Genomic DNA, 72,089 nt, shown 5'->3' with positions numbered 1-72,089 from the left:
GTGAGAGGGGATATAGAGCCTAACATATTGTTCATACTGTATTAGCTGTCATACATGGCAAACCTCATATTAACATTGTTTTAGGTGTTGTTAGTAAGGTGTTTCTTAATGACAAGTTACTAGCTGTTTATGATCCAAATTGAATGTGAACCATTTGTAAAAACATAAAATGATGTAATTGAACAAAATGTATGTGTGTAAGTACAGAAAATAGAACAGAATGATCAAACTTGTTTGTGTTTTGCGTACGTGACAAAAAGCATATATACTTTCTGGAAGTTTTCTTTCAATGATGTGTGTGACAAGAAAATATACCTTTAGTATAAGGACTTTACCAATTGGAATAATACAAAATGAGTCAGGACGCTATTTTTATTGCTTACGTGGTCAACGATCAGGAGACTAGAAAGGTATAAAAGAGCAAGGATATCTGCGCTCGAGGCAGATGAAGTGCGGTGTCCTAGGACTGTGTTTCTCTGTCATTTTTACCCTTGTCTGGTATGTATTAATAAAAGGTTTTGACTAATTTTAATTTTCTTCTCTGTCTTCAGTCACAAAAAGTGTCCACAGTTTTTGGCGCCCGGACGTGGGGCAAGAGACGGCCGGTCGACTCCTCCAGCGAGACCATTTCAGTGATCCGTCTTACCAGCGGACTGCCGTCAACTTGAGTACTCCGGCAGCAGAGCATGCAGCTCCGGCAAAAGTTAGGACTGCCCTGTCCTGAAACAGTTCTTGCGTGAGGAGCCCCTGGTCTCCTCTTTGCTACATCCACGGTGACTGAACGGATTTCCAGACAGAGCTTGCACACTTCCAGGCTGGGGTAAGCACCGGGGAATTTCCGAACATTTTTTATTTTCTAAATTACGGGAGGGCGAGTTTCCTGTTGACCGTCTAGTCATACTCATATCTCAACGGGTTGCTTAAGGTGATGGAGACTTGACCCAAGCAGTTTGACGCATACGAAAGGTCTGACGAAAGGATACTGGCCTCACCCATATCCTAGACTCGGCTGGACGTATTGATGTAGTATTCTGCTGAACCGAATCGGACACGAAGTCACCTGAGCTGGAATCCGGGGATGTGAGCGGACAGGCTAACGGGACGAGTAACAGGGTGGTATATATATGTATGGAAATATAAACCGAAAAAGAGCACAGATTGCAGGATTGCTGTTAGGACGGAATAAATAAATCTACATACAGAATAAGCAACAATACCGTGTTCTCCTGGGAACTGGGACAGGACCGATAGTTAGGTGTCTCCCCTTGGGAAAAAAGAAGGGAACAGTAAGGGAACAGTGAGTGGCACACTTAATACCTCGCTGATTCATACGGACAAGGGATTAGGCGAATCAGTATATAGTTGGAAAATTAAATACAGAACCCGGGAGAGCAAGGGGACATAATGGGAACTCATAACAGTAAGCCTGTTAATCGCCGCACAGGGGGATCAAAATCATTAATGCTGGAAGAATTATTTTCGGAGGATCAACAGACGCCCCGTAAAAATGGGTCTCCTAGGAAATTTATAGAAAAGAAGACAGGTTTAGATTTCAAGAAGGCATGTAGGAAATGGAATAGACAGAGTGGTGGGCGTTGGCCGATAGAGGGGACAGGAGATGTAAGTGAAATACAGGAAACTAGGAAGATCCTGTGTAGGAATAAGCAGGGTTGTTATAATAGTGGACCGTATCGAATGGATATGTTCGATAGATGGGAATTAGTAATAAAAGACAGAAATTTAGAAGCAGTACAGAAACAGAATGAATTGTTGCGGGCAAATGAGGGAAAGGCTAAAAAGGAGAAAGAGGAATTACTAATTACATTACAGAAAGTTCAGATAGGCACTGAACCACAGGCAGATGGGAGGAAAAGGAAGAATAATCCAAATAAAGACCCCCTTTATCCTATTATTTTTTCCCCTCCTCAGTACCAACCTCAGGCACCTCCATTATCCCCTCCTCTATCCCCCATTCCGACTGCCCCCCCTGCACTACAACTAGCAGAAGTTTCCCCTGATGATTCCCCAGGCACAGATCACTATGACCCCTCTACCCATCGTGATGACCCACCCTGTACTAGACAAACCCCCGTCTCCAAATGCACTCGAAGTCAAACCTCCACTCACAAACCAGCTCCAACTTTTTTCTCTTCTGATCCTTCACCTTCACTTACTTGCCCTTTAATAGAAGTTCCCAATCCTCATTATAACCCTGCCCATCCAGCCGGACCCCAAAATCCCACAACAGTTATGATAAATCGGAACTGGGACATCCAAGAATTAAAAGATGTCGTGAATGCACTTCCAGATCCAAAGGAAGTAGGAGGACTAAAATTTGTTGAACAACTTGATCAGTTAGATAGCATGTATAAGCCTAACGCTGCTGAATGGACCCAGGTACTTCGTCGAAAGCTTGGGACCACATGGGCCACTGTTAGCAGGGGTGTCCGCAATGACGTTCCATGGGTATGGAACCCAGCTTTAACTCGAGGACAGGGGATAGGTGGAGAAGGCGAATTTAACCCACAATGGGAGGCGTTGAGACAAAATATTGCAGAAAAATATAAAAAAGGAACGGACTGGTCCCTTATTTCTGCTGCAAAACAAAAGAGAGACGAGACGGTTGATGAATGGGCACATAGGATTCAAGACCTTATGGCTAATCACTCGGGCTTGGAAAATGTTGATGACCGCACTCGAGCTGCAGTTCCACCTTTTGTTTCCGGTTTGCGCCTTGATATACAAAACAAGGTCCGCACTTCCTGTATTGAGTGGGAAAGTGCCACGTTTGATGAAGTCAAACGACATGCTGAACATGCCGAAAAACAAACTAAGCAGAAGGAATCGGACTCTCATGCCAAATTATTGGCAGCACAGATGAACTATTATACCAGGAATACTCCTGACCGAGGCCGAGGATATGGCCTTAGAGGAAGGGGACGAGGACGAGGAAGAGGACGAGGTGGTTTTAGAGCTCCTCCTGTTGACCACAATAAGAATCCTTTTATTCCCTCTCCCTTTAATTCCAATGCTAATTCCTTCTCTTGCTACGCCTGTGGTGAAACTGGACATTTTCGTCGGGAGTGCCCTCACAGACAGCAACAGCCCCCACCTCCCCTATTCCACCTGTTTTTTCTGACACCCCTGACCAACAATACTGGCCATAGGAAAACGCAGGGACCTCCAGCCACTCTTTTCAACTACCTTTGCTCACCCATAATTCAGAGACTGATCCTTTACTGACATTGTTCGTTGATGGCACTGAGACTATTTTCTTAATCGACACTGGTGCCACTCGATCTACCCTCTCGCTGGCAAAGGTCCCTGCCTCGAACGAGACTGTTACTGTGCTTACTGCTTCTGGACAACCTCACCTTCTTCAAGTATCAAAACCTCTTCAAGTCCAGTCACGTCCTGGCGGACATACCTTACTGCATCGTTTTCTTTTAAATCAGCTCTGTCCAGTTAACCTTTTAGGAAGAGATCTCATGACAAAACTTTCTCTTTCTATTTCTATGACTGACAAAGGTTTTTTCTGTTCTACCCCCAAGTTGTTGTGTCAAATTGCCCCTTACCCCAAACCCTCTTTTGCAGCTTGGACTTTAAATATTTCCCCACACACCATTCTCCTCAAAGCCCTACACTCTTTTTCCCCCTGTCTCTTTCCCAATTTACAGGCCCCTGACATTTTACACTGTACTGCCCAATACTTCCCTATAGAAGTAGACACCCCCTGGCTAGAATCTTTCCTTACTTCTGGTACTTGCCCCGAAACCCTTCACATCTCCTGTGTTTTTATTTCATCCACAAAGGCAGCTGCTTCTGTTCATCTTACATGCTCACAGCACATATATTATCTTGGCGGCACAGTGCCTCATATTTCCTTAGCTAAATCACACACTGTTAAATGGGGGGAAATAGGACCATGGGTAGAAAAATGCCTTGAAAGAACAGACTGGTTACAAGTTACTCCAGGTATTTTTGATACTCCTGACCGTTTAATAACTAAAGTGGTGTTTCAAACTGATTTTTTAGTACATCGCGCTTTGTGCCGTCCTTCTTCTTTTGCTTGTTCATTACAAACCACTTTTCCTTCTTGGCTCTCTATGCTCCCTGAATCACTATGGTCCCAGGGAAAGAATGATTATGGAAGGATAGCCCATTGTGAGCCTCTGGTGATCCACCCGAAATCCTCCTTCCGCCCGCACCGTGCCCAATATCCTCTGTCTCCCGAAGCAGAGGCTGGCATCTCCGCCGTACATTCCGATCTCGTCAAACGCGGTACCGCCGTTGGACATGGACCGTCATGCCTCAGGGATACACTGAAGCCCCTTGTGTTTATGGACAAGCTCTTGCCCAAAATTTAGAAGGCTTTTGGCCGGAAAGAGGTAGTACATTGATACTGTATGTAGATGACATAATGATATGTAGCGCTACGGAAGAAGATTGTACAAAAGATACCCAGAAATTGTTGCTGTTTCTGGGGGACAATGGCCATAAAGTTTCTAAAGTTAAGCTGCAGCTAATCAAAACAACTGTAAAATATCTAGGTCATGACATTACGTATGGAACAAGAGCTCTCTCTAGCGATCGCATTACAGCCATCCAAAATCTTCCTAGACCGGTCACAAAACAACAGGTTATGTCTGTTTTAGGTATTCTGGGCTACTGCAGACAGTGGGTTCTAAATTTTACTGAAAGAGCACAGCCGTTGCAACAATTGGCTAATACTCCTGGCATCCCCCTTTCTGGCCAGGTCCAATGGAATGAACAGGCTGAGAAGGCTCTCTGTGACCTCAAAACTGCTCTTCTATCTGCGCCCGCGCTAGGTTTGCCTGATCATTCTCGTCCATTCACTTTGTTCGTGGACGAAAAGCAGGGATTTATGAATGCAGTACTGACGCAACAACATGGAGATAAACAAAGACCGGTGGCTTATTTTTCTAAAAAACTGGATCCAGTGGCCGCAGCACTTCCTCCGTGTCTTCGTGCTGTGGCTGCAACAACAGAAGCTGTATTAGCAAGCACGGATGTAGTTCTCATGAGCCCCCTAACAGTTAAAGTGCCTCACGCTGTACATTCTATCCTAGTACAAGCCAAAACTTCACATCTCACTACTGCTAGGGCAATACACTATCAGAATGTACTCTGTACTTTGTCAAATGTTACAATTGAAAGATGCTCCACTTTAAATCCAGCCACTCTTCTCCCAACTAACATCGAAGGAGAACCACATAATTGCCATGACGAAATAGCAAAGGTTGTAAAACCTAGAGTAGATCTACAGGAAACACCTTTAGAAACTGGAGAAATGATTTTTGTGGATGGATGTTCCTTGCGATTGAAAAATGGAGCACCCTCAACCAGTTACGCAGTGGTCCAAGGGGACCGCCTGCTGGAAGCAAATGGAATTTCATCAAGCTTGAGTGCACAAGCAGCTGAACTCGTAGCACTCACTCGAGCATGTCAGCTGTCCGAAGGGAAGATCGTAACAATTTATACGGATTCCAGGTATGCTTTTGGAGTCTGCCATGATCATGGAGCACTATGGAAACTAAGGGGATTTAAGACCAGTACTGGCAAACCCATCCAACATCAGAAATTGATCGAATCCCTTTTAGAAGCTATAACCAAACCATCGAAGCTAGCGATTGTTAAATGTCAAGCTCACACAGGAAAACAGGATCCTGTTAGCAAAGGAAATGAATTAGCTGACCACTTTGCTAAAGAGGCTGCATATAATAACACACCAATTTCTTTATTCCAACAGAGAAATGACCAGGACCTTGATAATCAAATTATTTCTTTACAGAGTGCAGCCACGGATATCGAAAGGAGAAAATGGTCCAAAGAAGGGTCCCTCTCTGATGGAGTCTGGACTCATAAACACACTAACAAACCTTTTCTCCCAAAAGCCTCTTTCCCAGGAATGGCAAAAATCGCCCATGGCCTCGATCACGCAGGTAGAGATGCCATGGTTCGAGATGTTGAAAAACATTGGGAAGCTGTAGGTTTCTCTACATATGCAGAGCAATTTTGCAGACGCTGTGCAATATGTCAAAAGTTTAATGTGGGAAAAGGTACCCAGGTAAGTCCCGCCGTTACCCCTAATCCAATGGGTCCGTTTGAACACCTCCAAATGGATTTCATTGAACTAACCCCGTCTAAAGGGTACCGATATTGTCTTGTGATTGTCGATGTGTTCTCCCGATGGGTAGAGGCTTTCCCTTCAAAACACAACGATGCCAAAACAGTTACAAACAGATAATGGCACTCATTTTGTGAACTCCGTTATAAATGAATTAACCACCTGGCTCCAAATTAATGTGCACCATTATTGTAAATACCATCCCCAAAGCGGAGGCATCGTAGAACGATGAAATGGCACTTTAAAAGCTAAACTCGCAAAAATTTGTGAACAAACTAATTTATCATGGCCGGATGCACTACCCTTAGCTTTAATGGGACTAAGGGGACGGACACACCGACAACTGGGACTATCGCCGTTTGAGATTCTGACCGGACGTCCCATGCCCATTGGCATGGTTGTAGGAAATGTGAATTTGCATACTGTGGACAATGATCTTCTCTCTAGTCTTGCAGGTCTCCGAACCTCATTGAAGGAAGTCCACCAGCAGGTTAATCAAGCCTGGAGGACCAGCCCACCTTCTAAGGATTTACCAATTCCCTTGGGCACCTGGATCCTGGTTCGAGATACTCGGAGGAAACACTGGCATCAGCCTAGGTGGAGAGGACCATTCCAAATTCTTCTATCCACACCACATGCAGTGAAAGTTGAAGGACTGCCTGCCTGGATTCACGCATCGCATTGCAAGAAATGGCTATCTTAAAAATACTTTTTCTGTTGACTGTTACCCGCACCCTCTCAGGCTACCCAAGGATGGGTGGTGATAATATCTAAGTACTTTACCGCCTCTATGGAAAGGGCATATATGCTACATGAGGAGCACATGTCTCGTATAGCTTCTTCCACTTTCTCCTCCCCATCCGATTTTTCCCCCCCTTCCCCTTCATCAACCATTTCAATTTAATTATATTGCCCACATCATTTTGTTCAAAAAGGGAGGAGTGTAAAAACATAAAATGATGTAATTGAACAAAATGTATGTGTGTAAGTACAGAAAATAGAACAGAATGATCAAACTTGTTTGTGTTTTGCGTACGTGACAAAAAGCATATATACTTTCTGGAAGTTTTCTTTCAATGATGTGTGTGACAAGAAAATATACCTTTAGTATAAGGACTTTACCAATTGGAATAATACAAAATGAGTCAGGACGCTATTTTTATTGCTTACGTGGTCAACGATCAGGAGACTAGAAAGGTATAAAAGAGCAAGGATATCTGCGCTCGAGGCAGATGAAGTGCGGTGTCCTAGGACTGTGTTTCTCTGTCATTTTTACCCTTGTCTGGTATGTATTAATAAAAGGTTTTGACTAATTTTAATTTTCTTCTCTGTCTTCAGTCACAAAAAGTGTCCACACATTTAATTCATGTACTGCATACTTGGCATTAAAGTAAATATATACATAGCTTATGAGAGAACTAATAGCATCATTTATATGTCAGTGTTCAGTGTAACAGAAAAAGCCATGACTGCATGGTACTTGTTGTTACCATTTATAAATTACTGAGTTACTTACATTTAACAGCCTATAATTATATATTTACTTATTTGGGTAATACCCAAAATAACTTACAACATTTGAAATACAAGTGGTTATATTTTTATCCAACTGGAGCACAGGTAGGTGAAGTGCTTTGCTCATGGCTACAAACAGACTCAGGGTTTGTGATCCAAAGCCTTAAACACTACACCACACTCCCAGTAAGATAAAGAAAAAATTATGTCATATCATTTTACAGTAAATAAGTGTGATTCTGGGGAGATTTCTAATTGTTCATATACACTTCATAATAGTAAATACTTGGATGGGTCAATAATACATGATACTAACACAACATGAAAATGCATAGCATGGAAAATTGGGTAATGATAAGGAAAGCTTCGTATGCATGTCCCCACAGTCAAGTAGAAAACCAAAGACTTCATTACCAGTATGAACAAACAACTATTGAGTGTAAGATATTTTATTGTAATGTAATTTATTGTAATGAGCATTATGATAGAATAAGGTCTTATTTGTTTCATAAGCTTTATAAGTCTATTTAAAGTAACATAATTAAATTAATCTTTTATTTCCTTACATACAACTGAAGATTAAACAGACTTCTCTTACAAGTGTGTGTGTATACACACTGTACATGTTTATGATATGCTTATTTACATATCTAACATGAATTTAAATTTCTGTTTGTATGTTTTTTATTTTAAAAATCTAAAGACTTTCCAGCTTAAATACCACTTTAGTTCACTTACAATGGATAATCTATATATATATAATTCACTAAGTCCATGGCAAGCAAGACGCACGCAAGACAGCCACGCCCGCCAACTCACAGAGCCCCGCCCACCAACAATTCACTAAACAGCCGACCATGGCGCGAGAGAGAAAGCATTTGCCAAGAATGTGTTCATTAATCAAGAACGAAAGTCGGAGGTTCGAAGAAGATCACATACCGTCGTAGTTCCGACCATACACAATGTGTATGGTGTTATTCCCATGACCCGCCAGGCAGCCAACCGGGTAACCAAAGTCTTTGGGTCCCAGGGAGAGTATGGTTGCAAAGCTGAAACTGAAAGGAATTGACGGAAGGGCACCACCAGGTGTGGAGCCTGTGGCTTAATTTGACTCAACACGGGAAACCTCACCCGGCCCGAACGTGGCTCACAGGTGCATGTGAACTGTAGCGTATGGTTGCAAAGCTGAAACTTAAAGGAATTGACGGAAGGGCACCACCAGGTGTGGAGCCTTTGGCCTAATTGGACTCAACACAGGAAACCTCACCCGGCTGAACGTGGCTCACAGGTGCATGCGACTGAGGCGGTGTGTGGAAAATGAACAGTCAACATGACTCACAAGTGCATGTGGACTGTACACAGACGAAAGCAATTCAGGTGAGGAGTTGGGGGCGGACACATGAGCAGGCAGTGCGTACTGAACGATAACTAAGAGATGACTTAAGAAATCGGCGCGGGTTCCGTAGGTGAACCTGCGGAAGGATCGTTACCAGTTGTGCCGACCCGTCGTTGGACGGTTAGGACCCAAAACCTCTCGGGCCTGCTTCCCCGCCCTCTCTCCAGAGTTCCATCTTTGCAGTCACTTACAGTTGCATCCTCAAACCCACCCCATTTGGACAACTGTGTCTTTCAGGAAGTGTTCACCCATCAATACATAATTATGCGGCGTATGCTACGCGGTGGGTTGGCTAGTAATGGATAATTCATTAAACACAAGAGCAAATAGGACTATCTGGACCCACACATACCTTCATCCCTGGCTTTATATGATCTATTTGATAAATATAACCAGGAATACCCACTTCTCTTACAGTATTGCTTAATTATAAATGCCCTTAGTCCAAAGAAGAGAACTTGGGTTTTATATTAGTTAAAGTCAACTTGTTTCTTTTTCTAAATTTAAGCAAGAGAAAGAAAGGTAAGCATGATACATGTGCATGTGTTTTGGCATTTAACAGAAATGAGGTGCACTATGCTGTCCATGTTATATTATCTTCATAGTGGAGACATGACAACAAAAGGGAAGATATCTCAGCTTGGTGATTAAACTGGCATTGATCAGTTGTGACTCCAATAGTATTTGCAAACCATATATCTAAATAGCATGCAACAGTTTTCTTTTTCTTCAAAGACACTGACACTTGCATTTGCAGCTCGTTTCTCCTGTACTGTATCTCCAACACCACCAACCTTTCATTTTTTTGGTACATTGCTCTGTCCATTCAATCTATCTTATGCAGAAGATTAAAAATTATATGCATTTGTCATTAGGTAAAATAACCTAATACTAAAATGCATAGTATATATTGTAAAAAGAACACACTGAACAAGTTAAAGGTTTGGGGATCCACTCCATTTAGTCAAAGGAATCTTCAGAAAAAATAGCAACACGGTCTTCACAGACTGGAGCTCAAAACAGAACTGAGGGTACATGGATACATGAGAAATGGGTGCTATATATAGTCAATAAACTGGAAGTAACGTAATGGAGAATGGCATGCTGGTACCTGGAAATGACATTAAAAGGAGGTAGGATCTTGAGGCCCGGATGAAGAAGTAAAGGTGGTTGGCATCTGAGGATGAGGACTGGAAGTGGCTTTAGGTTGCGGGTTCGTCGGCTGCTCTTTAAGGAGAGAGGAGAAATGGTTAGAGGGCAGTGCCAACCTCCGGTCTGATGGGAACATACACTTATTAGAGCCTGTAAACTGTCTCCAAATCACACGTGTGAGACAATATATAAGGCATGGTAACTAAAAACTCAGTAGCTTCTTCACTGGAGAGCCTCAAAGGTAAATCCAGGTTAAAGTGAACTATTGTTTTACATTCCATTCTTTCTATGCTTTCAGAAACCAGGCCAAATTTGATATATTCTTGGAGAAAATTGATAAGAAAGATTTTGAAATAAAAGAACTCTGTGAAAAAATAAAGAAGGATCCCACAGTAAGCCTTCACTTTTGATACTTTTGATTCATGCCTAAGGTCTGTGTTAGAACATTTGAGAATTACACTCTGTGGAAGTAATCACTTAAACTGTGTGCACGTTTTTATTAATCAGGAAAAGACTGCAATGGATTGGAAATGTAATATTTTACAAAACCTAGGATGCTCTGTTCAGGAGCAGATTCAGAATTTGACTGAAATATTTGGAGAAATGAACAAGGATGTAAGTAAGAAAAGCACAGCCTAGAGAGTGTGAATATTAGTCATTTCATTTTACTTCCCTAGTGCTATGAATACAAAGTTATCTATATTTTTTACTTTATTGTCAATGTAATACTAATGTTTTCACAACAATCTTCTTGGTTAATGTATCTGAATTTCTACCACTAGTACTCTTATCAGTATCAAGTTTTCTGCCTGAAATTTGGCAGAAGAGTATCAAATACACTATAGAATGTTTCCTGTATTTTCCCCAAAAATGGAATGTAATTACTGTCAATTTGCAAATCAATTAAACACCATTGTATTTATTTCTATAATTTTATTAATCGTCATGCTGACACCTCTGTTGTGCAAAAGGTCCTGTGCTGCCATAGAGAAGCACGTGTGTAGTTTCTTGGGTAAGTTTGAAGGCATTATAATTTTTTTTTCATTTATAATTAGCATACAAATACCTCAGACAATAATATCATTGGATTCAAGAATCATTTTTTATTTGATACTGTGCATATTGCACATATCTTGCTTTTTGTCATTTGTAATTTGCATTGTTGGGTGACTAATATTTTTTTGCAGTGCAAGACTGTTTAGAAAAAAAAAACAGGCAATTACTAAACATATTACAACTGTATTTATGGAAAAAACATAGCTATTCCTGGTATAGGTATAACCTAAAGGTGTAGTGGTTAGTGCTGCCACTTTACAGATCCAACATCTGGAGTCAAAATGCTTTACTAGGTGGTTGTGAATGTGTAGTTTAATTGTTTTTTGTTTTTTTTGTGTTTCTGTGTGGGGTTTTTCTCCCACATTTCTAAAGATGTACAGTATGCATTGTATTAATTGGAGATTAAAAATTGGCTGAGTATGGATGTATGTGTGAGTAGGACCTATGATGGAATGTGTTTGTCCACACTGCATCCTGCCTTGTACCCAACACGTTTGGGGTAGCATCCCTTTGACTGTGAATTGGAAATAAGCAGTTTTGAGAATATTGCATTACTTTATCAAATTTCGGATTATTGATCAGTAAGAGATTTTGTGACACACACTGTTGAGGACATATACAAATACTGATAACTGTATTTTTACAAATGTCTTTTTTAAGCTAATAATATAGCATAAAAATAAAATTTAAGTTACCTTTCTGTAAGACATTATTACTGTTAATTATTAAAGAATTTTAACAGGTTAAGGATTTATTATGAACATAATTTTTTTGATTTGCTTAGAAGCTTGTGGTCTGAGTAAATATTAACCTCTATGTGCCTAAAGCATAAATTAGTGGATAAAAATCTTGTGATTTTATTTTGAGCTTAGACAATTTTTTCCACTTTTTATTGTGCTTTTTATGAGCTTTTTTAGAAGGCAATACTAGGTACAATTTGAGGGTAAATGTGCTCATTTACAATTAATAGTTAGGGAATGTGCTTTTCTGCAAAATATTTGAATATGAATTTCCATATAAATTATTAATTTGTATTTAGATGTATTTTCTTTTATTACTTTATGTTCTTCCCTGTCAATCAGAAGTGTTAGAGTCAGTCTCTCATTTTCCTCAGAAATCTTCCTTTGATGACATGGGTTCAGATATATAAAGCTTGTGAACACACAAGGCTGAAAATGTATGTACACGGCTTTCCATGCAAAAGTCAAGATGTATAAAAGAAAACTTGACACAAAGACTTGTGTGTATTTATGACAACTCTGAAGGATCCATACACAATATTTTGAATAAAGTGGGAAATGATGACACCCTTAATGAGTGCAGCCAAACCAGGTAAATGACAACTTCAACATATAATTTTTTTATATATTTTTATTGATTTTAATTAGAAACGTAACATTCCACACACTCAAGTCAAATTTAACAAATCAAAGCAAGGTCTGACCACCACCCAAGAGACAGCAATTGAAGCTACTCTATAAAAGGAGCAAGAAAAGAAGAGTATCCTATTCCCAAAAATGGAAGCTTATTCTAAAATGTTACTGATTACATTCTGTCATAATTTTAAAAAGTTTGAACAGATCCTCTAAGTGAGAATTTGATTTTTTTCTAATTTTAAGTAGTATAGAACATCGGTTACCTACTGACTTAAGAGTGGTGGGGTGGGATTGTTCCAGTTGAGCAAGATAAGTGTATGTGCTAGTAGTGTGGTAAAGGAAATTACAGTTTGTTTGTCCTTCTCCACTTTAAGGCCGTTTGGGAGTACAACAAACACAGCTGTTAATAGGTTTGGAGTGATTGTGACACCAAGGCCTTCTGATAGGCCTGCATGTACGCCCAGAACATATGGCCCAGTGAGCCTGGACGTAGATTGTTCACAGGTTGAACCTTGCCCTGAAAACCCTTTGGACAATTTTAAATGAGATAAATGCGCTTCATAAAAGATTTTAAGTTGAATTACTGAATGCTTTGCACATATGGAGCTGTATTCTGTGCATGGCTGCCTTCCATTTCCTTTTCTGAAATACTGATTGACATACATTGGTTTGAAAGGAAGAGTGAGGAACATTGGGCAGTTTCTGCTTAGCCAAATTTCTAGTTTGAAAGTAGTGGAGGAATTGTGTTGATGAGAAGTTGTATCTGAAGTGTAATTGTTCATAGGATGCAAAGACATTATCTATAAAAGCTTTCCTGTCTTAAAGTGCTTTCTGCATTGGTTCCATTTTCTGAGAGAATGAAGGGTGATTGGATTTTTACGTTTTGTAATTCATTTATTCTGAGGCAAAGTAGTGTTGGAAGATGACTTGCCAGTGGTGCTGCTGTGTATGATGTCAGGCTTGGTAAGGTAACTGTCCAAACCCGCTGTTTACCATATGGTCTACAAATCTTGTTTACTATTAAGTTTCAGAATGACAACCAGATGGGTTTCAAGGCACATTCACCTACACCTAGTTACAAGATGATAATGATTTATAAAGGTAAATTGTGAACAAATATGCATGCATATGCTAGATTTATTTTTTTTTCTGCATTTGCATTGTCCTGTTTTTTGGTGTACGCATGCTTGCGCTCAAATCCATGCAAAGTTTTATAAATGAGACCCCTTGTTCTCTCCTTAATTATTCCAGAAAATAGACTTGAATAGAGACTGGATGGCTTGAGTTATGGGAAACAGAGAGAAACTGCAACCAAACAACCTCATTGAATAAATGCTTTACGTATAACAATACATTCGGTGTTGCTTACTATGATTGTTCAACTCAATTCTGTACAAATACCATGAGTTTCAGTTATTCAGATTAGTGCTATATATTATTGTTCCCTGCAATAGCATGTCTTATTTCAGGAAGATTGTGGTTTAGGGTCATCAACTGTTAGTTGTGATTACCCCACTATGATTTTGGACAGTTTGGCGCTTTTAGAATTACTGTATGTGTGCCCATATTTGCCATGTCTTGTGTAGCTGTTGACCATCTTTGTATGTAAATGCTACATCTTGCTTGTTTTTAAATGTGGCATGATTAATGTTGGCATTTCAGGTGGATGTGTGGGGATGGAATTGGACGAGAAGGGAGTGCTGCCAATATGACTGGAACCACTGTGTTAACCATATATCTTCCAAGTTTAGGAAAAATATTTATTTGTTGGATTTTTTGAATAGCTCGGTAATTGTAATTCAAAGTTGCATTTTAAAGGTTGAGTTATCAACAGGTTAATGTAGGTCTTAATAGACCCTGTTTTCCAAAATTTTCAGGAAGGCAACAGAATTAAAACTAGAGGTTAAATTAAAAAAACAACAACAATAAGGATCACTGATAGAGAAATACCATACAAAGTAGCATCTTGAGGTCACCAAGTCTGCAAAACTACCATCAGCTCCCCACCTCTTATGCCATCAAATTATTTGTAAGGCATTCCAGAAAAAAAGCCTTTCATGTCATTTAACCACAAAATGTGAACGCCTGGATTTTACTAAACATTACTGGAACTTTATTCTGTTGTCAGGTTAAATGAAAATTGATCTTAATCACTCAAGGTGGCTTTGACTATATGGAAAAGAACCTGAACCACACTTTCAAGTATAGTTCACATTCTGTGGAACTTTGTTAGATTACCTGGCATCATGGATTTCATGAATGTCCCTGCTCATCATTGGACATTCCAGCAGGACAGTGATCTAAAGCATAATGCCTAAATCAACACATAAATAGTTAAAGGAAGTCAAAATCAAGTTTCTGCCGTACCTGCCTCAGTCCATGGGCCTAAACACCATTGAAAACGTAAAGAGGCATGGTCTCAGTTTCCCTGCTCTATATTCCCTAGCCTCATAAAATGCTACAGGAGAAGATCCAATGCTGTTTCATTTGCAAAGGAAGGTTGTAGGTTGTAGAAATTACTAAATGCTGGGTTTCCAATAATCGCACATATGGTTATTTCTTGATGAGCATAATTCTGAATTACCTACAGCACTCTCTCTTTCTCATACCAAACACTGTTTCACATTTCCTTATATTAAAAGCTGTCAGGCTTGGCCAACAGTGTCATCTAAATCTATTATCTGTAAATATTTGTAAGCTTATCTTTTCTGTCTTTTGTAGGAAGTCGGCCACTGCAGGTTATTTTCTGCCTGTCAGTTAACGGTCACTTCCCTTATAAAATATAGTCTTGGTCACACAGCTTATTTACTTAAAAGCTGTATCTTATCTAAATTATCCTAAAGTTTACTGAAAAAAAAAAAATTTATCCTCCACGAACACAGTGAAGAAAAAAAAAACAATGTTGAGAGTAAAGTCGACATGTTGACTTTATTCTCGTAGTTTGTCATTAAAGTAGAACATTGTAAACTAAACTTCATCTTAAAATTAATATTTAATTTAGTAGATCTTCCCAAATCCCGTCACAAATTATGTAGCGCATGTAATGCATTGTGTTAAGCGTTCCCCGAGCCATAATAATCACTGTGCTTCTTAAACTGATTTCCTCTGCACTAAGAAGAGGCCAAGCAGCAATCACCACACAGAATATATTAATTTCATGATATTCCTACACCCTGAACATTTACAAAGCTAAGATAAATACAGTGGAACCTCGGTTCACGAACGTCTCGGTACACGTACAACTTGGTTTACGACCAAAAAGTTTGCCAAACTTTTTGCCTCGGTTCACGACCACACACTCGGTATACGAACAAGCCAGGTTCTCTTTCGGTTTGTACATGTTCAGTCTCTCCCTGTGCATTTCCTGTGCAGCGAGCAAGAGAGAGAGCGAGACAGCGCGGCAAACACACACACACAGAGGCAGCGCAAGAGACAGAGGCACACACACAGGCAGCGCGAGACAGAGAGAGCCGCGCACACACACAGGAGCGCGCTAGAGAGACACACACACAGGTGCTCCAGGCTTGCAAAAGAGAGAGAGAGCGAGCGAGGCACGCATAAGGTAGAGAGGTTTTGTTTTCAGTTCTATTTACAGTGATCGGTTCGTAGCCTGCATTGTTGCAATGTTACTTTTCTTGGTGGTTTATTAAATTACGGATTTTTCAAATGTTAATTTTTTTCCCCTGTGCTTAAAACTCATTAAAAAAAGTGTTTTTAGCGAGCGGTTCCTAGCACTATAGCGCGAACTATTGCAGTGTTAGTTTTCTCTGTTGTTCAAGGTTTTCTCAGTGTTATTCAATATTTTTACATTTAGTTTACCATTACGCTGTGCATTCTATGGTATAATTAACTATATTTGTGCTTAAAAACTAAAATATATATATATATATATATATATATATATATATATATATATATATATACATACAGTTCGTACGGTCTGGAACGGATTAATTTTATTTACATACAATCCTATGGGAGAAATTGCTTCGGTTTACGACCAGAGTTTTGGAACGAATTATGGTCGTGAACCGAGGTTCCACTGTACTTGATATCATTTTCACGATGAAATGCATTAAAGCATGTACTAATCATGTGGGGGCACGGTGGCGTAGAGGTTGCACTGCTGCCTGGCAGCAATGGGGTCCCAGGTGTACCCTGCCTGAGTTTGCATGTTTTCCTGGTGGGTTTACTCAGCATGCTTCAGTTTCCTTTCAAAGTCATGTAGGCAGTGGGGTTTTGTTATGCTATATTGACCCTGGGGCATGTGTGTGCTCGTATTCATCATAAAATGAGCTGCCGTCCAGTTCAGGATTTGTTCCTGCCTAGCACATGATGCTTGCTGGGATGGGCGGCATATTTAAAAATGTATAACGAAGATTTTTTAAAGTTCTGAACACTCTGTGGTCTAAGTTTATAACTAGTTTTAATTTCACAAAGACGTTTATCGTGTGGTGATTGGTTATGTGGAGAAAGAAAAAGGAAATATAGGAACTGGGGGTTTGGTATGTCAGATAGAGACAGCACGCATGCAATAAAGAAAGCCCGCGCAGAAGAACATCCACTGAATTCTGTGTTCGTGTCTCTGACCACCAGATCACAAACCCAACATTTACACAATATTTCAGTTAAACCTGTGCGATACCCATTCATACATACAGTTTTTGGAGTCTCGTCACACCTGCCATAAAGTTCTCTACACTGAACGTACATCTGGGGACCCCTTACTGCAAGGGAGCCACACAACCGTGCATGTTTAATACCTGCTTTAATGCTTTTCATCATGAAAATGATATCAAGTATTTATCTTACCATTGTAATTGTTCAGAGAGCAGGAATATCATGAAGTGAATGTATTCGGTGCGGCGATTGCTGCCTGCGCATCCTCAATGCAAGAGGAAGTCAGTTTAAGAAGCGCATAGTGATTAATAACTGGGTCGGGGAACATTTAACACAAAGCATTTAATGTGCTACATAACTTATGATGGGGTTTGAGAAAATCTAGTAAATTAAATATTTATTTTAAGATGAAGTTTAATTTACGACATTCTATTTTAATGACAAAATAAACTATGATAATAAAGTGGAAATGTCGACTTTAATCTCGACATAAACGGCGAGAATAAAGTCAGCATGTTGACTTAATTCTCGACATTTTTTTTTTTTTCTTCACCATGGCCCTAATACACTTCTGTAAGAAATTACCTAGGTTGCACTGACACAAGACTTTCTGCAGCTATTTATTACTCTGTCACCTCAGTCTCTGTCACCTCAGTGAGATCATATGGTGGCATTCTGCCCTGAGACAAAAAGAGAGATATTCTGATTTTATCAGCTAGAAATAACAAGATAATATGTAGTTAATCAGAAAACAAAATGTATAAATAAATAGTAATGCTCTCATCAAGCTCACGATGCTCAAAAAACATTTCAGATGGTCTCTGGGTCTGTGTTGCGTGTCTAATACTCAACTGATTCCTACCCCACAACTGAACCACAATTCTATTACCACAGGATTCTTTTCTGTTATTCTCACTTTAACTTTGAAATACCCTTATTTAACTTTAATAACTCATTATTTGGCTTTTGCTTCCCAACTAGTGTTTAGAAGCACAAACAAGTAAGGTATGAATTGGCTTTAATGCCCTCGCTGGTGCCTTACAATGGAGGCTAATAGGGCATCACTGGAAAATAAAAGCTTAAAAACTTCCCAGTGACATGACTATCTTTCCTCAAGCAAACTGATTTCTCCTAGCTACACGCCTTCTCCTCAGTAATTCCATTAATAAATGTGTATATAATGGGAACATCATTAATGAAATATAGCAATGCAAATTGAAATTGTTTTTTTTTTTTCTGAATGTCTACTACTGTGTATTCTTCAGCCGTTAAGAATGCAATATTCCATTAGACCAAGTGGGTTGTAAGAAAGCCCTAACTAGGAATGGTAATGATAAATATGGGGCTTTCAGGTGTACAATTAGAAGCTTATGTGTGTTACAAATAGTAGAAGGGTGTAGGAATAACTCCACCTACAAAAAGGCTTTCTGAATCATGGGCCCTAAAGAGTTTAGAAACCACACATTAAGAATGACCCCAAGAGGTATAACAATTATAAATTAGTTGAGTTTAACTACACAAGCAGTTTTACTAAAATATATTTAGGAGTTTGGGGACAGCACTTTAAAGACTACATTCAGAACACAATGCCCCATTTGCCAATATTTCATGAGACACTAATGATTGGCAAATGGGGCATTAGGGAAAAACTGCAGTATATCCAGGTTTTTTTTTTTCCGTAGTTGTTACACACATCATCAGAGATTGTGATGTACAGTATTTCAAAATGAATTGTAGGATTGTGCTTGTAATTTTGGAAAAATAGGTTACCTGTCTGCTGATAATATGATATCAATTGTGATAACATCTACAATCGCTTTTTATTTTTCAATGTGGCTGTATTGAGTAAGATCAAGTTATATATCATGCAAATGAGACATGTATTCCACATTGACCATAATTACTGAGAGATGCTACATGTTTTGTAGAGAGTGGCATGAGTATAACATGGAGATGACCTGATTGTATGACGTACACTGTGCCTTCTTTATCGGGATACTCAACAGCAGTAGAGGAGGCATTGAGAAAAAGAAGACAATAAAATATAAACATAAGTGATCTTATTATTTGAATGGATATACAACTGTGTGCTTATGTAAACTTTGGAATTAATGTATACCAGTTGTCTCAAAGACAAAATGTATTGCTGTTCAAAGTTAACTCTTGTATAAGTCAAATGTAACTCAAGATTAGCACAATCTTATCTCTGATCCCTTAACTACTACAACACTGACACCTCTCATTGAGATATAATGAACAGCAAATAGATTATGCGCTGTATGTCTCCCGTTGAAAATCATGATAGTCACTACTGATGGCAAGATGATACACCAGCAGACTACATATTCCTACAAGAAAATCAAAACATTTTATTAGGTTCAGCTAGTAAAGGGTTGACTCCCTTTTCCTTCAGTATCACAACCAGCTTGGACTGTTGATAGAATGTGGGATGGATGCATGCTTTTATGTTGTCACAGCAAAAAATCAACCCCAAGGCAAATGATTTTCCAATGAGCGCATGTCAATTGTTGCTTTAAGGTTCCATGTGTTGTGCGTTGAGTGGTTATTTGAGTTAGCTCAAACCAGTCTGGTCATTCATTTTTGCCCAGAGAACTGCTGCTCACTGGATATTTTCTCTTATTTGGACAATTCTTTCTAAACCCCAGCTATTATTAATCTTCCAAATTAAAAAGAAATTAAATGACGTTAACTTTATGTGGGTTTCAGTTTTGTTCTTAAACCAACAGCTATACAATACTGGTAGTCGTACATTTACCACTTAGTTGTGCACAGTATTGCTGTATGAGTATCATATGATGTTTTCTTTACTTTACACTACCAGCATCTTGTTCAGAGTCCACATGTTTGATTTTGATCTAATCTTCACATTATCTGGTATCTGCTCTGACTCACTTAAATATAGTAACATTTATGAGAATTCAAAATCTGCAGAATTGATTACTAGGTAGCACTAGTGTTGCTGCCTCACAGTTCCACACTCACAGTTCCACATACTCAAGTTTGTAAACAGTAAATTATAGCTAACTGTCAAAATTAATTTTCTTTTGTCACTGTTGCATGTTGGTGCTTAGTGTCTCTGCTACTTTTGCCAAACTAGAGACAAGCATAGTGTTATTTCACTGAAACCATGCATACGTACTGCACAGTAGTACATTTTATATTATCTTATGAGAAGCTTAGTGGATAACTGGTATACTACTATAAATAAATTTACTGTTGACCCCCAGAACTTTATATGCTAAGAGCCGAAGTAAATTGCATTTGAGCTTACATTTCCATTATATTACGAGGCTCCAAGAACCTATAAAAAGAATTTCAAGAAATGCTTAGCGTGTATATTAATATAATATATAATGTAAAATGACAAAAGACAAATTGCAATATTAAAGTATGTTAAGTTTACTTACTTCTTTTCATTCCTGATTTTCTTACAGGTGGCTTCTTGCAACAGGGATCAGTATTCACTTTTCAGTTGGCTTGTGTCAGTCCCTTGGTGTTTACTTTTTGAGAAGCCTGAGAGCTGAAGAACCTGTAATATAATGTAAAATATTCTCTATTTATTGTTGCCAGTTTTAGAGCATTACCATATTAAAAATCCCTTCAAGCAATAAAAAGTAGTGCTGGTGAAATATGTTGAACTTGTGAATCAAGATCATCCCTTTGACTTTATTCAATACTTTTTTTTGCTTAAGTTATCAACTTTAGAAATCATTTTATTGGGTAGGAGCAGTCAAAGTATCATCTGGAACTGGCCAGAGCACTCAGTGTCTTTGGGAATGAACAGGCAAGGTATTAGAAAAAACCTAGCTGCATCACAGGGAGAAACATGGAGTTAAAAATTAAAGATGTCTCAGAACTTGTTGTAGGACACCAAGGCAAATCCAAATAAAGCTGGAAAGGTAAAAAAAGAAAACTGCCAATTCCTGTCATGTGACCTCAATGGAAGAGTAAAAAGGGGTGAAAAAGACAAACAGCTTGGGTATGACCTTGACATGTGGAAGAATTCTGCTGGCAAGAAGGCTCCTAACATACTATCTCCAAATATGTCAACATAGGATGTTGGGGTTTCTTCAAGAGGCCATCATGACACAGTAGTAGTCCTGTCATTCTTCATTCATTTCCTAGACTGTCTTACGCTAACACAAATTTGTGTGATATAAATATAAAAGTTAAAATTACCAGTTATGAAAATCTTATTGTCCATCTTAATAAAAGGATTAAGTATCTGAATATCCATCCAGTTACTATGATTCTGTAATTCCAAAAGATGGGAGTACCGCAAACATTTTTGTTAATAAAATGCATTGCATTTGTCATTCAAATAGATGGTACATCACAAACATTAACCTGCTTTTACTAATCCCAGATGTTAAAATTACCAGTTATGAAAATCTTATAGTCCATCTTAATAAAAGGATTAAGTGTCCAGTAATCTATTTACGCTCCAAACCTGCCTATTCCATTATACGGATGTGGCAAGCAAGTGCAACTGCAATAAAATCCAGTTGGAGTAGAAACTGTCAAAAGTTTTGCATTTGCCTGCGTAACCAAATTAAAGTATAAAATTCACAGAAATGTAAATTAAAAGTAAAAACTCCAAATTGTAAACAACACAACAGTAGCAACAGTAGGACTAATATTAGTGCAGACATGAACAAAGCTGTAGTAACAACTAAAGGTGTGTTACCACTCTCCCCCATCTCAGTTGGATTGATCAGTATGGTCACTGAATATGAGTTTTCCTCTTAAGCCTGTAATACATAAATGTAGGGATTTGAGTCATTATATTGATGTTAAGTGGAAAAGTGATATGAAGATGAAGCCAACATAGAAACAAATATTTTGGCCTATTGTTCAGTCAGTGCAGGAGATCGGAGAGTAAATTGTTGCTCTTGCACACATAAACAGAAACATACATAGAACCAATGGAGGAGCTTCATAATCTGTACATAGTGTAAAAGAGGGTAACAGGGCACATACTAAGAAAATTGCTACTTGTCCTGGAATGGAAGAAGTGTACGTAATATAAAGCATAACATCATTGTCAAACCTACTTCTAAATATCTAATCTAACCTAATCTAATTCATGCAAGATCATCAAAAGTGGCAACTGAGCAAACCTATGGATGGATGGATGGATACTTTATTAACCCCAAGGGGAAATTCACAATACAGTACATTGGACCTGTTAAGCAGCAGCAATAGGCAGAATGCCTGCTTTGCTGCCCCATAGCAAAACATAAATTACCATAACTTTCTCAAACCCAACTAATATAATCCAGGGTTGCATTGGGCAACAGCCTTTCCCAGCAACACTGAGCGAAAAGCAGAAAAAAATCATTGAAAGGTGCAAGGGCCTTGCAGGGACCACTCACAGACCCATCCTTACTCACACAGGGCCTATTTGGATTTGGCAGTTAACCTAAACTATGTATCTTTGAAGATATGGGAAGAAAACACATGTAGATATGAGAAGACGTGCACACATTAAATTGATTCCACTTTATAAATGTTTGTTGATTGATTCAATGCAATTTGTCCTGGCTTGGTTGCAATAAGTAATCTATTTGGCCACTTACATCATTTTTCAGTTTTTGGTGTCTCTTCATCAGTTTGGAGAATTCTTCTCGATAATAGTCAAGTAAAAGATTTGATGTTCTAAGTTCACTTTCTAGCTGTTCCTTTTCCTGATTGAAAGACATACAGAAAGAGTCCACACCTTGTTAGTCTATGTCCAGCTCTGAAATCTAAAAGTCAGCATGAAAGACACATAATAAATACCTCACCATTGTCATATTCTCCAGCTTTTCACACAGCTGGTTTATTACATGTTTCTGCTCATCAATTTTGTTAATATGGTTGAAAATTGTATTGTAAAGCCTGGAAGAAAGATGAAAATAATTCATAAACTGGCATGCAGCCCTGCACAAGGTGTTAGTTCATTACAGAACTACACCCACATATTAATTATATTAATTATCTGCACATGTTTGTGAGGTGTGAACCACTCAGATATGAAGGTAACATGTGCGCTCTAAATAAAACAGTGCCACAGCAAGGATCTGCAGCAGGGCTTTTAATGTGAGTCAGCAGCAGCAGCAGCCATTGTTCCACAGTATATGTTGGAGTTCAGAGCTGTTCTGGGGCAGCACAGATTAAATTCCATTTTACTCTTAGTTGACCCAGGTAGAACAATGGTGCTGTAGTTAATATTGCTGTCTCATGATCCAGAGTTGTGGTTTCAAATCCCACAATTTGTTCCTGTCTAAATTTGCATATTTTTTTCCAAGGTTACTTCTTGCCTTTTGCCAGATGCTTTCTGGTTAATATATGCCTCCTGCTGCAAACTGGATTAAGTGGGATTGAGAATGTTACCGTATTAAATATGCTGAAAAGACCTAGCTACTTTGGACCACCGGGTTAGCTCCAGTAAATAAGCTTCAAATGTGAGTCTGCTGCTAAATAGGATACTTTTTATCATTTACATTTTTAATATACACTACTATATCTCAAAGCTTTAGAACATCTCAGTTTTTTTTAGTTTTACTTCAAATTTAATCAGTTGAAATGCAATGGTGAAAAGGTAAGCACTAAACCATCACAGGTTATAATGTAAAGTTTAGGTTGGCAAAAACTGAAAAAAAGGAAATTTCAGAATATTAGAAATGGACCTCCTTCAGGGAACAACTAATTGGTTACAACCTACAGATGTTTTGCAGCAATTAAAGTAAACTAAGCCTTGCAAGTTGAAGCAAACAATTAGCAAATGTTTTTCAGTTTTTGTTAACCTAAACTTTAGATTTAAACCTCTTGACAGTTTACTGCTTACCTTTTCACTATTTAAGGTCATTCATTGCATTTGAGCTGATTAAATTTGTGTTCTAAAACTTTTGACCAGTAACTTAAGTTTTTGTTTGTGTTTCATGTGAATATTAACAGGTGTTGCATGTATTCATGTGTTATATTATTATAATATTGCTTTACTGAAGATAAGTGATAACATACAAAAATAAAACTAATTAAATTTTACATTTGTAAAAAAATTACAAGAGTCTGGGAACAGTGAGCATCATTATGCAAAAATAAATCAGATTAGATTAGATTATTCATAAAAGCACATTTAAAACAACAGAGGTTGTGCCAAAGTGCTGTACAAAGAAGCATTAAAATAAACACAAATGAAAACAATCATAAACAGATTAATAAAACAACCAATAATTACATCCACCACAATCCCATTATACACTGTGAAAAAAACCTCAATAGAGGTTTAAAAACCTCAATAGAGGATGAAGACCTGATGTAAAAAAGCAGGTCACTCCAAAGCCTAGGAGCAATAATTGAGAAAGCTCTGTCTCCCTTAGACTTCAGCCGAGATCTTGGAACTACAAGTAGTAGTTGTCCAGATGATTGAAAATATCATTGAAGACTGTTGTATTTATTATGAAGTTGCTTGTATTTTAAATTTAACAATGTGAAGGCAGTTGTATCCTGCATTTTGATGGAAATGACATAATTTATTGAACCATCCCAAAAAGAAAAGCATTGGGCAAAGGGTACACTGACTGAGTATTTTTGTAGGATGACAAAGTACCAATATTTGAGATTTACAAATAGTGTATGAGATGGTCAGTTTCTGGCAAAATACAGAAGCAACTATATTTACAGAACATGAGAAATGTTGCATATAAAGGAAACAGAAGAGACTTCCAGATATTGTCCACAATTTTAACACTATATTTAAGCTAGCTAAAGATAATGCCATTATTTTAGAATTATGCATGCTAAAAAATCACAATCACAAAGACTACCAGAAATGTAAGACTTGCCAGGATGATGCAGTCAGCTGAAAACATATTTGGACAGTATGTGCCAAAGACTTTGTGTTACGTATTAGTCAAACAGACCACAGTGTATGCCACATCAAGCGGACACAACCAAATATGAATCATTTCATTAGCTGAGGGGGTTCTCAGTGTCTTAGAAACTCTACTTACTGTACAGAAGTAAAAATGTGGGGCTGCTAACTAGAGTAAACATTGCAAAGCAGACATAAGTGATTTTGAGTAGTAAAGAAATAGTGAATTGAAAAACTAATCCAAATGCATTTCATGTGTACACCTCTAATGAACTGAATGGATCATAACTTGGTTTTTCTGTGAAACTAAACTAGCAATCTTATATTTTATACTCCCAACTTCATAGCCAGATCATGTCTCCTATAGCTTTGGTTAATTTAACTCTTTAACTCTTTGGTTAATTTAACTCTTTAACTTAATTTTAACGCTTTTTTACCTTTTTAAACTTGGTCTAAATTGGGATCCATGTCCTATGGTGCCACTAGGTGTCTACCACTGACATTATGATCAATTACCCCTCATTATCTTAAAATAGAAAATACATTCCCAACCCTTTTAGGATGGATCATAAACTCATTAAGTATTATGCATAGGAAGTAATGGGGACAATGACTTTCCTGCCAGCCCTGGGTACAGGGCAGGAAAAAGCAGGGGGCAAAGCCACTCAAGAGTTGTCACCCACGTCACACATACACCTAATCCTGTGTTTCTCAGCCACTTTTAGGTCACAGGTAGGAGTCGCTGTGTTGCAATCTGCCACAACCCCAACCGGCATTACTAATTGCAATTACCTCGTGCTTGCTTGTTTCAACCTCCCTCTACTAGCGCAATAACATTACGATACATCCTTCTTTCAACAGTAACTCAGCCGGTGGAACACCAGGCGGTGTTAACTCTTGTAGATATTGTACGGGATATTGTAAATTGATGTTTTCATCTTCCGCACAATCACCACCAACTGCTTCAGCATAGTCTACTGATATGCATTTAATCAATTTGCCACGTAACCGACAATTTTCGCGTTAATTCGTTTGACTTCATCGTTTCTCGCTGCCATATTTAGATGAATGAGTGATTCTAAACTGGATATTCTTAATTGTGTGTTTGTGTTCACAAGTAAGCCTTTTAATGGATTGGAGTCTGTCCAGGTTAAGTGCCGGAATGCAACTGATGACTGTGGTCTTGTTTGAAAATACAGTAGTTGTAAGTAAGGCATGACTTGAAAGAATCTCATGGTAAAAGTCTCCGTCTCGCGGGACTTTCTTCCAAAAAAAGTCTCTTCAAAATTTCACGTTTTGTTGCAGGATTACTGTGCATCAATCATACGATCCCCAATCATTCTGGCAGAAGCTTTATGCTGTGAATGGTGTTTAAAAAAGAATTGTTGCGCACCTAATTTATTTCTTGCCTTTTACGAACAGCTGTGAAATGTAGTATGAATGACCAATAAAAGACAACTATACATCACTGGAATGCGCTGAAATCAAGTTATCCAATGGTAATGATCCTTTCACTTTATGTGGCTTGGCACAGGTGGAATCTTTGATGAAGCAGATTCACTTTACAGCGACGTGCTGCTCACCTCAGCACATACATGTGTAAATCGCATATTTTACTAACAAAAGAGAACAGACAACATTACAGTTTATTAATTTGAAAGAAGATACACTTGGGTATGTAAAAATTCCAACATTGCTTGTTATTGACTTGTGTGTCTGTTGCAACATATATAAAATACCTTTGAAATATGGCAGTCTGGGGGCCATATTTTAAAGCAAGTGATTGTTAAATTTAAGGATAACTGATAGAAGTGCTGTTTATGTGAAATGATAGCATGTAGTGAAAAAAGAAAAGGTGATGAACGGAGTGATTTATAAAGGAAGCTTCTTGTACATCAAGAGATACATCAACTATATGTTTATACATTTTTTTTAATTTTAGAATTTTTTTTTTATTTAGATGATGCATGATGACATTATGCCAACTAAAATGTCACTGCAATTTTACAGGACCAGTGAGGCATTTTAACAAACTAATGTACAGAGGCAATTTTACAATAAAAGCATCCTCTCTTGTGCACTAATAATTTATGACACATCTACAACTGTATACTGTATATTATACCAGTGATTTATAATTTTAATATATATTTTTGTTATCCAAGGAATTTATAGTGCTTTTATTTAAAACAGACAAGTTTTATAGCTTAATGGTAAAAAACAGTTTGGATACATATAGGAAAACCTCCATCACCAGGGGCCTCATGTATAACACTGTGCGTAGAACTCACACTATAACATGGCGTAAGCACAAAAGCGGGAATGTGCATACGCACAGAAAAATCCAGATGCAGGAATCTGTACATACGCAAACTTCCACGTTCTTCCGCTACATAAAGCCAGATCAGCGTGAAAAGTAACGCACGTGCACGCGCCTTCTGTCCCTCCCCAACTCCTCCCTTAATTACGCCTCTTTGAATTTGCAAATCAATATAAATAGCCTTCTGTGAAAAGACAATGGGAAAAGCACAGGGGAAAATATAAGAATTTCAGCGAATGCCAAGTAGAGGCAAAGGAAAAACGTACTATTTGTTGGTTTAAACAGTGGTATAATCAACAAAAGAAAGTTGATCAAGTGACATAGTATCGGAGAAACTCGAAAGCTCAAGTTCATAAAGTCGCACAGTGCCCGAAATAAAAAAGAAGTTGTCACATATCAAAGTCGGCGTGAAAAGGCAACTCGTAGCGGACCGTCTGAGTGTCATATGAAAGCTTATTAGGGTACAGAGAAAAAAAATAGGCACACAGTGGGAAAAAAGCACAAAATGTCAACTTTAATCTCGAAATTTCCACTTTAATCATGTAGTTTATTTTGTCATTAAAGTAGAACATCATAAACTTCATCTTAAAATCATTTATTTTACTAGATTCTCAAATCCCATCGTAACTAAAGTAGGACGTTAAATGCTTTGTTCTGTTTTTGATCTTCTATGTGCTCTATGTGTGTGAATCACTACGTGCTTCCGTTCTTTCTCTTTCTCCGACAGGACACAGAATCCATTACATTCATGATATTACAGCTCTCTGAATAATTAAAATACTGAGATGTATTTCTTTTTCATGATGATAGGAATGAAAGCATGTTATTAAACATAGGAACACGGTGGCGCAGTGATTGTTCATATCTCACGCAAGAGGCTTGCTGCGCCATGCGCGACCTTCGACGAAATAATTTATTACAGAAGTACTGTCTCTTTCAAACGTACTAACCTCCAATTCCTGTCCTGACTTTTCTTTCTCCAAATACCCAATCGCCACACAATCAGCTCTGTAATAGACGTTAAGCCATCTGTAAGCTTAGAACGCCGATTCTTCAAAACGTTTAAGGAACATTGAAATATCTTCATAGTACATGTTTAATTATTCTATCTGTCTATCCTTCCAGTGTCGCGTCAGCACCAGAAATAATACAGCACAAGGCATGAGATATCCGTGAACTAACTAGCGCTGCAGCACCGTGTCCTCACATGTTTAAGTATTAACAATACTGATTATTTAAATGAAGTTAAAGTTTTATCTGTATACTATAAGCAACATATTTTGCTACATTTCATCTTAAAAATGATATCGTCCTCATACGCGCTTTATAAAGTGGCGCAGGTTGTGCAATATTATAACTGTAGTGCAAGTTTATAGTGGGGTAATTAATTGTACTTATAAGTACAAACAGTTCTACAAGGAGCACTTGATTGAGTGCGTTTATAGTTCTTGGGATGAAACTGTTTCTGAAACGCGAGGTCCGTACAGGAAAGACTTTGACGCATTTTGCCATGGCTGAGGTAGTGTGTAATTGAAACTGTATACCGATAATTCTCTTTCCGATCAGCTGCTGCTGTGATTCCCCACTCAGATACAGTGATATAAATACTCCGAGTGGTGCAGTGAGAGTAATATGGAAAAAGATGATCCGCTGTGGCAACCCTTAACAGAAGCAGCTGAAAGAAGAACAAGATGCAGTGAGAGAAACAACGCTAAAGCAGTTATGGTATTTGGAATACTATGGCTATTCCCTGGACCATTATATTGCTGCAGGTTGATTACAATCAGATGCCTTACACTAATAAACAATTTGCAGTTAATTTCAGTGTATTTATAAAGCCGCGTCAGGAATGTGGGTCTAAGAAAGAAAGGGTAACCACACAGGAACAGTAGCACTGCTTTGACGCTGGGTGCCGCCAGTCTGCAAAACCGAGCGGAGAAATTGCGTACACCAGGGTATGAGGTACCGTGGAAATGTGTGTGGCTTTACGCTAAGTTTAGGTTTTATACATCGCGATTTGAGCGTGGAAACGTTTGTACGCAACATTTCTGTGCGTACGCACCGTTTATACATGAGGCCCCAGGATATCTAGTCAATCACATGTGTGTAATGTCACATATACCAGAATCCTATTTGTAATTTTAATAAATAATTGCCTGTCCAAAGGCCTGAGATGGGCAGTGACATAAAGAGAAACATCAAAGACAGAGACACATCAGAAACAGAGAGAGAAATAGAGAGAGAGACCATTTCATCTAGACATTAGAGAACCTAACTTTAGCGTCACACTGATTGCTGAATCAAAAAGTCACCCAGGCCAACATCCACTCTTGACATTGCTGATTTTCATTAACCTTTCAAAGACCATACAGTATATCCAGACTTCGCTATCAATTTTATTTTCTATTATGCTTTCTTCTATTTGTATTATTTATACTCTAAATTAAATTCCACATTGCTTTTACATTTACATGCTTTTGACTTTAAGTGTACCATTTGCTCATCCTCTGAGGTTTATCAAGGCTGGGCAGTCACACTTCAATAGGAAGACTAAGTGTGGTAGAAGTAAGACAACATTGGTTGGTAAATGGCATAGGACCAAAAGGTGTATGAGCCTTCATGCGTCTCAGGGATATGCTTATTTTGTTAGTGCCAGAAATAGTGAGTCCCTATGTGGAGTACTGAGGAGTGACAAGCATTGCAGGCATCACTTATACAAATTTGTGTGGTTGAAATCCTATGTGGAATACTACAGAATGACAGGCAGTTAGGCACCACTCCTACGTAACTGAAAGTTTAAGAGTAAACCAATCTAGTAATGAATGTTGTGAGTCTCACTAATGCCTCCACAATACGTATAAAAAGAAAAGAAAACTTGTGTCTTACTATTCAAATCCATTTCAGGAGTTAGAAATTTGCAAGTTTCTTTGACTTTGGTCATATTGGTTGTTGTAGACTTTTCAAGCCTTGCTCATTTTTGACTTAGCTCTATCTTTTCAACTCCTAGTCCTGTGCCCTATTAGCCTTTTTGGCCTGACACCTTTTCATTTTAGGAGAACACGTAGGCTATCACATGCCCTTGGTATGTACTGTTACAATAACATGTTTCCAACAATACTGTTACATAACATTAAAAGTTCTTCAAAACTGTATATGCTGTCACCCTTAAACCAACATTATCATTAAAAGTATATTTCTAAATTTTTTTTTTTGTGTTTCTGAATTGTTTGCTGATTAAAAAACACACGAACACTCAATGACTGCATCATTTTTACTCAGCTTTACATATAATGCTGGTGTACAAGAGTACAAAACTCTTTAGCTTCAATTTAAAATACAGTTTCTTAATATGAACTACTTTCATATGACTAGAAGAGGACTCAGTAAGGTGCGCATTTATGGCACTAATTTTACAAAGTACTCTAAGTGTACTTTGTCCTTTTGTTTTTTGTCTGTTTTATGTACACTGTTTTAGTTTCTTTTTTTGAAAATATACTGTCGTCTAGATATTTCAAATGGCTTACGTGTCTTCAAGTTCTCGTCTGTGCTCAAGTTCAGTCCTTATCTCATTCAAAGTCAGGTCCACATTTGTGTCCTCCACTAATATTTCATCTATCTCTTTCTGAAAACAGAAACACATGCTCTTAGTTTCTGTAGCTCTTAATCGTCATGATGCATGATGGCTTTTAATATCCACTACATAATATCAAAATGTGTTAATGAAAATTCCAAATCATTTTAAAAAAACTTATTTGCTGAAAGTTCTTCTATTTTTCCAGCCACCTTAATGTAATGCATGGTTAAAGGGTCCATATTTTAGAAAGTGTGAAGTAAAGAATATTATATTCAGGAGAACACATTTCACATTCTGCTTGACTTAAATGTGAATTCTGTCATATCTTTGCAATGATAAAGGGGAGCAGAGTGGCATGATCATTAGTACTGCCAATCCACTTGACTACACCAAAATCCTTATTCAGTCTTTGTTAATTGTATTGCTATGTGTATCTGTTCTTCCAGTGTCTTTCCATGAATTTTTCTTTCCATGAAGACATGCAGGTTAGAGTAACTGGCAGTGTGAGAGAGTGTACTCTATGATGGCATCATGTTGGTTTCTTTATGGCATGTGATGATAAACATGGTTGTAAATTGAATAAAGTTTGCACACAAATTGGATGGATTAATACTTTTTAATTTATGAACAACTACCTACTCTGAAAGTTCTTTGAATGCTTTTCAACACCTACCTGTGTTTCATCTACAACAGCATTCTCCTTCTCAGGGGACATTACTTCCATAAACGTTTCTGAGAGAAGGAAACTCAATCATAATCAAAGAGAACTGCACAAACACAAGAGAGACAAAGAGAAGAGATTAAGCGTCCCATGCACTATCCATTATTGTGTTGTGATTAAGTACAGATGGAAGAGGAAGTGGAAATGTGAGAAACACTGCACTGTCTCAATAGATCTTAGTTAAATTCTCACAGGTTTGTTATTCATGTTCTCTTCATATCCTTCTGATAGAGAAGGATGCTCACCTGGACTAGTTGTTTCAGTTCTGTCTACTGGATGGTCATTAGTAGAAGTAATACAGCCCACTCTCTGCTCATTTGTATCCTCCGAGAGACTCTCTTCTTTCTGTGGCATGTCTAGCAGAGTCTAAAAGTGGAAGAAGTAGTGAGTCTCCTCAGTTTTCAGGGTACAACATGTGGTGACAAATTAGAGCATTGCTGAGAAAGTCTAATAAGAACAATGTACTTAAAATCTATAATCTATCTCCCATGTAGGTACAGAGAGAAGTGGGCATGTGGAAAAAACATGTGCCCTCACTCTTTAAGAAAACTTTACCCTAGTTTGTAGAGAAAAAGTCTACTTTTGTAATTTATTGAAGCCAACTGAATTAAATATTGCCTTACTTTTTTATGAAATTGAGTCCAGCAGGGAATATCAACAGTTAATTCTTAATGGCCGAGGTCTTTAATACCTTAAATGAACCTTTAACTTCTAAGACAGTTTATTTTATATATGCTCTGAAATGTAAGCACTATTACCAGCAACATTGTTTGCGGATTTCTTCGGTAGAGTTTGCAGTATTTGTAATGTTCTTGGCTTTTAAGGCACTTTCAAAGGAGGCATGTAATAAAACTATTTCAAAGGAAATTTGAAAGGAGGCATGTGATGTATCTATTATGCATTTGCTATTATGTAAGAAGGCCTTAACAAAGACTTCTTTGCATCTTTGTAACAGTTACAAAGCATCAGTAAAGTGTTTATTCATCTCTGTAATGTGACCTACTAACAAAACTTCACTTTGTAGTGATCTGAGGTGGTTTAACTGAGCCACATTTCTCTTGATATTACATATTTAGTATAAGAACTGTGCATCCTTCATATTTACATGTAATTTTGCCATCATGTCAATATGCCTTTACAGAAATGAATAACCTTTCTACTGATGCTTTACTAAGTAATATGAACACCAAACTAATACTTTGTATGGTCTTTAAAGATACAAAATAATTGGTTTTACCTACAATCATTTCTTTCCATGTAGATAAAATGTGGCTAATAAATAAACTGACTCCAGACATACCAGTGAAGTCATACCAAACAGTACTTGTCCAGAGTTACTGCACTGTGACCTGACATTTGCCACTCTCTGAAGAAAAAGTATTATTGGTATGCACCATGTGAGTGAGATAACTGGGAAGGAAACAAAACTGAAGAATTCATCTTTAAGATGAATAACCTTTCTACTGATGCTTTACTAAGTAATATGAACACCAAACTAATCCTTTGTACGGTCTTTAAAGATACAAAATAATTGGTTTTACCTACAATCATTTCTTTCCATGTAGATAAAATGTGGCTAATAAATAAACTGACTCCAGACATACCAGTGAAGTCATACCAAACAGTACTGGTCCAGAGTTACTGCACTGTGACCTGACATTTGCCACTCTCTGAAGAAAAAGTATTATTGGTATGCACCATGTGAGTGAGATAACTGGGAAGGAAACAAAACTGAAGAATTGATCTCTATGGCCCTCTGCAAAAATGTGAAGTAAGCCTACACATTTTTATAAAATCACCCTGTTTTTAGGCTTTATTTTCAATTTACTACAGTGAATTTATCAGAGTTAATTCTCACCCATGCAACCCTATCCCACCTACAGCCTTTTCAGTTTAAAAGCTCCATGGCTGTAATTGCCACAAAACACTTAACTCTTTAGCTGCTCTAATGGTCCTTCTAGAGTGTAATGTTGCTTAATCTAGTGAATAAATATATCAAGATAGCACAACATAATGAGATAGATAGATAGATAGATAGATAGATAGATAGATAGATAGATAGATAGATAGATAGATAGATAGATAGATAGATAGATAGATAGATAGATAGATAGATAGATAGATAGATAGATAGATAGATAGATAGATAGATAGATAGATAGATAGATAGATAGAGGATGTGTAGCATTGTTCATAATAGGACTGAGTTTTGTTTTAACTCTCTCCTTTAATACTACCTCCAGGAGATCCAGTGAGTGTCTCATAATAGAGCATGCCCTCTTAATTAGGTTGTTAATTAGGTTACTGATTCAATGTGCTTCTCTTGAAATGATGCTACCAGCTAAGAGATTTAGAAGATGGCAAAGGATGTCACTACTCACATTAAAGGAATGCAGTCTCCTAAGATAAAAAGAGTCTGCTCTGCCCTTTCTTATTTAGTTCTTCTGTATTATGGCACCAGTCCGATTTGTCATTGATGTGGTTCCCCCAAGTATTTGTAGGAGTGTAGAGTAAACAATTCACAATGCAGATAGTCATAGATTTTGTATAATGGAGAATATTATACTGTATAGAATATAATATAATAAATAACATTAAACAACCTCACAAACTCTCACAATGAATGTAATGACAAAATAAAAATAAAGGCAATGAAATAAAAATGCAACATATGTGTTTGAATTATTTATAGTCTAGGGTTAATGTCAGGTCATATTTATGTATTTATTTATTTTACAAATGCTGCAGGAAAATATGAGGGTTGTTCCAGGAAACAGAATTTGCATTTCCAGAAACTAGGTCAGCTTGGAACAAGAACATGACAGGGTACTGTAATGTTTATGTTAAAACTAATCCATATTACTAACCGAGAATGGTAAACCAGAAGGCACGGACCCAGGTTCACAGCGATGGACGCAGGAGACATAGTGCGCAGGTGCCTACAGCACACAGAAAAGAGGATTCTGCACTGCACCCCAGAGTCAAACGGAAGACACTACGGGATCTGCAAAGGTCCACAAAGATAGTACGGAAGGCGCGAGAAAGTACGAAAGGCGCATGCACCTACAACGCGCTTCTGAACTAAACGTCCACACTACACAGCATGGTCCGGGTAATAAGAATAAACGAACTCTCCGTATTAAATGTTCGGCATCCTCACATGTCCAAACCATATAGCATATGTGAATCACATTACAGTGATACATTATTAACAGTACAACCACAGAAAACTGTTCGTATTAACAGTACGTGCAATTATCCATATTGCTAACAGTAGACAACGGATAACTAATGGAGTCACAGTCACGGCTCCAAAACGATCCAGCTCAACTAACGAAGCTACAAAAACGAGCCCGCATAGATAAAATCATTAAACGTGGGCGCCTACAACGCGCGTCTGAAACCTTCGAAGCAAAACTGTCTCGGCTCCAAAACCAAACAGCTCGACTAACGGAGCTACAAACACGAGTCCGCATGGACAAATACAATGAACATAGACGCCTACAACGCGCATCTGAAACTGCGGAAGCAAAGCAGGCACGGGTTCAAAACGAAACACCACAACTGACAGAGATACACACATGAGCCGGCCTGGATAAAATCAATGAACGCAGGCGCCTACAACGCGTGTCTGAAATGCCGCAAGCAAAGCAGGCACGGTTCCAAAACGAAAGAGCTCGACTAACGGGGCTATAAACACGAGCCCGCCTGTATAAAAACAATGAACGCAGGCGCCTACAACGCACTTCTCAAACAACGCAACCAAAGAAGTCACGGCTCCAAAACGAAACATCTCAACTGACAGACATACAGAAACAAGCCTGCCTGAATACAATTAATGAACGCAGGCGCCTACAACGCGACTCTCAAACAGCAGAGGCAATACATAAACGGCAAAGAAAGGAACGACAAACAGCCGCTAAACAATTCCACCAAATAGCTGACAATGCATTCTGTAATGAGTCCACTATTAATGAACATTAATTAGGATTAATGAATATCATTTGCTGTCATTGTCATTCACTTAACTTCCCTGAAGAAACAACTGGCACTACAACTAATGAGTTTACACGTTGTTGTCAAAAGGGTCAGGTTAGACTGCCTCCTTTAGATGACTTTCCTGAATATCTACGGAAGCTTCTAACTAACAATGTACCCGAAAGTACAAACTTTATGGACTGCATTGGATCCTACAATAGTTCATTTCCTTTTGCATCTACCGGGGTAAATATCAGGCCACCAGCTGGCAATGGCAGACCCTTCCTGAAAACAAGCAATACACAGAGCTGATAATGAGAAACGTTGCTGAAGTCATAAACGGTCACCAATTAGCTAAGTCTACAAAAGTACTTACAGGATCACATTCTATCAATACTGTTTTGATTCCTACAGTTGACGTTCCAAGTTCTTACCTGGAATTACCTTTTACACTTAAATGACGCCAATTTCCCATTAAACCTGCATTTGCCATGACGATCAACAAATCCCAAGGGCAAACCATGGACAGAGTTGGCATATACCTCTCTGAGCCTGTACTTGGACATGGACAACTTTATGTAGCCTTCTCAAGAGTTCGGCGTTCATCTGACATTAAAGTTAAAGTTGTAGATACTCCATACCAAGGAAAACTCATTCAAGGACAACACACCATCTTTACTACAAATGTTGTGTATAAAGAAATATTCCAATACTGTATATCTTTCTAATGTGCCATGCTATGGGTTCTTTACTTCCTTTGTTCGTCATCTACACCTTTACACTCCAATATATCTCATACATACATCAATGTATTTCGGGTTACCCAACACCAGGGGTTGGCGAGCGAAGCCCCCTAGTAAAAGAACTAAAAAAAAAAAATTAGGTTCTAGGGGTAAAACCTCAAAGTGTTATAAAGTATTTCTGAAACCAACAGTGCCATTAAATACGATTTTAGACTTTCAGTTTTCGCCAATAAATGGAGCCTGAAAAAATGAGTTGGAAATGTACATTTAACAGTTTTCTTTCTAGGGTGTATTAAAGCAAAATGCCTGCCAGATGTACAAAAAAACTGCTCCTGTTTTTATTTTTAAACTAGTTAAACCTCACTTCCCAGTGTAAGGAAAACTAGCATGATATTGCATCTCTTGTAATATTCCAGGGACCTTTTTTTCAACTTTAATTGAGTGGTTTGCTCATCACTATGTACTTATCTGATGGCAGAGCTAATTTCTTCTTACCTGTCATTTTTGAGATGTGTCTTAATTGTCAGTGTTTCAGCAGGTGACTTAGAATTCAGATACTGTATGCATATCTGATGGCATATGCTCAGGAATAGGCGAATGCATTCTTCTTTGAATTGGAATTTCTTGCTCAATTCTTTTTTTTATCTTTTATTGAATTTATTAAAAGCATATAATATTCCATACAATCAAGTCAAACTTAACAAAACTAAATTCAAATCAACACCCACCCATGAGAAAGAGAGGAAAGCCAACAGCCGGAGTAAAACTATTGAGAGTAGTGAAGAGTGAAAGGAGTGTTTTCCCCTAATACAAATGCTTACTCTAAAATATTATTGATTAGGTCCTGCCAGGTTTTAAAACTGTTTTGAACAGATCCTCTAAGTGAGAATTTGATTTTTTCTAATTTCAAATAATATATAACATCAGTTACCACTTTAAGCCCATTTGGGAGTACACCAAACATAGCTGTTAATGGGTTAGGAGTGATTGTGACACCTTGGCTGTCTGATAGGCATTTAAATATTTTTGTCCAGAATGATGTTAATTTGGTACACACTCAAAACATATAGCTTAGTGAAGCTGGAGCTCAATTGGAACTTTCACAAGTTGGATCTTGCCCTGAAAACATTTTGGACAATTTTAAGAGAGATAGATGTGCTCGATAAAAGATTTTAAGTTGAATAATTGAATGCTTTGCACATATGAAGCTAGAGTGAATTGTGTATGTGGCTGCCTTCCACACCATTTCAGAAATGTTGAGTAAGAGATCCTTTTCCCACTGTACTCTGGGATCTTTAAAAGGACAAGTAAGCCCGCGATTCTCTAGAGAATCGTAAATCCAAGAATGGCAATCAGTTTCTGTTCCGTCCGATATTTGGATGGATGACATGTCATGGAGGGTGGGTGCGTCTGGGGAAATGTCATTTAATTAAATAAGCATATCTGTACTAAAACGGTTTCGTTTTGTGGAGACGTGATTCCGTTGCCTTTGCTGACACCGACTGCTGGCAGAGTGGAGCACAGCAAGTTTAGTTTACAGGTTGTAGTGTTCGTGTGCCAGCCACTGAGTCTGGGAAGCCACTGGGTTTGAGTCTGTGACCGTTATGTGATCTATATTACTGGCACAGTGGATTAGAGCAAGTGCAGTGTACAGGTTGTGTTGTTTGGGCGCCACGTACTGACTCTGGGAAGCCACTGCATTTGACTCTGGGGCGTGCGCCACGGCGCAGTATGTGCCTCGGTGGGAAGCCGCTGCGTGATGAAATATAATGGAGGGTGGGTGCGCCCTGGGACAGTTCATTTCAATGCGCTTCTGTTACTGTTTTTCTTCATGCAGTCTCGTTTTTGTTTTTTTATGGCTGTGTCATATATGCGGTGGTGTGGGCGGTCGCATCCGGGCGGCTGTACAACCTGGCGTGCACGCTTTACCTCAGGTTTAGTTCACAGTTCGTAGGCATGGTAAAGTTTCCATTTAATTCAATAACCCTATTTGAACTAAAGCGGTTTCTTTGTGTGGGCACCTTCATTCATTGTTTTTATCCATACGGGCTCATTTACAGGTCGTAGCCATACGGGCTCATGTTTGTATTACTAATCGTTGAGCTCCCTCCATTTGGATACGTGCCTCCTTTGCCTGTGCTGTGTCAAAAGCGCTTTGTGGGCACGCTCGTTCATTGCGTTTATCCATACGGGCTCGTTTTGTATTTCCGTTAGTTTAGCTCTTTCATTGTGGAGTCGTGATGTCTTTGCTTCTGGTGTGTGTGAAGCGCGTTGTGGGGGCCTCCTGGCACAGTGGAGTAGAGCAAGTGTAGTTTACAGGTTGTGTTGTTTGGGCGCCACCTACTGACTCTGGGAAGACGCTGCGTTTGACTCTGGGGCGCCGCACCGCAGTGCGCATGCGCTTCGGTGCGTCCGCTGTGCATAAATTAACTGTCGTTTAGTAATATAGATGGGACTTTAACATGTTTTTATATATTATAGAAATGCTGTCTGAGTCCCCAAGACTGATCAATATCTTTTCTGGAATAGAAACAGGTGGGAGATCAGGAAACTTGGGCTGATTAATCCTGTAATATATTTTGTGGGCAGCATGGTGGCACAGTGGTAGTGCTGCTGCCTCTTAGTAAGGTGACCTGGGTTCACTTTCCGGGTCCTCCCTGCATGAAGTTTGCATGTTCTTCCCGTTCTTTCCTCTGGTTGCTCCAGTCTCCTCCCACAGCCCAAAGACTTGCAGGTTAGGTGCACTGGCGTTCCTAAATTGTCACTAGTGCGTGTGCCCTGTGGTGGGCTCGCGCCCTGCCCGGGAATTTGTTCCTGCCTTGCACCCTGTGTTGGCTGGGATTGGCTCCAGCAGACCCCTGTGATCCTGTGTTAGGATATAATGGATGGATGGATATATTTTGTGCCTCAGCTTTGGCCACCAGGTCACTGAACTGGATGGATGGCACCAATAGAATATTGTATATGAGCATGATCTGTTGTTTGAAAACTACAAATCTGTTTACAGCACCCTATTTTAATTGTTAAACACTTTAGTTTAGGCACTGCATCAATTATACATTTACTATAATGTAACAAGACCTTAACAAAGGCTTCTTTTGGTCTTCAGTGTAGCATAATAAGACCTTTTGATATGATCGTAAAATTACTTGTTAATATGAAGGATTCACAGATTTTAAAATTATAAGTATGCAATATCATGAGAAAAAAGACACACTTAAGCCACCTCTGACCATTCAAAAGTAAAGTTATTTTAATAGATTACATTGCAGACATTATTAGCACCAAAAGAAGCTTTTCTTAAGGTCTTATTAAAGAGTAAGAGAGAGTAAAAGATGCATTCTTACAGTACCTAAACTGTTACCCATACTTTTATGTGTTTTTTTTGTCCATTATATGGAATAATGTAATAAACACTATAAAAATGCTCGTACAACTACCAATTTGTGAGATCAGAGACGTGCGATAGGATACTTAAGCAGAAAGTAAATTTAGCAGATAAGCAATGTTATATATACATCGAAAGGTTGCTTACCTTGTTTAGAGTCAATGTTTTTAAGTGGTGTTCATCGTATTTATTTATTTTTAATGTGTAGTGTTTCGTTGTTATTAGTTAAGTTATCGCTCTCATTATGTTTCTATGATGTGCAATATAACTCGTTTGGATACTCCTCACGTAGTGATGCCAATAAAGCTCGTCGGATTTGAATTTTGAGGCAGCGAGCGATCAGTCGCCAAGATGCCTGCCACCGATAGACTGCTACTAGAAGAGGCTCTACAGGACAGTCCGCAGGTAGTCGAGTTGATTAGTGCGAGTACAAACAGTGACAAGCTTAGACTGGAGATGCGAACGTAGATTCTGCCAGGTCATCGACTACAAACCGGGGCGGACAGGTCGACACAAGTCACACTTTCGAGTTTCGAGTGGGCCGGGGAGGGGTGAACAGCCGAGCTTGCGGCAACGCGTTATGAACTGGGCCGCTTAACATGGCCGTATTTAGGGCCTTAAGTCTGACTAGTCCGTGCAGTCAAACCACAAAACTGGCCTCGGAGGTTACGAGGACGGACTGGGAGGAACGAGACCGTGGGCAGCAACACCTGTCAGAGATAAGACCGTTTAAGAGTTGCGATCTCACGTACGTCTGTCAGGAACTTTCTTTTTTTTTTAGATTTTTTTTTTTCTTTTAAGCTTCATCTGGGGTTACATTCAGAACTCCAAAACATTTTGCGTAATTACTTTCATATCTGTACAAATCCTGGTTATAGCATTCTGGATTGTTATATCGTATTGTCTCGTGTTTGCTTACACTGTTACGAGTTCTGTTTCCTTGTAATTGTGAATTTCCCATCGGGATTAATAAAGTATCTATCTATCTATCTATCTATCTATCTAATTTATCATGCGTTCGTTTATCGCTAAAGTTTGTTTAATACTTTCTGAGGTGCTGCAGATTAAATGGCACTAAATCAACTTTATTTGATTGCACCGTTTGGATTACAGTGCTTTAGCAAGCCTTACAGCCTTTCATGAATTTTAGTTATGTTATCTTTATATATATATATATATATATATATATAAGGTATTTTTCTGAAGGATAGTTAAAAATAAAATTATAAAATTAACAGATTATTTGTTAAATATACTTTGATGCAATACATTTACATAGGCAAATCTAATTTAAATTTTGTACCTTCATTGTTGCTACCTTATTTATCATTGTCTTGTCTGTGAAGACATTTATGACTTAAAATATTCATTTTTGGTATACTTCATTTCCATTCATCTATCCATCAAAATGAGGGTGGTAGGGGGATTGGTGCCAGTCCCTGTAGCATTCTTTGCAAACACCACTAACCAACCAGGTCTATGATAAGGGTACACTTATACCTGTTACAGAAATCTATACTGGGTTAGATTAATGTATTTCAAAAATAAATATTGGATGAGTCTGGTGACTGATGTTGTAGAGAATGGGTGGAAAAATGAAATCTGATTGCTGTCTGCAGGTGCATGAGAGAGAGAACAAGTTTTGCAAGGCTGTGTGCAAGTGGGAGGTGTAGTGCCCTAAGGCAGTCTGTTGCCTGCCTTTACCTCTGTTGCACTAACAGTCATTGGCTTAATACACTTTATTACAGGCATGGGAAGCATGTTGGGATTAAGTGAGCATTATTAGTATGTTTTTTTTTTTTTCCTTTCTCTCTTTAAGTTCTCTTTAAAATATTGGGTAGGATTAGGAAGAGTAATTATGGGCTAGTGGCCAAAATTCTAACTTCATACATAGGAAAATTTTAAGGTGGGTTGCATCAGCTTTGTTGCTCTGAATGATGTGTATGAGTCCTTTTTTTTTTTTTTTTTGTGCTATAAAACTCTGGTTGCATGGTAAGGATATTTCCATGCAGTGCAGGGGAATGAAAACTTAAACCATGCTGAAGTGTAACGGGAGGAGCTGACTGAATGGGTTCTGACAAGCATGGCTATTTCTCAGTTAGGGTCAGATTTCATGTTGCACAGATAAAACCACAAGCTACACTCTCTGTACCTTTTGCTAATACTGCATTTGGAGGTCTGTCATAACTGTTTTTGTGCTTTAAGGAAGGGGGAAAATGTTGGAACAGCAGAACCCATGTTGACTGACAGTCAATAAATCCTGGTTGTGTTCATCACTGGGTACCGTGTTAATGACATTTGCCTTTTCTTTCACCCTTCTGTATTTTTTGTGAAATTCTTCCTGTCTAGGCCTATATTAGTTGCAGGGATGGGGGCTCAAAGCAGGATATCACTTTTATCATAATATCACTGTTCAATGACTTTTGCTCTAGCATACCTACTCCACTTTGATCCTGTTCACCATTAAATTAAAATTAGTAGTAAAATGTGATCACCAGAAGGAAACCAATCATAACAAATACTTTGTTCAATTGCAGGTTTAACTAGGACTTCAATACAGCAAATGTTGCTTGTGTTGTGTTCCAAGATCCTACAGGCATTATGTTAAATATACAATGCCCTCCTTAATGTTTCGAACAAAGACACACTTTTCCTTGATTTACCCGTCTGCTCCATAGTTTAAAGTTACAAATCAAACAATTCAGACGGGGTAAAAGTGTACATTGTAGACTTTTTTTTTAAGGGTATTTGCATGCTTTTCGGTAACACCATGTAGAAATTACTACACTTTTTATACATGACCCCCCCTCCATTTCAGGGCACCATAATTGGGCCAATTAGCGTTACGGGTGTTTATGATAACCAAGATGTGTTTCATTTCTTCTTTAGTGCCAGCATAACATGCATAGGCATGCTTCTATCTACAGACTACATTTTGGAGGTTGTAGTTGCCATTGTTCAACATGAGGACAAGAGCTGTGCCAATGAAAGTCAAAGAAGCCACGATAAGACTGAAAACTAAGAACAAAGGCACTGGGGACTTCAGTAAAACCTTGGTATTACCTAAATCAACTACCGTATCTGGAATATCTTTAAGAAGAAAGAATGCACTGGTGAGCTTAGTAATTGCGAAGGGACTAGTAGGCCTTCACTGCTGATGACAGAAGAATCCTCACGATGTTAAAGAAAAGCCCCAAACACCTGTCTGACAGATCAGAAAGGAGGCAAATGTGTGTTTGTCAAAGGCTGCAATCCACAGAACACTTCAAGAACAGGCCACGCTGGAAGATGTAAATCACTAGTTAGCCACAAAAACAGGATGGCCAGATTACAGTTTGCAAAAAAGTACTTCAGATAGCCTGCAGAATTCTGGAAAAAGGTCTTGTGGGCAGATGAGACAAAAAGGAAATGCCTAAGATCCAAAGCCTACCACCTCGTTCTGGTGGGGGTGGTATGGCTTAGGCACACTTCTGCTCATTGATGATGAACAATGAATTCTGAGGTGTATAGAAACCTCTCATCAAGTTCAAGTAAATGTCTGCAAACCCACTGGGATCATTCTCTTGTTGTAGGATGAGGCCCTGTCCAAATATACTGGTAAAGCAACACAGGAGTTCTTCAAAGCTAAAAATGAATAGCCAAGAGGTTCACCAGCTTTAATATAATTGAGCATGTCTTCCATATACTGAAGAGAAAAACATAAGGGGTAAAGTCCCTGAAACAATCCGGAGCGGAGGATGGCTGCATTAGAGGCTTGGCAGAGCATCACGAAAGAAGATACTTGGAACCTGGTGACCTCTGCAATTATAGACATCAAGCAATCATTGCATGGAAGGGATATGCAACAGAGTACTAAATATGTCTGCCTTCATATGCCTACCATTGCTATGTCCTAAACATTATGTTGCCCTGAAATGGAGGGACCATGCAGTGAAAGTGTTGTCATTTCTATGTGGTGTGACCAAAATGTATGCAAATACCCTTAAAAGTTTGCAATGTGCATTTTTAACCATGTCTAAATTGTTTGACTTGTAATTTTAAACTGTGGAGCTGCAGCTAAATCATGGAAAAACATTATATAGGGAACTGGGTGTACAGTATGGTTCCAACTTCCATTAGCTGTACAAAATGCAGAATGAATAGGCATCTTGTTTACAGTAAAATGTGTGTAGCCTGACTATACTTCAGAAAGATTGGTTTGGAGCCTTACCTGAATCTTGCTTTATAGACACACTGATTTCATAGTGGTGCTTAATGTCACATTCAAAGGTTCAAGAGGGGTCTCCTCGCACACTCTCTGAAGAGATGAATTACAATCTCCAAGACAAGTATACGGCTGTCATCCTGATGTTTGCTTGTTATTTAGAGAGTAAGGCAGACAGGAGGAATGAGTTGGCTTGTTAAGGACCAGTAATAGATGTACATAAAAGCAACATTGTGCTGCTATCAGTGTGCAGCACATTTGTCATCATTTAGGTTCTATGGTGCCTCGTTTGGAGAACATGGCCCTGTTTATAGCTGGAAAAGCAGTGAAATGAAAGAATCTTAGGATCAGCAGAAAAGCTAACAGTAAATCAAAGTTTGTTTTTTTTTTTTTTTTTTCCCCTTTAGTAAAGCTTTGCACTTTCATCAGTGGTGACCTATTAAGGGAGGATTATTAATGTTGCATGCCAATATAGCTAATTTCCTGGCAATTGTCATTCAGTATAATAAAGTATGTGTGTTTTTGTGTGTGTGTGTGTTTCTGTTTCCAACAGACCCGCTCATTGTTTAGTGTTTTTGAGGAGGATGCTGGGACCTTGACTGACTACACTAACCAGCTGCTGCAGTCAATGCAGAGGGTTTATGGAGCACAGGTGAGAGACTGTCATCTGCACTAGCCATCTTTTGTTGTTCTTGTCATACCACCTTTTTTTTTTAAAATTATTTATTTATTTTTATTTTTTTAAATAGAATGAGATGAGTCTGGCTACACAACAACTCTCTCAACAGCTTCAGAACTATGAAAAGCAGGTGAGCACCACATGCTAAACATACCTCAATTACTGCAGCTTCTAATCATTCTTCTAAGTGTAGGTCTCATTTCAGAACTTCGCACTGGGAAAAGGGGATGAGGAGGTCATAGGTGTGCTACAACAGTTTGCCACCATTGTGGATAAGGTAACTTCCCAATCTTAACCAGTCTGTAGAGGCTTCCCATTTGACAGTCTCTGAGTGGTAAGACCTGTCCAGTTTTGACTGTTTTACAATTGTTTGTGTGTCCATTTACAATTTGACTACCTAATTGCTGCAGGCAGTAATCACCAAAAATGACTGGTGAATGCACATTCATTTTGTGGCTAATTTTGTGCTTGCCATAGAAACATCTTGGAGTGTCTGGCTGATGCACCTGACTTTGGTGATCCCTTTAATAAGCCTTTCAGACTCTCCCAGGTAACGCATCATGTTAAAGTCAGTTTTAATTGATTTACAAAATTGGTCCTATGAAAAGGAGAGAGAGTACATCTTGGGACTTATCAAAGGAATAACTTTTTTTTTTAGCCACCAACTTATTTTAGCTATTCTAAGCTACTTTCCCCACACACTACTTAGCCTAATCTTCGGTCCTGGTGGCCCGCAGTGGCTGCAGGTTTTCATTCTAACCATCTTCTTAATTACTGAGCCATTTTTGCTGCTGATTAACATTTTTTGCCTTAGTTTTAATTGACGTGACTCAGGCCCTTAGTTGTTTCACATTCCTTAATGAACAGCCAAACAATGAAACACAAAACAAGCCGCCACATGACCAGCTAACCTGAAAATAAAAAAAGGTGAAGGTCTTGGTCAGGACACAAAAACATTTTGATGGTGGTCTTAGAAAAAACAGAAAATCAACAGGGGGCTGTGGAAGCAGCTAGAAGTGATAATATTCAATAACAACTTTAACAGCCAGAATTGACTTCTCATTAAGAAACTGGTTTGAGTAAAAGTGGATGGAGTTTGACATTCCAATTTTTAGCTGGTCATCTGCTGTCTCGTTTCACATCTTATTTCTGTTTGGCTGCCATTTAATGAAGATACGAATCAATTCAGAGGACTGAATCATTAAAAACTAGAAAAAGCCAGTTTCGACAACGTAAGATGAAACGGGCATGAGTTTGTGTCAGCAGTGTATGAAGAACAAATAATAAGTAACAAAGAAGTTGTTTTGTAGTCCGCTTTACTCAATACTATACAGGCTTGTACTGTTATTTGATGAATTTTCCAGGCCTATAGTATAATATTGAATGATAAATGTTCCAGTACAATATGAAATAGTAATAAGTATAAGCACCACAAACCTGATATAGGTGTATTGAATGAAGGCGTAATTGAATCAGAATGCGTAATTAGGCCTCGAGCTGTAGTCTAAATCGCCTTTCAGCCCTCTAGAGCTTTAATCGAAGTCGCCTTTCTCCTTGAATTTTCGCAGCCGTAAATCCGCCGCCTGCCGCGATGTTGGGGTTGGATGTCGGTCTCGTAAGGTTATTCGGGCAGCTGCGCAGAAGGCGACTGCGCATTCGGCTTCGGACGGACGTGAGTGAGTGAGTGAGTGCGGAGGCAGGCGAATTATGTATTAAGATGGGGCTATTAAAATGAAGGAAAAAGGATCTAATTAGCAGTGAAAACTGCTTGCTGATTAGGAAAAGGGTTAGAATGAAAACCTGCAGCCACTGTGGCCCACCAGGACTGGAGTTGGACACCCCTGGTCTAAACCATCCTCACATCTACACATACTGTACACTTAACAAATTCTTCATGGTCCTTCTGCTCAATATAGAATCCATCCTTGTGGTTAAAAAGCTCTATTAGGAAAAAAGAATTCTTATCTAATAAACAGTATGTGTGTAATGAAAATGTGTAGTCATGGCAGAACTATAGGGCAGGGTTAATTGGCCCAAGCTGTTATGAGAATCTGTACATCTAAGACACCTCTGCCCTCCTCTAGTAGAACCTATTTGCTTTAGGTCACTGGTCAGGCAGATTATAGTGCATAACTCTATGATTCATTTATTCCTGATATTTCTTCGCAGCTGAATTTACTGCATGATGAGCTTGCTAGACGGCTGGCTGACAGCATGGTTTTTCCCATGGTACAGTTCAGGGAGAAAGACCTAACAGGTAGGAGATTGTGGAGTTATTTCTGGACTCTTCTAAACTCATAGCATCAGTGTTGTGATTTTTACAGGTTGTTTGTTTGTCTTGTTTAGAAATCGGCACACTGAAGGAAATTTACAGCATTGCTAGTGAAGGTAAACATGGTGGGGGTGGGGAGTGTTGGTCTGTGGAAAGAGAAGATTGCAGGGTCTTACCTGAATTGAATACTGTGCAAGTGTACAAAAGGACAATGTTATTCAATGGGCTGGAATGTAGGTGATTCTGGGATGAGTTGCAATTTAAGCTATTTAAGTTGGGGAAATGTGTGATTTTTTTTTTTTCTTGACTCCAGTAAAAGATTTCATGTTAATGCAGGGCATTAGAAACCTTTAAGTTAGGAATTGGTATTTGTGTTCTCTGATTCAAATGCAGTGCACTCTGACTGATATTTGTGGTAGCACTGGCTACTACAAGTTTGGAGGGTAGGGCACTGGGGCTTTAAGTATGGACTGAAAGTGATGAAATGTCTGATGAATAACTGTGTGTTTAACCCCTTAGAGCATGATTCAGCAATGGCCAAGTACAGCAGACTTCCTAAAAAGCGAGAAAGTGAGAAGGTAAGCAGCAGTAGGGCATTGGAAAATAGAAAGGAATGCCTCATGAATGGGAAACTAGAATGGTTCCTCAGTGACAAAGTGAAACTGTGCTGTGCTGGGTTTTACTTTTTGTAGTTGGTTGTTTTTTTGGGAGGATGTCTTTGGTACCACAGTTTACTCAAACTTTTTGTTGGTAAAAAAATATCCAAATACCCAGCAAACACTTTTTGTCCCTCTGCCTCACTGGCCTCTCATTTACTTTGCAGCTAAAGGCAGAGGTAATTAGTGAAGTTGCTTATACTCGACGTAAACAACACCAGGCTTCCATGCAATATTACTGTGCTTTAAATGCTCTACAGCACCGCAAGAAGGTGGCCATGTTGGAGCCCATGCTGGGATATATGCACGCACAGGTGAGCTTGCTTTCTGAGTTGCTGTGTGAAAAGAGAGTCACTGTAGTATATGTGATGGAGTAGTGTGTGCGTGCATCCGTGCACACACTTGGATGAAGAATGATGGGCGTTATGTGAGTAATGGTGCTATGCATATGAAACTCTCTTCCTTTCTGACTTGTTATAGATGGCCTTTTTTCACAAGAGCCTGGACATGATGTCACACAAGGTGGCAGACTTTTTGTCATCTGTGGAGCAAATGTCACAGAGGTAGATTGCAATTAGTTGGTTTCTGAGTAATGTATATGGAGCTGTGGTAATAGGTTTTCTGTCCATTCCCATCATTGGTTTCTAGTATCCAGGTCCAGTTGGATGCCGAAACAGAAGCAATGCGTCAGTCCCAACAGGAACTTCTGTCAGTGGATGACACAGTCTACATGCCAGATCAGGATGCTTGCAGCCCTTTGGTTAACAGAAGTTTGGTTCAGCGTGCTGGCTACTTAAACATTAGAAGGTAGTAAACTGGCACAAGAGACTGCTGAGAATTTTGCTACTAAATGTGTGGTAATCTTTTCTGTACCTTCTCAGCAAGACCGGTTTGGTGACCACCTCTTGGGACAGGCTGTATTTCTTCACCCAGGGAGGCAACCTAATGTGTCAGCCACGGGGTGCTGTGGCTGGGGGCTTGGTCATGGATCTGGATAACAGTTCAGTGATGGCAGTGGACTGTGAGGACCGACGCTACTGCTTCCAGATTACCACACCAAATGGCAAAATGTATGCTTTATTAAAATTCTCTTCTCTTGAGATTTGTGTAAGTTAAAAGTAGTGGTTTAGGGAGATCTGGTTTCCTTACAGTCTGAGGTATGATGGTTAGATTTGAGTCAAATTGGATTGCTTTTGTTCTGATTGGTAGGAGTGTTTAATTGGAATTTATAAATTTTGAGGAGTATGTTACAAGGCAGTTGGGACAAAACAAACTGAGGTGTTAGTTTGATTGCTTAAAAATGTGAGAGTGAAACGTGGAGTATGTCTACATGTGTTATTGTTTTGATACCTGCATTGCCAAATTCTGAATTATTTTTTCTTTTTAGCTGTATTACCTTGCAGGCAGAGAGTAAACGTGATTATGAGGAGGTTTGTATTTTTAGTTATTAGTCCTGTACTGAGATACTGTATGCCACTTTATGAGATATGTTAGATTTCACTGTAGCATCTGGCAAATTCAGATAGTCTGCTCATATGAGTGATTCTTTGTCTTTCCTGTTGTATTCCTAGTGGATCTGTACTTTGAACAACATTTCAAGGCAAATCTATTTGACTGACAACCCTGAGGTAGGTGTTATCTACCTTTCTTTTTTTTTCTGCTGTATGTGCATAATTTTGGTGTTTTGTCTGTCCAGCTGTACATTTCTGTGTCCAACTGTCCGTTAAGATATCTGTTAAATCTGTTCATCCTATGCTGCACACTTTTGTTCATTTCCATTAGTAGTCTTGGGGCATGCACTTTCAGCTGCCTTCTGCAACCTGTTCCTGCAGTGTCTTCCTGTTTGGTTCTCTGTGTGCCTAGACTGTTGTAGTGACAGTGTCATAGCTGGTAAGAAAAGCTGAAGGTGCTGCCCCCTTGCACCACTACCTGGGGCAGCGTTACTTTGTTTGAAATTTTAATCTTTTTTTTTTTTTTTTTTTTTTTAAAAACTGTACTAAATAGGTTTGAATAGTCCTCCACCCATTACTGCCTCACTTTGTTCTCTTTGTCCAGGCAGTTGCCATTCGTCTTAACCAGACAGCATTGCAGGCAGTTACTCCGATCATTAGCTTTGAGAAGAAGCATGAGAGCTATGGCCCCAACAGGTATTGAAACTGGGTAAAAGCCCAGTATGTATTGGGCAGAGTAAAAAAAAAAAAAAAAAATCTATGGGTATTTCACGAAGCATGCATATGAAGAATGTCTCTTGCTAATAAGCCTTATTTTACAATCAAGGCTCAATTAGTTCCTTGAATGCAAAGTGTCTCTTGATAAGTCAAGATAAGTTTAAGCAATTCACAATTCTGTGTGCAGTCCTGGTATGTAAACAGCCTTAAGAAACAACATTAAAAAATATGTCAGGTCTCAAAAAGAGACCATGGAGAGTGCAACATAACTTTAAGTGTGTATTTTGAGATAGCTTGAAAGAATTTAGAATTTTGATTGTTGTAAAACAGAATAATATAACAGACATTTGGCATCTTTCCAGGAGCGGAACAAAAAATATTTGATCTTTTATAGCACAACCATGTAACCTGCAATGAATAACACTACCATGTAATCTCTCTCTCTTTTCAAAGCAATCTGTAGCAGACTGCTGCCTAAGTACGTTATGGTTCTGATTTTGTGTCTTACATAAATACATGCTATTGCAATTTTTCCAGAAAAAAGTCCTTTAAGTTGCCCAGTCTGATTTTTAAATTTTAGTCTGTGAATGTTACATTTCAAACACTTAAAACAATTATGTGTTAGGTAGCAATGTGAAGTGCATTTTGCAGCAAGTAAAGTTACAAAAATGAACATACATCAGAATTACTAAAATATACATTTCTATGCAAACATATATTGTGCATTTGGTAACCAAAATGAAAGTTGCAGAGCAATGGGGACAAATGGAGCAATAATTTTAAATGAGTTCAGCATAGCTTCCAACACATTATTTTGTAGCAAACCTGTCGGATTGTTTTTAAACAATAGTGTAATTAAGAATGCAGCAACCTTAATTATGCTATAAAAAATGGTGATGAATGACGACCTTTAAATCTTGTATATTCTTGAATTTTCAATGAATAGTCAAACACTATAAGCTAAACTATTTTGTACGGAGCATCTAAGATTATTTGAATGCAGCAGTATTGCATATGCTAAAAAAGGATCCTCTGAACCTCTCTCTGTGGTTTTGTTTCTCATTTTAAAGTGAGTTTCATGAACTCAGTCCACAGCAATATTGTAATCTTCATCTTTGGCCTGATATGGATCAGGCAGTAAGATGATGCAAGTTGTCTCAGTTATTAAACAAAACTTGCCCTAATCATTTTTGCTGGAACAGGCCCCAGCTGAAGTCAGCCTTGCTTGTCAAAAAAATTAAAGGAACACTTTGAAAACACATCAGATCTCAATGGGGGGGGGGGGGGGGGATGCTGACGGAGATCTATGCTGATATGGACTGTAATGTGTTCGGAACGAAAGGATACCACATTATTAGATGGAAATGAAAATTATCAACCTAAAGAGGGCTGAATTCAAAGACATCCCAAAAATCAAAGTGAAAAAAATGATGTGGCAGGCTAGTCCATTTTGCTGAAATTTCATTGCAGCAACTCCAAATCGCACTCAGTAGTTTGTATGGCCCCCATGTGCTTGTATGCATGCCTGACAACATTGGGGCATGCCCCTAATGGGACGACGGATGGTGTCCTAGGGGATCTCCTCCCAAATCTGGACCAGGGCATCACTGATCTTCTGGACAGTCTGAGGTGCATTCTGGCGGCATCAGATGGACTGAAACATAATGTCCCAGAGGTGTTCTATTGGATTTAGATCAGGCGACCGTGGGGGCTAGTCAGTGGTATCCATTCCTTCATCCTCCAGGAACTGCCTGCATACTCTCGCCACATGAGGCCGGGTATTGTCGTGCACCAGGATCCACTGCACCAGCATGTGTGTATGTATATAATGTGTGTGTGTGTGTGTGTATATATAATATATATATATATGTACGTACATATACATATATATATATATATGTATGTATATGTATATACAGTATATGTATGTGTGTGTGTAATATATATGTATATATGTATATATGTATGTATATATGTATATATATATATATGTATGTATGTGTGTGGATGTGTATATACAGTGGTGTGAAAAACTATTTGCCCCCTTCCTGATTTCTTATTCTTTTGCATGTTTGTCACACAAAATGTTTCTGATCATCAAACACATTTAACCATTAGTCAAATATAACACAAGTAAACACAAAATGCAGTTTGTAAATGGTGGTTTTTATTATTTAGGGAGAAAAAAAAATCCAAACCTACATGGCCCTGTGTGAAAAAGTAATTGCCCCCTGAACCTAATAACTGGTTGGGCCACCCTTAGCAGCAATAACTGCAATCAAGCGTTTGCGATAACTTGCAATGAGTCTTTTACAGCGCTCTGGAGGAATTTTGGCCCACTCATCTTTGCAAAATTGTTGTAATTCAGCTTTATTTGAGGGTTTTCTAGCATGAACCGCCTTTTTAAGGTCATGCCATAGCATCTCAATTGGATTCAGGTCAGGACTTTGACTAGGCCACTCCAAAGTCTTCATTTTGTTTTTCTTCAGCCATTCAGAGGTGGATTTGCTGGTGTGTTTTGGGTCATTGTCCTGTTGCAGCACCCATGATCGCTTCAGCTTGAGTTGACGAACAGATGGCCGGACATTCTCCTTCAGGATTTTTTGGTAGACAGTAGAATTCATGGTTCCATCTATCACAGCAAGCCTTCCAGGTCCTGAAGCAGCAAAACAACCCCAGACCATCACACTACCACCACCATATTTTACTGTTGGTATGATGTTCTTTTTCTGAAATGCTGTGTTCCTTTTACGCCAGATGTAATGGGACATTTGCCTTCCAAAAAGTTCAACTTTTGACTCATCAGTCCACAAGGTATTTTCCCAAAAGTCTTGGCAATCATTGAGATGTTTCTTAGCAAAATTGAGACGAGCCCTAATGTTCTTTTTGCTTAACAGTGGTTTGCGTCTTGGAAATCTGCCATGCAGGCCGTTTTTGCCCAGTCTCTTTCTTATGGTGGAGTCGTGAACACTGACCTTAATTGAGGCAAGTGAGGCCTGCAGTTCTTTAGACGTTGTCCTGGGGTCTTTTGTGACCTCTCGGATGAGTCGTCTCTGCGCTCTTGGGGTAATTTTGGTCGGCCGGCCACTCCTGGAAAGGTTCACCACTGTTCCATGTTTTTGCCATTTGTGGATAATGGCTCTCACTGTGGTTCGCTGGAGTCCCAAAGCTTTAGAAATGGCTTTATAACCTTTACCAGACTGATAGATCTCAATTACTTCTGTTCTCATTTGTTCCTGAATTTCTTTGGATCTTGGCACGATGTCTAGCTTTTGAGGTGCTTTTGGTCTACTTCTCTGTGTCAGGCAGCTCCTATTTAAGTGATTTCTTGATTGAAACAGGTGTGGCAGTAATCAGGCCTGGGGGTGGCTACGGAAATTGAACTCAGATGTGATACACCACAGTTAGGTTATTTTTTAACAAGGGGGCAATTACTTTTTCACACAGGGCCATGTAGGTTTGGATTTTTTTTCTCCCTAAATAATAAAAACCATCATTTAAAAACTGCATTTTGTGTTTACTTGTGTTATATTTGACTAATGGTTAAATGTGTTTGATGATCAGAAACATTTTGTGTGACAAACATGCAAAAGAATAAGAAATCAGGAAGGGGGCAAATAGTTTTTCACACCACTGTAAATATTTTATTAATATAATGAGAGAGAGAATAAACATTTTTAAAAGTGAGATTTACACACTAAGTGTGCTTCGTGGAATACCCAGCCTGATGTTCAGTCTATTTTAATGTTCTGTAAATGTTTGTCATTGTTTACTTCCCAATATTTACAATTCACTTACATTAATATAGATTTACTTGGCTGTTTTATTCATGAAAATAATTTTGATGAGAATTAACTATTAAGCCCAACATAGCTCATCAGTGTCTTAACTGTCAAATTGAGAACTGAAAGTTCAAATACCAGCTACACTGCTTGGTAGGGCTTGTGACCCTGCTTTCAAACCAACTTCATTGGTATTTATTTAATGCCATCTATTATATTCAAGTGTTAATTTGGATAAGTATATAATTTTTGCTTTAATCTCTTTACTAATTTAATACAACATATTTTACTTCTAAGAATGACTGGCTAAATAATTTTACATAGTATGAATTATATGTAAATAGATAAAGGCTTCAACTCTGTGTACTTTAAAGTACTTTAACATGTTCCTTATTCATCAAACCTGAATTAAATGTAAACATTTTTTTAAGAATTATTTTTTAAGGAAGTACATGCCAAATTGCATTCTTGTTATATTAAGTATGCATGCTCTCATAATGGAGGAAAATATTGTTTATCTGCTCTGTTTAGTTGAGTGGCATAATACTAAGAGCACTAACAAACTGTTTACACAGTGAAGCATATTGACTAAGGCTGAAAAGCAGACCAACCCAACAGGTACAGTGTGTATTAGTGTTTCTTAAAATTTCTGAACTTTGATGTGGGCACATTAGCTTCTTCAGCTAAGTGCCTTGACAATGAGAGAGGTCCTTTTATAAATATATTATTATACTGTAGAATGATACAACTCGTCGAGTCTTCTAGTAACTTTACTGTGGACCTCTTGTAGAATTATTTTTGTTTTTACTCATTCGACACAGTGTACTACACAAGTCAAGGTTTGTACAGATGTGGGTGTGGGTTCAGTCCTACAGTTTTCAGCAGGGTCTGAGATAGAAAGCAACATTTTTAATTAAAGAAAAAAGACATCCTCAACTAGGACAAGTTTAATAAAAACGTTTGACTCCCTAATCGGGCAGGAAAAAATGTTGACTATCTGCGTCATTTATTACTTTTCAGCTAATGCTTGAACAGGGAGAATTCTTCTACAGCATGCTCAGAATAGTCAGAGAAACAAAGGATAGAGGTTAATTTTAGAAACTATTGATGTATATACAGTGTCAAGCAATGTATTCATTTTACACTGCCTGGTTCGTTGGTTTACACCCAAATGACTACAAAATGTTACTTTTTTTTTTTTTTTTTTAATATATACCCTTTACTTTAATCCACCATTCTTGAAATTTCTTTGTGTATAACTGTCTGGTTGAATACTGGACATATGATCTTTTAGTCATCTTTCAGTACATTTTGTTCAATTGAACAACAGTGACCAAAATGTTAATCTTTATCTGGTTTCCTGATAGGCCTGAACAGGTTTCTAACATGTATTAACCCTTTTATACTATTTCTTTAAGATGAGTGCTATATTTTAATATGGAAAGCATATAAAAACACTTTATTTTAAATAAGTTTGTTACCCTGAAGTCTAATTTTTCTTCCACATTCCCCAACAAGCCCCACTTCAACTCTGAGGTTGATCTGGTGTTCCTACTTTAACTCTGTTTCTAATTTGTGTAAATTATGTTTGTATCAAAGACCAAATATGCCCCCCCTTTAAGACTAGAAAGAAGTAAGGATCCCTGGCCAGCCGAATTTGGGGAAAAAACAAAATCCGTGTAAGTCATTAATACCTGAAATAATCGCTAAAATCAATGCCCATAAACATGGAAAATCAAACAATAACATGTAAATACATGCTTTTCTCTATAAATCAGATTTGTGTAACTTGACCTCCTAGCTTCTACGTGTGATGATCAAACATTGTCAACAATTAGTTGATTTTCTTCTTATCCAAAGCTATTTTACTTCATGAAAATGTAACTAGCACCAAATTTCATCTACAATCAGACTATTTAATAGTATAATTCGTGATGATACAGACAGCAAAAGTATTTAAAAACTTCAAATGTATCTAGTTTATATGGCCATTGAGGTGTCAAACAATGATCAGAGAAGAGTCCTTCCATGAACAATATCCTGATACTCTCGTCCACAAAGTTGCCCTTGTTTACATCCACCTGTGGTCTTCAGTGATGTTATCACCTTTGTTTCATAAAGCAATACGTCTATCTTACTGAAAGTAAGTGTCAATCCTCCCTTTGGAAGATGCCCAAACTACTCTCATTAATGCAAGCCACGGGCTTATGTCAAGGTCACATTAAAATTGCAAGGGTTGTACCCAAGCTTCTTATTGATGTTAAATTATTCTGTCTTCAGCTGGCATCCTTGGTTTGTATTTGGGCATTGCAATTCAAAAACTGTACACTCGTTACTCTATGCATAAAGCATTCCATCTTTGTTATGGCAAATTATTACTGTTTTCTATCTTCTATATTCCTTATGCCCAAGAAGCCATAATATTATTTGTCCTGTAATGCCACCAGCTACCTCCGATTATATGGCCCCAAGTACACCAGTTCCTAAAAACACTGTTAGTGCTATCCCACAAATTTAATTTCCCTTTTACCTTGTTCTACAAACTTTTGTAGTATATCCTTTATCTAATTTAGCATGTTTAACCATAACACCCACTATCATACAATTTGTGTCCTAATGTTGTCTCTGATCCTAATACAAAGTTCCTAATGCAGTACAGTAATCCCTCCTCGATCGCGGGGGTTGCGTTCCAGAACCCTTCGCGGAAGGTGAAAATCCGCGAAGTAGAAACCATATGTTTATATGGTTATTTTTATATTGTCATGCTTGGGTCACAGATTTGCACAGAAACACAGGAGGTTGTAGAGAGACAGGAACGTTATTCAAACACTGCAAACAAACATTTGTCTCTTTTTCAAAAGTTTAAACTGTGCTCCATGACAAGACAGAGATGACAGTTCCGTCTCACAATTAAAAGAATGCAAACATATCTTCCTCTTCAAAGGAGTGCGCGTCAGGAGCAGAGAATGTCAGAGAGAGAGAGAGAGAGACAGATAAAAACAAACAATCAAAAATCAATACGTGCCCTTTGAGCTTTTAAGTATGCGAAGCACCATGCAGCATGTCGCTTCACGAAGCAGCTGCACAGAAGGGAGCAACGTGAAGGTAATCTTTCAGCATTTTTAGACGAGCATCCGTATCGTCTAGGTGTGCGAACAGCCCCCCTGCTCACACCCCCTCCGTCAGGAGCAGAGAATGTCAGAGCAAGAGAGAGAAAAGTAAAAATCAAAAATCAATATGTGCTGCTTGATCTTTTAAGTATGCGAAGCACCGTGCAGGAAGCATATTGCTTGATAAAGCAGCCATATGTAAGCCCAGCAAAGAAGAGAACAATGTGAAGGTAATCTTTCAGCGTTTTTTGAGGAGCGGCCGTATCCTCTAGGGGTGCGAAGAGCCCCCGTGCTCACAATATATTTGAGGAGTTTTATTTAATACGTAGTACGTGCTCTGGTTGGGTAGCTTCTCAGCCATCTGCCAATAGCGTCCCTTGTATGAAATCAACTGGGCAAACCAACTGAGGAAGCATGTACCAGAAATTAAAAGACCCATTGTCCGCAGAAATCCGCGAACCAGGAAAAAATCCGTGATATATATTTAAATATGCTTGCATATAAAATCCGCGATAGTGAAGCCACAAAAGTCGAAGCGCGATATAGCAAGGGATTACTGTAATATTGACATTTGCTCCATCCTTCTGTATTAACGTTAAACGAATGAAATCCACATCCATCATGAAAAACAATAGTCGCTTAAACAAAAGGTGCATTTTGCTTGTTTCAAGAGTTTTCTAGTTTATACTTTCACCTTTATATTAATAGATTTGAACATTTTGTCATGAGTGTGTCTATTCCCAAATCACTTGTTGTTTACCATCTCTTAAATTTACTACCATCCTTCACAGTCAACAAATTTCCCTTTCTGTTAAACTCTTAAGCATTATTGGTTATTGATTATAACTTAAGTTAAACTGACTTTAATGGGTAGTGTTTTGTTATGCTAATTTGATGGTAATCACTAATGTAATAAATATAATAGTCCTATGTTAAATTATGATTGGTCCAAATTACATAAAAACATTAATCATTAAAGTTGATTGGTCTTTTCTCACCAAGCATCAATAGGCTTATTAAAAACATCTATCCAAAAGTATTTACTCTTACATATTGCATTTACTCTAAGTGCAGACCATGTTATGCCAATGTCATTTTTCCAAACTGTTCAGTTATATTATCCCAGATGCTATACAGGTTAGACACAAAACAATTTAAATTCATAATAAATACATGTTGCTAATGAAAAAGAGTTAATTTCCCTTGCTGTGCTGGTAGAGCTTTTTCTCCTATACATTCCATAGCTACATGGTTTTAAATTTTCCTTGAAAAGAAGTTTCTGCAGAAGAATAAATTAGGGTGTGATTCCGATTCATAAGGCAAGAAGAATTCAAGTACTTGGCCAACAACTGCTATAAAATTCCAAACAATTTGACAAATTGTAAGGCAAATCAAGGACCGTTAAACTGTCCTTACCCTGAAGTAAAGGATATCAATATCTGGAACTCATGATCTGAGGAATGAGGCTCTGGTCTGGATGCCATGCAGGCTGCTCTCTACGATTCTGGACCCACGGTGTTCTTTTGGTATCAGCGTTCACTAACACAGTTGAGTTGTTAACAGCAGGAACCTATGATCCCTTGAACTTGAATGGGAACATTGTCCAGTAGTCAATTGGTTGATGGCCTGGTCCATTGCCTTCATCCCCTCTCTGGTTAGACTTGTTTCTCCTTAGAGTCAGATAATCTGTTTGTCTGCAGACCTTTATCACAGCCCAGTCTCTGGGTTCAGATTCTAGTGCTGTTTTTTCAAATGTGCTAGGAAAGGCAGCTTTTACCTGCAGGTGTAAAGACTTAAGAATTTTGTTTTATATTCGTCAATATTGCAATACTTAATATGTAATTTTTGAATGTTACTTACGGATCCCAAAATAATAGTTCATAAGGTGTTAGGCCTGCTTTGGTGGGGAGTACACCTTATCAAACATAATGCTAGCAGTAAAGCAGATGGTAATTTTATCTTGTCTCTGCTTGTCTCATGGCCAATTTGTTTTTAATTGCCAAAAATAAATTCTGCAGGTGGTAAGCATAATGCTTAAGTTTACATTCATTGTATCCATTATGTCCAAAACAAATCCCTCAGAAATTTTTCTCTATAGTTGTCTAGTTTGGCCATTGTTGTGGACTCCACTCAATTAAAAGCATATTCATCATAGCATGTATGTTATCAAAATATAAAATTAAAGTCGGTTTTATAAATATCACTGATATGCTAGGAACATGAGCCAAAATAAGTGTTTCTGTTTTATTGCTGTCCTCTCCATGTGGGGTTGCAGAAGAAAAGCCCTTTTAGCAAATTTATTTTACATGGAAATCGGGACATACACCAAAACACTTTGGAACAGACTCACTTTATTTGAGATCTGTTATATGGTAAGGTATATTATGTTCAGGCTGAAATGCAAAAATAAATTACCGTGAATATAAAAATTCTACACACCCCTGCCAAAATTGTGAAATAAAAAATGAAACCAAACTAAATCCTGTCAGAACTTATTCTGCTTAATTTGCTTTATGGCAAAATTGCAGTCTATACAAAAAGTGAAAAAAAACCAGAAACTGTTTATTGAAAATTGGTCAGGGAGGCCACCAAGAGACCTTCAGCACCATTAAAGGAGCTGCAAGATTTCCTGACAAGTACTGGTTGGTGTCTACATATGACAACAATAAGTTGTATTCTTCATATGTCTGGGTTGTGGGATAGGGTAACAAGATGAAAACCTTTTCCCACAAAGAAAAACATTCTAGCCCAACTAAACTTTACAAAAAGGAATACGCAGTCTCCCGCAACCATGTGGAAAAATGTATTATGGTCTGACAAGATTAAAGTTGGACTATTTGGCTGTAATTCCAAAACATACACATTGAAGCATGGTGGAGGCAGTGTCATGCTTTGGGGCTGTTTTTCTTTAGCTGGAACTGGGGCTTTTTTTAAGATGGATAAAATCATGAATTGCTCCAAGTATCTATTTTGGCACAAAACCAAGCTTCTGTTAGGAAGCTGAAAATGAAGAGAAACTTCACCTTTAAGCATCGCAGTGATGCAAAGCATACATCAGAATCAGCAAATCAATGGCTGCATCAAAGAAGGATCAATGTTTTGAAATGCAAACATTTATCAAATGGCTCATATTAGGAACATGGTCCGGATTGGCTCAAAAATAGCATAGTGATGCAAATTTGGTATGACTCCTATAAGTAGAAGTAAAAGCATTTTATCAATGTTCCTAACTTAGTAAACTACTTCTGATTTCACCAGGGATGAGGAGAGCTTGTGGGATGACCTAACTCTGCCAGAAGATAATGTTCAGGCAGAGAGTGACATACACATACCAGGAAAGGCTGTATGTTGTGGAACCCTGAACATCAATAATATTTGTAACAAATTTTCTGTGTTACTTATCTATACGGAAAATCCACTGTCAGCCTCAATGAAAGTTTTATGTGTAAAATGCAGCTTTACAAAAACAATGATTTGTGTAAATGTCACAACCAACTATTTCTCGAATTTTGTACCAAACTTTGAACATCCTTACAATGCATGAGGGAATACACAGTATAATACTTTTCCCCACCACTCCATGTGGGGAAATGTTAAAGAACTATTGACACCCTTAAACCAGCCCCCAGTCCTCTTGAAATTGTACCACCATGCCTCTTAGTGGAAGCCTTTGATGTTTTGGGTCCATCTTTACTAGCCATTATCAAGGATTCTATTAGTGCGGGGGTTGTGCTGTCATTTTTTAAACATGCTGCAGTGTGTCCTGGTCTAAAAAAGGCAGAATTAGATCCTGGAGTTTTAGCAAATTTTTGCCCGATTTCCCAATTGCCATTTCTAGCTAAAATATTAGAAAGAATTATTTATAATCAATTGGTTGATCACCTTAACTCCAATAATTTATTTGAGATCTACCAATCTGGCTTTAGGCGTTATCATGGTGTTGAGACAGCCCTCCTTAAAGTATTCAGTGACATCTCTATTATTCCTGACTCAGGTGGCGCTGCAGTCCTTGTCCTCTTGGACCTGACTGCTGCCTTTGACACTATTGACCACGAGATATTGCTGTTGCGGCTTTAACATCTGCTGTTCGGGGCTGCTCTTAACTGGTTCAGGTCATATCTAACTGGTAGACACTTTTCAGTGACTTTAAATTCCTCTTTTTCGTCTACTGCTCCTCTTAAATGTAGTGTTCCTCAGGGATCCATTTTGAGTCCTATCTTATTCTCTATATGTCTTCACCCTATTGGAGCTATTTTTAGGAAATTTAACATTGCTTTTCACTGCTATGCTGATGATACACAGATTTATATTCCCGTCTGCAACTCTTTAATGAATCAACTGCACAACTGTCTTTCTGAAAAGATCCTGGATGGCTAATAATTTTCTTGATCTGAATCAAAATAAAACGGAGGTGCTTATAGTGGGTCCATCAGCTAAAGCCCAAATTGGTCTTCGACTTCTCAGCTCTTTCTCTGTCTTTTGCAAACCTCAGGTCCGCAATCTAGGTGTTATCTTTGACAGTAACCTCTCTTCTGAGAAACAAGTTAATTCTGTAGGCAAGAGTTGCTTTTTCCAGCTTCGTCTGTTAGGTAAGATCAATACTTTTTTATCTTCTAGGGATCTTGAGAAAGCTACTCATGCTTTTATCTTTTCTCACCTTGATTACTGCAACTCACTGTATTCTGGGATTATCAAATCCCAGATACGCAGGTTACAGTTGGTCCAGAATGCTGCCGCTCGCTTTCTGGTTGGGGCAAGAAAGTATGACTCAGTTTCTCCAATATTAGCTTCTTTACACTGGCTGCCTGTCAGTTTTCGAATTGATGTTAAAATCTTGTTGCTAGTTTTTAAATCTTTACATGGGCTTGCTTCTACATATTTATCCGAATTCTGTGTTTTACACCAGCCAGCCAGAATGCTTAGATCTTCTGGTTAGTTGTCTCTTGTTGTCCCTCGTACCAAGTGTAAAACTAAGGGGGACAGGGCTTTTGCAGCTGCTGCTCCTCGCCTGTGGAACTCTTTACCTCATCCCATAAAGGAGTCGTCTACAATTGAACTGTTTAAAACTAGATTAAAGACTCATTTCTATTCACTTGCATTCTGTAACCTTCAGTAATACTGATGGTTTCCTCATTGTGATTATGTAACATTACTTCTATTTATTGTTTATTTTATTTATGTTCATTTATTTTATTTCTATTTGTTATTCATGTTAATTGTATGTTTTTCTTTAATTCTATTATTGTAAAGCACTTTAGCCACAGCATTGCAATGTTGTTTTAAATGTGCTATATAAATAAAGTTGACATTGACATTAAGGCAAGCTGCATTCATGCAAATCGGCACACACATAAAGATCATTGTCCAAAATGTGGATGATCTCACATGTGAATCGCAAGCAATATCATAGTACCAATACATAGGTGATAATGGAAGCATACTGTATTGTATAGCCAGCATATTTTCCCTGAAAATAAGAGGGGCAGGATTGGTGATTGACAGCAAAATGCAATATGTACTGTAGTATTGTATGCTAAACTGTGCATACCTCAAACCCATGCAACATTTACGTTACAGTTTACAAGCCTGGGAAGGTTCATGAGGACATCCTGAGACTCCCGGGGTACTGGATAAATAGACCCTTGCAGGTGATAATGGGAGATCATAGAGAGAGGTACAGCACATCACATTACACTTGCGGAGTGAACACAACTTCTAGTTGTGCTTTTTTTTCATTTTTCAGTATATCTATTACTTTACAAGCCACTTCCCAAAGCCATAATAGCCGGAAGACAATTCTTCTGAAATTACAGCTGTGGATCTACAAAACATCATAATGAGAGTCACTTTACGGCTCTGGCTGCTGTAAAATTGTGACTTTGTTCATTCTCAATTGCAAACTCTTGCTCCTTCCTGGGAGTAAGATTAGGATGCTATATAAATGCTTGTCATGTCCTGTTCTAAGATAAGACAAGTTCTTATCCTAGTCTGACTTTTAGTGCAATTTCTAGGAGCAATACTGAGATGTTTGATAAATATGGGCCCAGGTGTTCCCTCTGTGTTTAAACTAATTTGGTACACAGTTTTCACACTGCATCTCGAGTCCCCATTTGTTGTGTGATTACAAACTTCTCATGAGGTATCTTTTTTTATTGAAATAAATGAACTTCTCATGAAGTGCCTTTTTTATTTGAAATAATTTTGTATGGTGAAGTGGTTTTTGTTGTTTTAAAACATAGCACTGCCCATTTTAACCGTTGTGAAAGAAATAGCCGGACATACAACAAAGGTTTGGGGGAGCTGCCCGTATAGTTCCCCTGGCTGCAAAAGGCTTACATTTGCGTACAATGTGTACAGGTTAGAGTGCAAAACAGAACTGTTAAAATATGGAGGATGAGAGGTTTTTCTAGGTGGTTCACAGAAAGTGACATCCTCGGGGCCGGAACAGGAGGGATTTCTTGTGTTTGGTTAAGTGCACCCCGTCAACGCCTGGCCTGGCATGGAACTGGAGTTTCCTGGTCCCTTTGGTTGACTCCCAAGCGCACATGTGTGACACCGTTTTCTGATCTAATACACCTGTGCTTAATTGTGTATTGGTCAATATATTGTTATGCAATGCATATTAAGGTATACAGGCTTTATATAGTAAAATCAGCCTAATAATTTTTTTCTGTAATGAGAGAATATTTACAGGCTTCAAGTCTTTAGTAAGTTCTGGAATATGTAATGCAGTCCTTTCTTGAACGCTTTCTTGTTCAGTTACAATCTATATCAATATTAACTGAACCACCAACTTTGTAGTTTTAACTAGGAAGTTCTCTGGTTAAAGTTTGAGTAGTTTCTTTATTTGCTTCTCTGTTGTCTGCTCTATTACCATCAAATTAACTAGTTGTAGCTTCATTCACGGTCCAGCAGCACTTAGTTTATCTCTAATCTCTATTTATATCCTGATGCCCAATCACAAATGATGAGCTTTTCTATCTGCTATAGTTTATCAGTTCTCAGCCATCATTGCCTTCAATTTTTTTTACATTTTTTTTTTCTCCCTTGTGATGTATAATACAGCTCAAAGTTTTTTTTCAAGACTGTGTACCACCTTTCTTGGCCAATTTGATTTAACCCATGTCTTTCTCCAGCAGGTTGCAACCAACCTCTGCAGAGCCAGCTCCTGGACGTCTTCAACAGGAACCTGATGAGTCTGCAGAGCTGATCACTGCCGGGACACCCATTCAGTTTGACTTGGTGCTTCCAGCATCAGAGTTTGAAGATCAAAATCGCTGTGGAGCTGGCAGGTGCAAATAAGAATGTTATTGATTTTTGGGCAGAAAGCAGATTAAGTAATTAGTACAGAATATACTGTCCACACTTCTTATTTTTTTCCTTGTGTTATTGATGCATCCTCGTTCTACTTCTCATACATTGCTCTCAAATAAAATCAATCTTAACACTAATCTTTTCAGTCATGCATTTCCACACAGAGGGAAGATCTGTTTTACCATATGCAAATGTACTTGTTTGACTGTGTGGTAAGACGAGGGGGTGTTTTTAATAGTTTAATTTGTGGATTTAGCATAACCTTTTGCACATTTGAAAGTACGTGCCAGATTAATGAACTGATGGCTGCAGTGCAGCTGGAGTAAAAGGGTAATGGGTTAGTGCTGCATTGACTGTACCAACAGCTGTGAAAAAGAGCAGAGTCAAAGGCTGCGAGATTCTGGATTGGTGTTTGTGCTCTCAGCTGCTGAGCAGTGGACTAGGCAAGAGGAGAAGTCATCAGAGCAAACAAGAATAAATGCTTAAGAGCAGCAGCCTCTGATACATGGGCACGGCCACATGGGAGCTGTGGTAACCATCTTGGGGCAGCTAGGATCATGTTTTGGGATCAGGGATGTGTTTGGCTGTATCAGGCTTCCCATTCAAACATTCAAAGACACGATAGATGTATGGGTTCAAGAAGGTGCTTAGGCTGCAGGCAACCTGGGCATCACAGATTGGCCTTCTTGGTGCCAATGACTGTCTTACCTTCCTCTTATATCTTTAGTGCAGGTCTTTTTCAGTCTGAATCCTGTTTCTACATAAAGTGACTAAATGTATTAAACAAGGAAATATATTGAAAGCAAAATGTAAAATATAATGAAATTAGAAAAATAATTGATTTTCTTAAGCTTTGCATAAAGTAAGACATTTGCCAACAATACATTATAAATCAAATAATCCCTTTTTTATTGGTTATGTAATTTAAAAATACCACTTCCACAAATACTAATACCAGTACTAATACTTGTCTGGTTTTGTAAATGGTCTAATCAAATTTTGTTTATAGAAACCAAGATACAGATAGCTGTAAGTAAAAGTGAAATGGGTATAGACAAGGATCATAATCATAAAAAAGGATATGGAAATTATTTTGAACATGAGTTTGTGGTGAAGTTTGTACATGTCTGTGCTGTTTACAACATTCTCCAGTTTTCTGTTGTACAGGCGCACAAACCCCTTTGGAGAGTCTAGCAGTGAAAACACCAGAGAATCTGAAGGTAAGAACCAAACTCTAGGTATCGTCATTTTATACTCTGCATTTTGGTTTAATTCCATTTCATGATTGTTTTTTTTCAGCCACTACACATATTAGGAGCAAACCGCTTAAACAGTAGCAACACTTGAACCTCTCCACTATTTAAACTGTATAGTCTTTGAGTGAGCATGTCGCATAGGGGATTTTTTGCCTTAGCATTTTACCTCTGGCTCTGGAACAGAGAATTCACCAAAGGCACTCTGTGTTTTTCAAGACTCCTTGGTGCTATCTTCACAGACTCTCTTCTACATCAAATGTTTGTGGTACGCTTCCTGGGCTCCATGGAAGTTAAGTCAGACCGAAGCAAAGAGGTCATTTTTGAAGCAATGAGACAGGTGCTTGCTGCCAGGGCCATCCATAACATCTTCCGCATGACAGAGTCTCACTTGGTGGTGACCACTCAGTGCCTCCGGTAAGGCTAGCAGAATACAGTATAATGCTGTGAATAACTGGTGATGTTGGTTACTTAAACTTGATTGCAGGTTTATCCCCTGATGTTGACTTGCTATGTGACCTGTAGCATATTATTCTTCTCCTCTCTCTATTCCAGAAGAGGGTTATTTGTCTCTGGAAATATCGGCTTCTGTTTTGCTGTTAATAGAATATCACAGCCTAAAATAAAGTATTTGATTAAAATGGTCATTGTAAGTATACTATATATGTGTGTATGTATTTCTTAAGAAATGCTTTGTACTTGAGAGCTGTTGTTTATTTAAAAGTACAGTGGCATTTACACTTGCACATTTTTTCATGGCATTGTACAGTACATACTGTATTTGTACCTTCTCTGTATATTTTTAGGAAAATTTAGGAAACTTTTTCATGGATGTTGGGAAAATCCAGAAATTATTCTTAACCCAATTCTTAATTTTGTGTGCAGTGTACTTAAACATGCAATATTCTTTAGTGAAAAAATGATTGTTATAAACTTAATAATAATCCTTGCCTAATAATCACGTATGGTTTGTGCCAGCTTCATCTACAAATCTAAATAACCATCGTAGTGAAGTCGTGCATGCACAGGTTCCAGAAACACATAATTCCAGGATTAAAATAAATTGCAGAATACCTAAGGGTGTGGGCAGTCTCTTGTTGTTGTTTAGGATATTTTAGGAAACTTGGAGCAACAGTACAACATGCTTTTGGATTTTTCAAATGTGGGACTTTTGGCTATCTGGTAGAAGCAAGGCTGCATTCCATAGTAAGTGCAGAAGATTTTGTTGTTAGGTTTGTACTTTTTGAAGTCTCTGCCACGTTAGGAGTATAATGATTTGCTAATGCTGACTTAACAATTCATGTATCAGTGCATTGTAATGTAGAAAGTGAGGCCATCTTTTTATTAGCTAAAGATGAATGCAGCTAGTCTTGTAGACTTTTGTTTGCTTTAGTACTGCCTTTCTCCATCAGAACAGTTGAATTTTTGTGCTAGAGTCACAATGCCCCTACCGGTCCTGTTATAACTGAATAATCATTTTAGGACGAAAGCAGGTGATCCGAAATTCTTGGGTAATAGCTGGGACCAACTTTTAAGTGCATACAAGTATACAAGTAATGAAGTCAGTTTGTGAGGGAACAGATGGTGAGAAGTCAGTTGTTGGGAAAGATCTTGGATGCTAAACAGTGAAGATGGATGAGCTCCAGGCAAAGTAAAGGAGGAAGAGCAGAAAGAAGGAAGGAAAGAGAAGTTTTCTGTTAACAGATTTTGAGTTGCAGGAGAACTAGTAGGGCAGCGTAAGCCCACAGAGAATACGTCGGAGATATTGTGAGGTGGGATGAGAGAATCCCCACTGGGAATATGCTAAGCAAGACGAGAAGTGGGCCAACTCATTGAAAGCCAGCATCAGTAGTAATGTTGGCTGCTGGATTACCACTTTGTTTACCATGACTATCTTAGGCTCCATGAGAGTCCAGGAGCAGAAGTCTTCGCCAACTAGAGCAGAGAAGGGAGCATATTTTTGATATTGATGGGAGAACATGGTCCTAGTGATATCATTACGGGTTGCCTCTTCTGGTGTCTGCATAGCCACAGTGGTGAAGGGCCTCATTTATAAAGCTTGGGGCGCAAGGCAGGAACAAATCCTGGGCAGAGCGCCAACCCACAGCAGGGCACACACCAAGGACAATTTAGGATCACCAATGCACCTAACCTGCATGTCTTTGGACTGTGGGAGGAAACCCATGCAGACACGGGGAGAACATGCAAACTCCACGCAGGGAGAACCTGGGAAGTGAACCCAGGTCTCCCTACTGTGAGGCAGCAGCGCTACCACTGCACCATCCATGATGAATATGATGTACAGTTTATATCAGCTACCTGTCAACCAGTTCCCTAAGAAATGACAACAGCTCAGCAGTATCTCAGGCCAGCTTTACTCCATAATGCCTGCTGCGCTAGAAGGCCTTAACCAACCATTGAAGCACCATATCCAGTTTTTGTATGGTGTGGGTATACATACCAAAAAAATTTACCAATAGAAGGCAGTTTGCAGCATTGAGATTCGTTTATTACCATTCCCGGTTTGACAAACTACTAGGGGGATCAACGATCCATCTGTGTATTGGACATGTCCTGTCATGGTGACCTTTGAAAATTTCTTTAGAGAATTTTTTTTTTACCCCAGTTAACCCATTGTGTATTGAATGACTTTCTGTAAAATTAAATAAAGTAAGCATTTAACTGTTTTTTCTTTCTGAAAATGTTCACTGCAAAAAAATGTTCCAACACTACAAAACATCTGATACAAAGTCGGCACACCTTCAATGCACTTCACTCTATTTTGAAAATCAAAGTGAAAGGTCAACAATAATATCTGAAAGTCTATTTCTGTTGACATATTTATTTGTATTTGTATACTTGCATGATAAGGGAATGTATATTAACTGTTTTCTTCTTTTCCTTTTTTTTTTTTTGTTTTTGAGTGCTTTCTGAAAGGTACTGTATTGAATGAAATAAAAATATTTAAATAATCCTCAACTCTCCTGCTTCTTCAGTCATCTTAAGAACTTAATATTCAGATAGCTTATAGTTCAGAGTGTAAAGTGACAGTCAGACAACATAAGCATTTTGGGGCACCTTCCGGCCATCCCCATATAATTGAAAAAAATTATTTTAAAGAAAACTTGAGTAAAACGCAAAACGAGTCTTTCAGGCCGACTGCCCAAGATGATGGCTCTTCTGCTTATGTCCCGGTGAAGCTGTTAAAATGTCTCCCATGCACATAATAAGCTATTTCAAATGTGATCAGATGTTTAACTTTAACTAGATGACAAAACATTGATTAGTAAGCAGTCTTAGTGAAAAGCAGTGACATCTGGTCTTAAATTGCAGTACCTTTCAGTATAATATGCTATAGAAGTAAACCATGTAAATTACAGAGCTCTTGGTGCCAGCAACACTTCAGCAGTATCTCCTCTTGAGAAATAAGTAAAAAAATGCTTATTTTCTGTGTTCTCTTTTTCCTTTTTTTTTTTCTTTTCAGGTTAGTTGATCCACAAACCCAGGTGACCCGAATGAGTGTAAGTGCACAGATCTTTTTATCATAATTATAGTAATGAACCTGGAGGTAGTTAAGTGCAAGTTTCAAACATGTGGCTGGCTGGAGTTGGTGTCTTAGGACATAAGCTTCTCTGCAGTAATTTTTGATAGAATTTGTCATCCAGATGGTATTGGAAGTGACATGCACTACCCCAAGGGAGGGTTACACAGTAATGTGTGATGGGACCAGACCATAGAAGTAAGGTGCAGTTCCCAGATTAAAGACCTAAATGTGTTACTCGAATATTAAGATTACGTGAGAAGCAAAATTGCAAGATACATTTAACTATAAAGTCTGAACCTTGTGTTGGTTATTACTGTAATATATAGTGGATTGTAGTGGACTGTAGGACAATCTCAATCTCCAGTTTAATGAGATTTCATAAATTTCACAGTTGTACCAACAGGGTAAAATTACAGGTTACTGTGTAAACCAGACCTTGTCTTAGAATAAAATAGGTTGGAAGAATGGATGTAGAACTGCATTATACTGAATTGTAACACAAAGTGGGCTCCAAGGGATCAGGAATTGGGATACTAGGTTCTAGAGTGGAGGAAAATGCAAACTTCTGACAGAATACAGCTGTAAAACGTTCAGAGGTTTGACTCGGTTTTGTTTTTGTGTCTCTAGCTGCAGCTCAGTGACATCACACAGTTTGCTGCACATCAGGAAAACAAGCGGCTAATTGGATTTGTTGCTGTGGGAGCAGACATATCTGAGGGTTTGAGTCAAAAACTACAGTGCTATGTCTTTGAAAGCAACACTGAAGGGGAGAAGGTAGCATACAAAAGCAGTGTTGTGAAATGAATTAATTTGCATTTTGTATCTCTGTCAGTCTGCAACACAGCTCTTATACTCTTTCTGTGGTCAGCTTTTGGGAGAGATTTTTAGTTACTTAGTAGATATTTCCTTGAATGTGTCTGTAGTCCATTTTGTGCCACTAACCTTTAGAACGGTGAATAGTGTAAATCCCAACCAGTATACCTTTTTGCTGCTTAATTCCTCACAAAACATAAGGGCGATGCTGTGGATAAAATAAATTGAATCTTTGTCACCTTTTCAGTTAGAACTTGTTTTAACAGTAAATGACAAAGCTCCTTGCTGTCAACTTTGTGAATTCTCTCACTAATACAAGTATCTCATTTGCAGGTCTGCTATGCAATCAGTCTGGGAAAAGAGATCATTGAGGCTCAGAAGGTAAACACCTTTCTCTCTGTGCCAGTTAATTTAACTAGAAAGCATGGTAGTTTTACTACTGATATGTTGGAAGTTGCTTCTTAGGTAGCAAGCAGTGTGTCCAACAGGGGTGTGAGCTGCTGGGAATGTGCTTTTGTTTTTTTTTTGTTTTTTTTTAATGCAGCTCATAGCTTGAACCTGTGTGTATATATACTGTATACCCCTTCTGTAAAAATGGCAGAAAGACCAAGACAAGAAGTATTGGTATAAGAGCATATATTTAAGCTGCTTTAAAATGCAGCTTTCACACCTAATAAACATTGCGGTATAATCTGTATACATACAAAAGCAGCTGAAGAGAAGCTCACACCTGTGCTGTGGGCTTCAAGCTTTGAAGCATTCTGACAAACCTTCCATATACCAACTTTTTTAGTGAGCTATTTGTGATTGATACCATGTATGATTAGGCTCTCTAAGGCCCCAATATGGCACATTCTTTTTCGGTCTGTGAACAGTCCATCTGTCCTAATTACTTAAGTTCTCCGCCTTAAGGAACTATCCTTATATATGCTGATTTGGCTTACACATCATAATTATCAAATAATTATTTTTCAGTTCTGGTTACAAGCAGTTTTTTTTTTTCTTCTTTATATTAACAACGGCACAGAGAAGACATTAGCATTAGCAAAACAACTGATGGGAGTCCCAGAGCCTTGCTGGAGGTTCTTTGCTGAACAAGGATGATTCTCTACATTGAGGCACTGATTCGGTGCAGTGGAAATTAGGAGACTCGTGGAACGCTTAACAGTTACTTATGAACATATGTTTGATGTGGTGACCTTTGCTTGTACCACCCTAACTGAATCCCGTCCTTTTTCTCTTATAGGACCCGGAGGCTTTGGCTGAGCTGATGAAGACTGTGCCACTCACTAGTGATGGCAAGTTTCTGCTGTTGGAAAACGAGACCCATTGTGATGAACAGGCTGGAGATCCAGTGGGACTAGAGTCTGAGGCATAGAGCCCTTTCTTTTTTTTAATTCTTTTTTTTCTGATGCCGGATATTTTCCCTTTAACTATGGGGGAAACTGAAATTGTTTGCACAGTCCTAACATGGTATCCATACCTAGCATTATAGTGTGTCTGTATTACCCTGGAGGTACTGATCCCATGGCTCGTGTGTGTGCGTGTTTATACTTAAAGGTTTACTTATTGTTCCATCAGCACCTCAGCCCATCCAGATTTTGGAGTGCCACAGTAAGTGACTAAACTGTTTGACCTGTGAAAATTGTTTAAGTCACAAAGGCTGTGATGGGAAAGACCAGCAGAGAACAGAACAGTGTATCTCTGGACACTCTGGTTATTGGGAGGTCCGAACATGTGTTTTCTGCCTATTATTTTACCAGAATTTGTCATGGTTGTTTATAAATGCTGGTGTAGATGAAACTGAGGTGCTAACTGATTCAATAAAATCATTCACTCTAAGGAAACCGGACCATAGAACATTCCACAAAGCTTTTTTTTGTCTTTTTTAACACTTAATAAAGTTTTCTGAAATATGGCACTGTTGATTTGCTTATTTCTTTTGTGTGTTTTACTTAACTATAAATCATTTTTTAGATACTACAAAATCATTCTTTAGTGAGAGGGAAGATAGACCTGAAAAAAATTAATTAAAGCTACAAAGTATGAAATGCTGTGGAGAGTCCCTATCTCTAATCAAGCTCTTGATATGTTGCAGTTTGCCACACTGTTATCAATTTCTTTCAAGATTAATAGACCTTTTTAATTTGCTAGGTGGGTTAAGGCTCTTACTGTCACACCGGAAATTAGAAGATGGATTTAGGTCTGCAAGTTAGTTTGGAATTTTCCCATGGTGTAGACCTTTATAGAAAGTAGATGGACCCTTAAGAAGGTGTATTCTATCATTAATGTCAGATGACATATTTAATTTATCAGAGCAGTTCCTACCCTCAATTCTGTTATAACTGAAATGAAATGGCATTTATGGGTCTAATGTGAACAATTCAAAACTTGCAATTATTCCTTTGTGCATCTTAAGGATGTGGTA

General features: G+C 38.4%; 1 protein-coding gene across 2 annotated transcripts; it reads left to right on the top strand.

Moving 5' to 3' along the window:
- Positions 1–40,149: 40,149 nt before the first annotated feature.
- appl2 (adaptor protein, phosphotyrosine interaction, PH domain and leucine zipper containing 2) lies at positions 40,150–71,579 on the top strand. 2 transcript variants are annotated; one of them, XM_028808282.2, is made up of 21 exons: positions 40,150–40,271; positions 44,624–44,722; positions 44,820–44,879; positions 44,955–45,026; positions 46,919–47,006; positions 47,096–47,137; positions 47,541–47,599; positions 47,845–47,991; positions 48,158–48,240; positions 48,326–48,484; positions 48,559–48,747; positions 49,065–49,107; positions 49,249–49,305; positions 49,733–49,824; positions 63,877–64,029; positions 65,219–65,271; positions 65,547–65,721; positions 68,789–68,825; positions 69,476–69,622; positions 69,995–70,042; positions 70,908–71,579. In XM_028808282.2, exons 1-21 carry the CDS (start codon positions 40,218–40,220, stop codon positions 71,037–71,039), a joined length of 1,989 nt encoding a protein of 662 aa, XP_028664115.1. In that variant the 5' UTR covers positions 40,150–40,217; the 3' UTR covers positions 71,040–71,579. The 2 variants fall into 2 exon arrangements, with proteins under 2 accessions (XP_028664115.1, XP_028664107.1); XM_028808274.2 differs by having other exon boundaries at positions 63,874–64,029.
- The last annotated feature ends 510 nt before the right edge of the window (positions 71,580–72,089 follow it).

Source organism: Erpetoichthys calabaricus, chromosome 1 (genome assembly GCF_900747795.2).
Source record: "Erpetoichthys calabaricus chromosome 1, fErpCal1.3, whole genome shotgun sequence".
Classification (NCBI taxonomy): Eukaryota; Metazoa; Chordata; class Cladistia; order Polypteriformes; family Polypteridae; genus Erpetoichthys; species Erpetoichthys calabaricus.
Note: the sequence above shows the minus strand (reverse complement) of the source record. Positions and strands in the feature narration are given on the sequence as shown.

What these genes read in the sequence shown, in the direction of transcription:
- appl2 (XM_028808274.2), top strand. Translation starts at nt 40,218, where the DNA reads ATGCCTGCCACCGATAGACTGCTACTAGAAGAGGCTCTACAGGACAGT. An exon ending in TGGGATATATGCACGCACAG is followed by an intron (nt 47,992 to 48,157) that starts GTGAGCTTGCTT and finishes GACTTGTTATAG; the next exon opens with ATGGCCTTTTTTCACAAGAG. An exon ending in ATTTGACTGACAACCCTGAG is followed by an intron (nt 49,306 to 49,732) that starts GTAGGTGTTATC and finishes CTCTTTGTCCAG; the next exon opens with GCAGTTGCCATTCGTCTTAA.